The sequence below is a fragment of the Nicotiana sylvestris genome, chromosome 1 (assembly GCF_000393655.2).
Source record: "Nicotiana sylvestris chromosome 1, ASM39365v2, whole genome shotgun sequence".
Taxonomy (NCBI): Eukaryota; Viridiplantae; Streptophyta; class Magnoliopsida; order Solanales; family Solanaceae; genus Nicotiana; species Nicotiana sylvestris.
In genome coordinates, this window is record NC_091057.1 from 140,368,195 (window position 1) to 140,440,283 (window position 72,089).

At 37.3% G+C, this 72,089-nt stretch overlaps 6 protein-coding genes across 8 annotated transcripts; 1 reads left to right on the top strand and 5 right to left on the bottom strand.

The window, feature by feature from the left end:
- Positions 1-5,903: 5,903 nt before the first annotated feature.
- On the bottom strand, positions 5,904-9,869 carry LOC104217374 (uncharacterized). Its single transcript, XM_009767609.1, has 4 exons — positions 9,603-9,869; positions 6,682-6,756; positions 6,155-6,365; positions 5,904-6,013 (listed from the first exon to the last, which is right to left on the bottom strand). The coding sequence occupies exons 1-4, from the start codon at positions 9,867-9,869 to the stop codon at positions 5,904-5,906; spliced, it is 663 nt and encodes a 220-aa protein (XP_009765911.1).
- A 671-nt stretch (positions 9,870-10,540) lies between these two features.
- Positions 10,541-14,977, bottom strand: LOC104217373 (kinesin-like protein KIN-14S). The gene is given in 14 exon segments (XM_009767608.2): positions 10,541-11,178; positions 11,306-11,419; positions 11,504-11,631; positions 11,634-11,666; positions 11,798-11,835; positions 11,919-12,134; positions 12,302-12,463; positions 13,088-13,351; positions 13,353-13,365; positions 13,474-13,767; positions 13,853-13,952; positions 14,038-14,168; positions 14,623-14,712; positions 14,815-14,977. Coding segments are annotated over 14 exon segments (2,037 nt in total). The 5' UTR covers positions 14,822-14,977; the 3' UTR covers positions 10,541-10,731.
- Positions 14,978-16,538: 1,561 nt separating this feature from the next.
- Positions 16,539-24,689, top strand: LOC104217371 (uncharacterized). Of its 2 annotated transcripts, none has more exons than XM_009767606.2 (9): positions 16,539-16,873; positions 17,189-17,276; positions 18,646-18,759; positions 19,001-19,083; positions 19,274-19,388; positions 20,001-20,092; positions 20,654-20,719; positions 20,848-20,941; positions 24,144-24,689. In XM_009767606.2, exons 1-9 carry the CDS (start codon positions 16,605-16,607, stop codon positions 24,252-24,254), a joined length of 1,032 nt encoding a protein of 343 aa, XP_009765908.1. In that variant the 5' UTR covers positions 16,539-16,604; the 3' UTR covers positions 24,255-24,689. The 2 variants fall into 2 exon arrangements, 1 of the variants encoding a protein (XP_009765908.1); XR_011405746.1 differs by lacking the exon at positions 24,144-24,689 and adding an exon at positions 20,284-20,438 and having other exon boundaries at positions 16,542-16,873; positions 20,848-20,909.
- A 291-nt stretch (positions 24,690-24,980) lies between these two features.
- Positions 24,981-27,193, bottom strand: LOC104217372 (pentatricopeptide repeat-containing protein At3g05340). The gene has a single exon (XM_009767607.2). It carries the CDS (start codon positions 27,029-27,031, stop codon positions 25,127-25,129), a length of 1,905 nt encoding a protein of 634 aa, XP_009765909.1. The 5' UTR covers positions 27,032-27,193; the 3' UTR covers positions 24,981-25,126.
- Positions 27,194-27,294: 101 nt separating this feature from the next.
- LOC104217370 (GDSL esterase/lipase At5g03980-like) lies at positions 27,295-29,413 on the bottom strand. The gene is made up of 5 exons (XM_009767605.2): positions 29,075-29,413; positions 28,672-28,872; positions 28,129-28,277; positions 27,773-28,046; positions 27,295-27,572 (listed from the first exon to the last, which is right to left on the bottom strand). Exons 1-5 carry the CDS (start codon positions 29,376-29,378, stop codon positions 27,358-27,360), a joined length of 1,143 nt encoding a protein of 380 aa, XP_009765907.1. The 5' UTR covers positions 29,379-29,413; the 3' UTR covers positions 27,295-27,357.
- A 2,272-nt stretch (positions 29,414-31,685) lies between these two features.
- On the bottom strand, positions 31,686-35,363 carry LOC104217369 (GDSL esterase/lipase At5g03980-like). Of its 2 annotated transcripts, none has more exons than XM_009767603.2 (5): positions 35,009-35,363; positions 33,947-34,075; positions 33,682-33,830; positions 32,269-32,542; positions 31,686-32,015 (listed from the first exon to the last, which is right to left on the bottom strand). In XM_009767603.2, exons 1-5 carry the CDS (start codon positions 35,307-35,309, stop codon positions 31,798-31,800), a joined length of 1,071 nt encoding a protein of 356 aa, XP_009765905.1. In that variant the 5' UTR covers positions 35,310-35,363; the 3' UTR covers positions 31,686-31,797. The 2 variants fall into 2 exon arrangements, with proteins under 2 accessions (XP_009765905.1, XP_009765904.1); XM_009767602.2 differs by having other exon boundaries at positions 33,947-34,153.
- Positions 35,364-72,089: the final 36,726 nt, after the last annotated feature.

Sequence of the window (72,089 nt, forward strand, 5' to 3'; positions counted from 1 at the left end):
TATCAACAAAGTCAAAAATTGGTCAAACTTTTAGATTCATTAAGCCTTCAAACTTCAATTTTTCAACAAAATATGAAATCTCGAGCTACAAACCTCCGAATTCGATTTCGAGCATACGCCCAAGTCCTAAATCACGATATAGACCCGCCAGGACTGTCAAAATATGGATCCTGATTCGTTTGTTCAAAACGTTGATCGAAGTCAACTCAAATAAATTTTTAAGGAAAAAATTCATATTTTATCAATTTTTAACATAAAACCCTTCTAGAAAATACCCGAACTGTGCACACAAATCGAGGAAAGCTAAAATGAGGGTTTTTGAGGTTTGAAACATGGAATTAGGGTTTAAAACTCTAGATGACCTATCGGGTCATCATAATTATACCCAATTATACATATATTATGCATGTATTATATATTATACATCTGCCGGCTATTTTTAGTTTAAAAGACTAGGTGGGCAGCTATTTGGTTAATTCTTCTAATAGTAGTTATACATTCTCTATAAGTCTATATAGTTCAATGTGAGAAATATGCAACTGGTAAGTCTTTCGTTGTTGCATTGTAATCCTGACCTTTTGTAATTTAACTTGTTTATAAGTTTCCCATAGAAAAACTAGGATCTCTCTCTATAACACTTCGTGTTGATCTTTCTCAGATAATATTTGGGTGTGTGGATGAGAAGGAAGAGAACAATCGCTCACTGTTAATCTAAATCAGTGTAGAGTCAACACCAGGAGCCTTTCGCAATGCGCTCCCTCTATCTATGAACACATTTGGATGTCTTCTAGAATGGATTACCAGAGTATAGATTAAATGAGTGCATTCAGTTTTCATGATAAGAGCAATCATGGTGAATTTGAAGGGACTCTTTTGCTATACATGCATGTAAATTTCTTAGGACCCTTGATATAATACTATTAGATAATTATGTAAATAATGTGAATTAGTCCTAGTCCCACATAGAATAGGAGTATGATGTGTATTGTGTAAATATGGCACATTGTATTATAAATAAATGGAAGATAAATAATATTTTGTCATGTGCTTTCTCACATGGTATAAGAGCATTAGTGAGAAAAAATTGATGTGCATCATTCCAGCGTAACCGGAATGAAAGAACTTAGTCATCATACAATTTTTCTGGTGAACTTAGGCATGTCTACATGAAAGTCACTTTCTGACAGTGTTGTGCAACAACCAACATCACCACCACCATGAGGTAGATCACCCTCCGACAACCAACCCCTAAGAATTTCTCCGGCAGAAAAGCTGCCACGCGCCGGCAACAAAATCTTTTTCCGCGAGGGTTCCGAACACGCGTCGGTGCGTGGGCCACTTTTCGGCCATTTTTTTTGTGAAACCTATTCAGGATAGTCTACTCTCCTCACAATTCTGAGTCTGTCCATTTAACTCAAATAAAATTTCGATGACGTTTATATTTTTCGACGTGAATAGTGATTTTTTCGGTGTGAATAGTAATTCCCAAAAAAATCTGTTTTTTCCGGCATAAACATTATAATGGCATTCATATCAGAAGCCTTTGACTCACAATCTGTTGGATCCAATGCAATCCAAATGGGTTCCTTACCAGATTATATTGAGTTCCTTTAATATAAAGCATGTAAGCAAACATCTTCAGAGATAATTTCCGTTATTCAAATAGATAGTAGCGTGACTTGTGTCTCCCAATTTTCAACCCCTGAGTTTTGGGTCATTGATTCAGGTGCATTTGATGATATTTCTGGTAATAAATCTCTTTTCACTACTATTTCATGTTCTCAATCTCTCCCAACAGTCACAATGGCCAACGATCTCAAACCATGACAACTGGAATAGGTCAAGCAAGTCCACTTTCTTCTTTACCTTTAGATTCAATTCTTTATATTTCCGATAATCCTTTTAATCTCATAGCCATTAGTCGCTTAGCCAAATCACTTAAATGCTCTATTTTATTTCTTGATGACCTTGTTTTTATACAGGAATGCAGTACAGGTCGGATCATTGGTGTCGGGCGTGAATCAGATGGACTTTATTACCTTATCCTTGCAAAATCACATGTACTCACATCTTGTCTTCCTTCAATAACTTGTCATGTTACTGATTCACCAGATTTATTATATAAACGGTTGGGACATCCCAGTTTGTTAAGATTTCAAAAAATGGTAACTAGCTTATTGTCACGACCCATTTTCTGAACAAGCCGTGACCGACACCCGATCACTAAAGATGACCGAGCAAACCATCTGTGCTTATCAAATATATTATAACTTCAAACTTTGTATGCAACAAGGTAATACTTTAACCAAATACTTTTGACTAATTTAAATATTTAAAATAAATCAACTCCAAAACTTTATTCGTAGTAACTGCTGAAATACTACTAAGTTATTATCCAAAAATATCTGAATCTTAACCCACCGACTGTGTCTATGAAGCCTCTACTGATAAACTGATGCATTGCTCAGTACATGAGAATTCCTGGCTAGTTCTATAAGTAAACAAAGAAATAACTAAATAAAGATGACTCTAAGGAATACTCCACAAACAAAAGCGGAGCTCACCAATAGCACTGAAAGGTAGGGAAGTCCTAAATTGTAGCCTGCTCGCCTACAAAACCGGTTCCTACGTTGTACCGTAGACCAACGTAGGTTCCCAAAGAGAACGTCAGTACTATCCATTGTACTCAGTGAGTCTCAACGACAGGGGATGAAACTTTAATAAAACATACATTACGAACAAAGATTCTAATGCATGGGAAACATAAAGCTTCTAAGAAGAATTCTAAAATAATTGCATAATAGCACTTTATGAATATTCTAAAAGAAATTCTTTTCTTTTTCTTTTTAAAAAAATACTTCCCGTCGTACTTCGGGAGTTCTAACTATCCTGACTTATTTCTGTCTTAGTCACCGTATGATCAGCATGGGTTCGATCCCAACCTAATCGAATAGGCCCAATCCACGAGGTGCTACTCGCTTCATGGTTCTCAGCTCTTATGTACCATACCTTAGCTTGGCTAGGTAAATTCTCAGCAACGAATTCCTCGGCTCATGTGCTCCCTACTTTGGCACAAGTAATTTCAGGAAGTCGACGCCTTGGTCAGGATCCTCGACCTGGATGATGACCCCTTCTCATAATAGAGGATACTCCCAAAAAAATTTTCTTTCTAAAACTTCTTCTTGTGACTTTTCAAGTCTAAATCTTTCAAACATACTTATTGTAGAATCCTTAAAGGTAAGGTATGACATAAGAATGAAATAAACATTCAAAATTATTTCTAAAGATTCTTGCATCTTCATGAATTTTCAATATGAAAATGACATATAAGAATAACACAAAAATCTGAAAATTTATGCACATATATCAAAATAATCATCTAAACTTTAGCTAGAAAATAATTCTAAGCTAGTAGGTACTTACTCACTCCAATTAAGTATATATTAGCTCTTTTATGCAATTCATCAAACACCTTCTATGCGTGCTTTTGTGAGTTAAACCACTTTAATAAAGGGGTATATCAACTCACCTCAAAACTCCTTGAGCCAATACATAGGCCCCAGTCCAATTTATACCCGTCAAACAATTGATTCTACAACAACTAGTGCGTTTGGATTAATTTCATAGGTTTACGCCTAAACATGGAACTTACTGTTGATACATAGGAAGAAGGGAATTAACTATTCAATTTTTACCTATTACTACTGTAGGATAATTGACAATAGGGAATTTTATATACCCGAGTTCAAGAATAAGTGAGTTATGAAGAAACCTAGAATTTTTTGAGCAATTTCTGGCTGCATCTGGTCGATCCGTGCGTCTGTATTTTTGTGTTCTCTAAGGCATTAAGCCTTTTTTATTTTGTTTTGTTTTGTTGGAATAAGGCTTCTACCTTTTTGCCCTTCTGAATGAGAATTACGTACTTCTCATTCCAAGGCTTTAAGCCCTTTGTTTTGTTTTGTTTTGTTTTTTTATTTGTTTTCCCTTTTTTGGTTTTGACTTAACTAGTATTTAATTATACTTACTTTTAATAATTAATAACATTAAAATTATTAATATTTCCCTAATTGTACATCCAATTATTTATAAATAGAGAAGTAACTCAAAATCAATCACAAGGGTTTTAATCTGTAATAGAAGTATAATTTAAGATTATAAAAATTAAATTCTATATTTAACAGGTCTTGAAACTTTTATAAATTTGAGGAGTGTTACACTTATCTCACTTGTCCACTTTAAAGTGTGAGTCGTGTCAGCTTGGTAAACATACCCGCTCCCATTTCCCTCGGCGTCTTGATAATCGAGCAGAGTCACCTTTTACTTTAGTTCATTCAGATGTTTGGGGTTTTAGTCGGGTTAGTTCTACCTTAGGATTCTGCTACTTTGTTAGTTTTATTGATGATTATTCCAGGTGCACTTAGATATTTTTGATGATAAATCAAACTGACTTATTTTCTATTTTCCAGACCTTCCATGCTGAAATTTAAAATTAGTTTAGGGTTTCTATCCGCACATTTCGTAGTGATAATGCCCTAGAGTATTTTTCTTCCCCATTTCAATAGTTTATAAACTCTCATGAGATTATTCATCAAATATCTTGTCCGTACACATCCCAACAAAATAGGGTAGCTGAAAGAAAGAATATACATCTTATTGAAACAACTCATACCCTACTCATACAATCTCATGTTCTGTTGCGTTTTTGGGGGATACAGTTCTTACATGTTGTTATCTTATTAATCATATGCCATCTTCATCCATCAAGAATTAAAGTTCCATTCTCTATCTTGTTTCCCCACTTAACTTTGTTCTCTCTTCATCCCGTATTTTTGGGAGAACGTGTTTTGTTCATAACCTTATTCCAGGAAAAAATAAGTTAGCTCCTCGTGCTCTTAAGTGCATATTTTTGGGTTAGTCTAGAACGCAAAAAGGATATCGATGCTTTTATCTTGACCTCCAGCGATATCTTATGTATGTTGATTTTACCTTCTTTGAAACCCAATCATACTTCACATGTCCAGGTAATCACTTAGATATTTATGAGGTGCTACCACTTTCATCATTTAGAGATTCAGTCACTATCTCCCATTAATCTTCCTCTATAACTCCAGTTTCACCACCTACAACTCCAGTTGCAGCTCCACCACTTATAGCTCTAGTTCTACCACCTAGTCCAGTTTAACCTTCTACAACTCCACCACTCCTGACTTATCATCGACATTCGCACCCATTATCACACCAGCTGATTCACGTCATGCACCTGACCCTGCTAATACTGCAGACTTGTCTCCTCTTAGTCAACCTACTGCATTACAGAAAGGTATATGGTCCACATTTAATCCTAATCTCCATTATGTCGGTATAAGTTACCATCGTCTGTTATCACCCCATTGTGTATTTGTATCATTTTTTTCTCTATTTCCATCTCTAAGTCTACAAGTGAAGCACTGTCTCATCCAGGTTGGCGAAAAACTATGATTGATGAGATGTCTGGTTTACATATGAGTGGTACTTGGGAACTTGTTCCTCTTCCTTCGGGTAAATCGATTGTTGGTTGTCGTAGGGTGTATGCTTTCAAAGTGGGTCCAAATGGCTAGGTTGATCGACTTAAGGCTCGTCTTGTTTCCAAAGGGAATATTCAGAGTTTTGGGCAAGGGCCCTTGGGGCTTAAAGTACAAAGCGCACTCAAAGCACGAGCTTTAGTGCAAAAATAAATGCAATGTAACAAATAATATAAAATATATTTACAGATCGCGTAATAAAAACACAAGTGACAAATATATTCAACATTAGAGCAATATAATATTATTTTTATCAATGCAGCATCATTATGGTAACAAATATGATATACTATCTCAACTATTCTACTTCTAAATTCTAATCACTAGCATTATCATATATATCTAAACTGTCATCATCTTCTTCAATTGGATACTCTCATTGGTATCACTAGAATTATAACCTTCAATATCTTCTTCCTCTGATTCCTCAGAATCAACATCATCATCTATATCTATATTAATACATCGAACTTGAGAGCTTGAAGCATTGGTTGCCAAAGTTTTTGATGGTCTCCTTTGTCTCATTGAGTATGAGTATGTTTGTGCATCTTCACTTCCTGATGCTCTAGCCACATTGCCTCAAGTTAAGTCACCATCTCCCCCAAACACCAATTCATTTTCCGCTTCAAAATTTACCTCCATTTCTCCAACCAACCATTCATTACTATGATCAACATGATCCAATGAAATTGGATCAATGATATTCCGCAAGTGAAAGCGAGTTCTTAGAACATAATTATACTTGACATACACTAGATCATTCAATCTTTTATGCTCTAATATATTCCTCTTCTTGCTATAGATCTGCACATGAATTATTTTATCTCATTGTTAGTAACACTGTAAGTTTGTATTAATTAACCAAGTAAAATAAAATAACGAATAGTTATATGTAACTAATGTCTAATAAGAACCCACATGTTCAAACACACTCCAATTACACTCACAACCAACTGAACTAGCGGTTAAGCTCAAGATTATAATGTCTAATTTTTGGAGATGAGGGGCTGAATTCCATATAGGTTCCACCATTCAGCTGAAAAAGATATAACTTAGTGGTAAGTAAATATTGAACGTGAAGCCTTTAAGTGTTAATTGTAAAAATTGAATTTTTATATACCTGGAGATCTCGTTGCTCTTGATCTTTTTGCCATGAGAAGTCCAAATTGCCCTCAGCTCTTGTATATAATGGTAACTGTAAAGACCCAACCGATCGTTTTATGAATTTCAATCCTGTTTCCCCTATTTATGCTTCTTTATATCTTGTTCAACTGTGTTATATGGTATCGGGTTGGTTGGTTCTGGTTCGGAGAGGTTTTGGAGAGGTATGATACACTTAGTCTCTTTTGAGTAAGCTTAAGTTAGAAAAGTCAACCGAATATTGACTTATGTGTAGGAGGTCTTGGATATAAATTCTGATGGTTCGTATAGCTCCGTTAGGTGATTTTGGACTTAGGAGCGTGTTCGGAATATGGTTTGGAGGTCCGTGGTTGATTTAGGTGTGAATTGGCGAAATTGGAAATTTGGCGTTTTTCGGTCGGCAGTGGAAATATTGATATAGAGGTCGGAATGGAATTCTAAAAATTTTACTAGGTCCGTTGTGTCATTTGGGATGTGTGTGCAAAATTTTAGGTCCTTCGGAGGTGATTTGATAGGTTTCGGCGTCGTTTGTAGAATTTAAAAGTTTATAAGTTCTTAGGCTTGAATCCGATATTAATTCGGTGTTTTGGTGTTATCTTAAGTGATTCGAAGGCTCGACTAAGTTTGAATGATGTTATGTGACTTGTTCATATTTTTGGATGAGGTTTCGGGGGCCTCGGGATGATTTCGAATGGCATTCAAAAAGTTTGGAGTTTGAGTTGTGCTGCAGATTTTGTTGTTCCTGTTATTTCCGTACCTGCAGATTGGGGAACGCAGGTGCGAGGTCCGCAAAAGCAGTTATGTAGCGTAGGTGCGCAGCAGGGGTCGCAGGTGCGGTTTGGTCCCCGCATCTGCGATGACCGCATGTGCGGTTAGGAAATCGTAAAAGCGGAAATGCCTTTTAATGAAATTCCGCAGAAGCGGAGGATTTTGCGCAGATACGGCCCCGCAAATGCGTAATGGGGACCGCAGATGCGGAAGTGTTGGGCAGTGATTTTCAAGAGGAATCAAGGATTTTCAATGGGGTAAGTTACTTGGGCTTTATTGTTTTTGTTATGATGATTTTCCATTGTTTAATCATGAAATTAGTGGGATTTAAAGCCTAAAAACGGAATATTAGTGCTTGAGTTTTGGAGAGCTTTGAGGGGCCATTTAAGGTCCGATTTTGATGTTCTTAGTATGTATAAATTCGTGGGAGGATAAAGATTTTAGTGATGTAATTTTTATCGGAATACGAGGCGTGGGCCCAGGGGGTCGGGTTTGAGCAAATTCAGGATTTTTGATCTAATTTGATAATTTTCGTATGAGTTTTATTACTTTAGCGTATATTGATGATATATACTGATTTTGGTTAGAGTCAAAGCATTTGGAGGCCGAATCGAGAGGCAAGGGCATTGCGGGCTAGAGTTTGGCTTGGCTTGAGGTAAGTAACGCTTCCAAACTTGGTTCTGAAGGTTTGAAACTCTGAACTATGTGTTCTATGATTACTATTGAGGTGATGCAAATGCCAAGTGGCGGGTGTGTAGGTGTGCACCGTGATAATCGCGGCCTGGATCATTCCATGGCACCGCTTAGTGACTCTTTCTTGCTGATATCTGTTTTGTAACTATGTGATTAAGTTAATGATCTGTAAATCATGCTAATTATCATGTTAAGGCTTCACGTCGATACTGTTGAGACCGAGAGGTCGTTTCTTGCTGTCATATTATTAGCTTCATTGATATTCTTTACTCAGTCCTGTTCATGCATATTATATCATGTCTCAGTCTCGGTTATTGTTATTGGCGTATCATATCATTGTTTCGGGCTAGTATCATGGCATTTTGAGCCCGTGTGTGTGAGATTGGAGAGTGATGACTGAGTGAGGCTGAGAGCCTGATATTGAGTGGCAGTATGGGATTGGGCTGCATGCCACAACGAGATATTGAACATGCCTTCATTGGCTTGTTATAGCGCTTGGGCTAAAAGAAGCCCCTCCGGAGTCTTAACCGCCCCCCGGTACTGGATGACTGTTGTTAGTGATGTGTATATATATTCCGGGATGGATCTTCCCTGGGCCTTGTGAGCTATATACAGTACCGAGTGGTTGTGAGGTTGTTATTGTTATTATCTGGAGATGGATCTTCTACAAAGGCTGGAATGACCTTCCTTAGTACTGAGTGACTGTTGTCAGAGATGTATATATTTCAAAATGGATCTTCCTGGGTCGTACGAGCCATAAACAGTACTGAGTGGATGAGCATTTAAGATTGTGGGCACATGAGGCACTCAGCATGGTGCATTCCATACAACATATGCATTGACATATAGATGTAGCAGAGTTACACTTCTTTACCTTATTCATACTTGCTCTGTTTTACTGTTCGAGCTGTTTATTTAACTGAAATCATGCCTACGTTTCTGTATATTATTTTTGTTATCCTTGAGGAGTTTGAGTTCGTGACTACCTATCAATCCAAGGTTGGACTCGTTACTTATTGAGTTGGTGTACTCACGTTACCCCCTGCACCTCTGTGCAGATTCAGGCACTTTGGATCCAGTGGCAGTGGTTGATCGAGGCTTCTGACTTAGGAGATTATTGAGGTATCTGCACGCCGTTCGCAGGCCTTGGCTCTCCACCTTACTTTCCAGTTGTATTTCGGTGGTTCCCCTAGACAGTATATTAGACTATGTATTTTCCTTAGACGCTCATGCACTCAGTGACACCCCGGTTTGGGGCTGGATTGTATCTGTTCTTGGAAATTTCTTATGTTTCAAATGGTTCTTTAACTGTTAAAAGCTTCCGTAAATATTTTCAAACTTATTATTATTGTGTTGATTGTTGAGTTGAGGCTAACCTAGTTTCACGATAGGCGTCATCACGACGGGTCGGGTTTTGGGTCGTGACAGTAACTCAGATACAATCTTATCTTGAACTTCAATACTTGGAACCAATTTCTTAATACAAGCATATAGTCCATTCATTACTTCTCTAAAATTCTCAATGGCTGGATCTTGATAGAAATACTCGGGATTCAAATAATGTCTAGCGGCATGTAATTGTTGATGCAATTGGAATTCCAATCTTTGATCAATGATCTCAAAAATATTTTTGTACTTCACAGACTCCTCAAATGATTTTGCAATGGCTTCTTTAGCTCTATCTATAGCTTCATAAATATATCCCATAGCAAGATTTTTCTCAATGTCAACTAATCGTAAGACTTTAAAAAGAGGTCACATTATCTTCAATATATAAACAACTTGATTCCAAAATGCAGGCATTAATATAATATGAGTTGTAATTTGATTCCAAAGCTCGGTACATATGATTTGTAACCGGCTTGAGAGGAAGTGTTAGATAATTATGTAAATAATATGAATTAGTCCTAGTCCCACATAGAATAGGAGTATGATATGTATTGTATAAATATGACACATTATATTATAATTAAATGGAAGATCAATAATATTTTCTCCCGTGCTTTCTCGCAATACTATCAAGACTGATCCAGGATGAAGTAAATGTTTGTTAACCGAATCATGCCTATCAACAACTTTTTTCTGATTTGTTTAAATCTTCCAAAATCAGACAATTTGATTTGATGCTTTTATCAAATTAATTTGTTTCAAGTCCAAAAGGAACAATTAGTGCCAAGAGTCCATAATAGTATCGCGAGTCATGATATTACTGTCCAGTTGAGTCTTCCTTATTCCGTAGACAAAATGAGAAGAATTAAACAAATTAAATTGAACGTTTGTTTTTCTTCAAGAGGTTAGTACAACCACCCACTACAGGGAAAATTACAAGAAGAGATACAAACTTTATCAGTTAGAATTGAATGTCACAAGTGCGCAGAATGACAATAATTATGTAACAAAGTGAATTTTTACTCACACAATTAGTAATGTTCCATCTGTACATTAATCTCATAAAGCACAATGTTCAAGCAAGTCGGTGGATATCCATTTACAAGACTTTGGTAACATAGCATAAGGTTGAAAGGTCTGTAACTCTAACAACATTTCCCCAATGGTCCATGTGATGTCATCAGCATTGCATAGCCCGCCTTTTGGGTTGATATGTTAGACTCGGGCGAAGGATTGCAATAGAAGCCCGCCTTTTGGGCTGCAAAACCTGCTTTGCTCCTTGAGGTGATGGTCTAACTACAGCAATAGATCCTCGCCTTGGTTTCAGAATTGCCGTTGTCGTTGATGTGCTTGCTGAATTTTCCTTGCCATGTGATGGCACAAATGACTTCCTAGCTTTTGCTGGACGAGGAAGAGGGGAGGGTGGGGGCAAAAGATTGCTGGTTCTTAGTGGCAATCTCAGTGCTTTTGAAGGAGCCAGTGATGGTTTCTTCTCTGTTATGATCTTCCGTGATTGGCTTAAAGCTGATATGGTAGTGAACTCTCTAGAAATATCAGGGAAAGCGTTGCTTTCTTGTTTTAGACGTGTTCTCCTCTCGTCTGCCAATTGGTTTTCAAGATCACGAACCTGTTGAGAAATTGAAAAGCTCAGCTCTTTAGAGTCTTTTCGGAAAAGATTAGACATTTACACTGCAAATGTGACACTACCAGATAGTTTTAAGAAACTCCATTAAAGAAGCTAATTTCTTTCCTACCCTGTCCTGAAGATTTCTGCAAGTCTGTTCTCTGCTAGCAAGCTTCAGCTGCAGAAACTGCAAATTGTCCTGCAATTTTTGGGTTTCCTTCTCATCTTGTTTGGCTTTTTCTGCCTGTTGATGAGTATCACAGTATTAGCTGAACAACATTTTAGTGGAAACGTATGTTCATTGAAAGAGGTGTTTGTTTATAACTACCAGTAGTTTATGCTTCATGAGCTCTACAAGATCTGTCTGTTTGCGAGCAGGGCCATGTTCAACTCCTCGGACTCGACTTGCAAAATTCAAAGAGCATATAGTTTCTCCCAAATCTGTCGTACTAGGCTGATTTGGACAAACATGACCGCCTTGCAATCTCCTCCTGCATTAGAGATTAATTTGCTCTTTCATCAGGTTAATTTGGAATTTAAACTGATGGCTTAATATTTTTAACTTTCACAAAATTCAGAATTATCTAATAAGTGATGACACAGATGCTTTAAAGAGCCTTACCCAGAGAACTCTGCAGCATATGAGTGAGCTTTGAATTCCTGTTGTGCAGAGGGAACCAAAGTTATCAAAAGGAAAAATAGTAGTAAGTGGTTATCACATGCACAAATGAAAGGAGAAATACCTGTATGGAATGTGAGCTGTCTTAGAGGCTAGTGCAGAAATGACATCCCCAAGTGCAGACAATGACTTGTTTATGAACTGTGACTCTTTCAACCTCTCACCTTCAACTGCTAGCCGTCCCACGCGCTCACTGCCAGCGAGGTCAACAAGCCAAAGGTGGCTCCTAGTCCTCTGGCCGTTAATCAAGTTGTCCCCCACAACAGTCACCCGCAGTAAGCTAAGGTAAAAGTGACAAAGAAAGTGTGATTCTTCATTGATGAGACTAATAGCGGATAGTAAAACTAAATTCTTTGAAATTTGTCTAAACTAAGGCATTGGCAGGAGAAAGGTAAAGGAAGAGAGGAAAGAAGAATGTGAATCCAGAGTAAAAGCTGTTAATCATACCAGTGAGAACGGCTGCTAAGCTCGTTAGCACTAGTTGATCCAACAGATCTAGCCCGGCTTCCGGACTTGAGCAGTTCCCATACTTCATCTGTACCATATACACGAGCTTCCACAAGTCCTGGAACTTCCTGAGTTCCCTCGGCCGATTGTTTTATCTCCAACCTGTTTAATGTTTAAATATAAAATCATTTCTTTAAAATACATACACAGAGACACACATAGATATTCTCTTTCTTTAATAGATTCTGGCTCACTAAACTTTACTCACTGGTACTGTGAGCCAATTTACTAGTATTTTCTCCGAGCTGAGCCCTCATATCATATTTATCCAAAGCACTGTTTCTAATTCCATCTTGCAGAGCAACTTTAATGAATTATGAAGACTGTTTCTGATTATATAAAAATGCATAAAACATAATTAACCGAGTCGATATCGTGTTTTTGGGAGAAAGGCTTTTCTTTAAAAGATACTATTCGCCTGACTTTAGCTACTGTGAAAAAATATATACTAATGAGATCAATTTTTGAAGTTCTGATATTATTGAAACTTGATTAGTCAATTATTTTTAACACTTTCCAGAAACAATTTTTACAGTTCAAAATATGCCCAATGTGATCTCCAAATCTAGCACATACATTTACTTTGGTATCTTTTTACATTGTGGAGAGAGATTATATGCCAAACCAGAATGATGTTCTTATCTAGCCATAACCAGCATTATGGTCTTAACTGTCAAAGCTTGAAAGCACAACCAAGCCAGTAAAATGAAGAGCTTAGGAACTTACTTCTTAGCTGGTTGATTTGAGTTCTCTATCAGGAGGTCTCTTATCTTCTCATTATAAACCTCTAACATGCTGACGGACAACTCATATTTCATGATACTGCTTCTCTCACTAGATAAGCTAAATAGCTTCTCTAAAGTCCGGTAGTTCACTCCTCTATTTTCTGGTGTCCCTTCCATGGTGAACGTCTTCCCCGTCCCAGTTTGTCCATAGGCAAATATGCAGACATTATATCCATCCAAAACAGAGGTCACAATGGGCATAGTGAGCAAAGACGGCATCTGCATTAGAAAATTACAGAGTTTAGAAGTCAAATTGCAACAAGCTATAGAAAAATTCCATACAAAAGAATCTTGGATATGCACATCAAATCACAGATACCGACTTACCTTGGTTGTCCTCAGGTTTGAACACATAATCAAACTTGAACTGCTTCTTAGAGGAACCTGCACAGATCTGCAGTTCATTTTCATGAGATGGATCAAATTCAACCACAGATGTTGGTCCATCTGCAATTTCATCTGAATTTAAAGGTCTACACCTACAGAAGACCCTGATATTTCCTTTGAGCTCGATCACTTCATTGTATAGACGTTTTCTTTCAGTACACTCTTCCAGATACTTCTTCTTCAGCAGTTCACACTCTTCATCATACTTCTTTTTTAGAAGTTCATGTTGGACACCTGATATTGCCAAAGAGACCACAAATAGATCAGAATTGATAGCACACAACTGTATAAAATACCAGTTATGAGATGTTCTTCATACTCATGTGCTGAAGAGCATTAGAGGCTTCAGAACCAGGAAAAGAGTCCATACTCATGCCCTTGACTTCATTACGTAATGCTGCCTGCTCTTTCCTCAGGTCCTAAAAACAAGTAATTGTTATGAATAATAATAATACTTGTTATATCTCCATTAAAACATATAGAAGGAAATAGTTAACATCTTACGAGCACTTTGTTTCTAAGATCTTCAATCTTTGTAAGAATTGGAAGAGTATGCTCTTGAGATGAACATACTTCTGCAGTAGAATGTGAACCATTACTCTCATCCGCTGACTCAGAAATTCTGTCGACTTTAACTGAACGAATTCAAAAGACAACAATTCAACAAATGTAAGAGGCAAAGGCTATCCATTGACAATGTCTACACTACAGACCGGCAGCTCACTTTATAGCTTTAGGTGGAATCAGGGACTCATATCTTGAAATCGTCTTTGTGAAAAGATAGTTAAATTTAGAAGCAAAGTCTGCTACATTTTGCAACTCACAATCCAGGACGGTAAATCAGGCATAACAAATTCAGACATCCTAACTTTCTCCACATTCATTGAATAACAAGGAGGCAACTAATTAGCTAATTCTTTACGGTTCCGAACAGTTTCAGTAGCAAAAACAAAGAAAAATGCGGCAGAGTCTACGCAACAGCTAATTAATTCTTTTAATTATTCCCATCACACAGAAAAAAGTAAAGAATCAAACAATTGACTTAGTCAAATATAAAACAACAAACAGAGGTAAAAAGAGAAAACGAACCCCCATTTGGAATGGTTGAAGCCTTCAAATTGTCCCCAGAAATGGTGACTGCTTGATCAAAATTGTCGCATAGCTTTTCCAGGGTTCGAACTAAAAAAAAAACACAGAATTGTGAAATTTTATAAACAATATAGATCTCGGTAAGGAATTTGTACGAAAGAAAGAAAGAGGGAGAGAGAGAAAAAAAAGTACCGTCCATTGTGAGTATATCAGCAACTGTGAAATCAGTGAAGATGAAGAAGTAGTATGAGGAGGAGAAGATTTGCAGAAATGGAGTGATGAATTGGGGAGAGGGAAATGGGAGAATGTGGAGGGAGAGATTTGGGAATTTGATTCTTCAACGGTCTACAATGGGTTTGAATTTGTTATGGTAGGATTCTCAAGTTTTTTGAATCAATCTGGGCCGTCGGATTTATGGGGAGCTACCTTTAATGGCTTCATCTCCTCAAGGAGCGTCTAGATGACGGGGCAAACCGGACTCAATCCGGATCTATCCGTTATTTCGAATTACTCTTCTAAAATTGCACTACTCTATTATATATAAGGAAAAAAATGAAATAAAACTTATATGATCCTCTTATCTATTTTTTTTTCTTTCTTTTATTTATCTTTGTCCTTTTTCCCTTCCGAACATGCTATACTTCTTTTATTTCTTCATAGTATATGTAATACGTGTTAGAAGTTATATAGATATGTGCAATCATATAGTACAATATATTTATTTATTTATGGCATTAGCTTATACTAATTAGCAAGATATCCAATATTTTTCTTGTTATAGTAAATTTTCGTGTTAATTTGGCACTAACTTAGCAAAATAAGTATATATATATATATATATATATATATATATATATATATATATATATATACTATGAAGAATTAAACGAAGTATAGCATGTTCGGAAGGAAAAAAGGACAAAGATAAATAAAAGAAAAAAAAAATAGATAAGAGGATCATATAAGTTTTACTTCATTTTTTTTCTTATATACATACCCATATACACACTTAAAAACAATATAGATAAAATGAATTCTCATGTTGCTTTTTCGTTTGAGAGATAATTCATTATTTTCATATTAGACTAAAGTTCTTTATATAAACAAAAACAAGTGATCACCAATAAAATATAAGAGGTCGTCATAAGATTACCAAAATAAGCATTGAATTGAAATTAAAAGATTGCTCAATCTTTTCTTTGAATTAGACTTGACTCGTTAGCGGGACTTCATACATGGATGAATGTGAATTAGAGAGAAACAACAACAACAACCCAGTAAAATCTCACAAGTAGGATCTGGAAAGAGTAGGGTGCATGCAGATCTTATTCCTACCTCGAAGGAGTATAGATGCTATTTTCAAAAGACCCTCGGCTCAAGAATTATATAAACAAAAACAAGTGATCACCAATAAAATATAAGAGATCGTCATGAGATCACTAAAATAAGCATTGAATTGAAATTAAAAGATTGCTCAATTTTTTCTTTGAATTAGACTTGACTTGTTAGCTGGACTTCATACATGGGATGGGATGAATGCAAATTAGAGAGAAACAACACCAATAACAACCCAGTAAAATTCTATAAGTGGGGTTTGGGGGGGTAGGGTGTACGCAGACCTTACCTTCTATAAGTGGGGTTTGGGGAGGCCTGTACTCCGGAAGGATAGAGATGCTGTTTCCAAAAGACCCTCTTTCAAGAAGAAGAAAATGAACAATAGACAATAGATCATGACAACATCAGAAACCAGCAAAATAATATTAGCATCTTAAGAAATAGAAAATAGAGGTAAAAGTGAATTAAAGGGAATTTTTATTTTGCAAATTTCATTCATTTTATCCTCCATTTTTTTTTATTTCTTGGACCAAATTGTCAATTTAAGACAAGTTTTGTGGCTCTCCATGTCTTTCATATTTAACTGTACCACTTCACAACTTATCTCGTCTACGTGGGAGGTTCGTGTGGAGCATTTGGAAGCTCCAATGGCATCTTCTTCATATTCAAGCCTCTCATGGTGTTCTGCTCCAATACCCAAACCATCCCCCACAATTCCCTTACCATCATCTCTTTTTCCCTCAAATGCTCGTGGGTTTACTGGAATTTTACCCCAAAAATCCATTTCCAGCTCAAGAGCTCAAGCCAAGTTTGACAAATTTCAAGGCCAAGATAATCTTGAACAAGACTCCACAGAGCCAGCTCTTTTAGACCCACAATTGCAAACAATTGAGGAAGAGGAAGAAGAAGATGACGAGTGGGTTTGAAGCTTTCTTATCTTTAGTAATCATTAATTCATGTCAATCAAAAGAATATTGTAACTCATATGGTGCTCTCTATTGAAAGGGAGCCTTGGCGTAACTAGTAAAGTTGTATCCATTTGACCAGGAGGTCACGGGTTCGAGCCGTGGAAACAGCCTACGGACCTTTATGGTCCGGCCCTTCCCGGACCCCATAGCGGGAGCTTAGTGCACGGGCTGATGGTGCTGTCTATTAGATATTTTCAAGAGCAGGTATAGAAGTGACGGTTAATGGCGTGATATTCTTCCTTTTGCTTTTTCATCCTTTTCAGTTGTCTGCCTTCGGATTTGGAGGGTGCCGTTCAGCAGTCGGGCCAAGCAACTGCCACTTTTGTATCTTCAGGAGGAATGAGAGCCATAGTATGTATTAGCAAGTCTACATTTTATACTAATGCAGTTTAATTGATTGTCAATTATTTCTGTCGCTAACAATTAGATGATGAATTTCAAAATTATTTGTTGCCCCCTCTTAGGCCTTATTTGTTTGCACTTAATGGAGGTCTGAATCTTAATCATTCAGATCTCATACATTAAGTGCATTTATTTTTAAAATCTGAATCTTAATTATTCAGATCTTAATCATTAAGTGTGTTTGTTTTTTTATTTCACAACCACTTAATGGATCTGAATATGTCTGTATGATTAAGATCTATAACAGAGACTTAATTTCATTAAGATGTCATCACATATTCATTATTAACTGCCGCCACCGCGTACCATTATCAACTACCACCATGCCACCACCACCACCATACTCAACCACCGCCACTAACCCCACCACCACCACCATGCCACCATCATCCTCAATCATAGCCGCCACCATTATCAACCATCACCACCCACTATCCCCACCACTCCGACCACCATCATTCTCACCCACAATCAACACTCATTCACTTCAACTACCACAACTGACCACACCATCACCATCAACAACCACAACCGGTACTGCCCATCTTATAACCTACCACCCACCACCTTCCTCAGTCACAACTATTACCACCACCCGCCATTATTAACTATCACCACCCACCACCACCATCCTCAATCATAATCGCCACCACTACCAATCACTACTAGCTACTAGCATGAACCACCATCATCAATCAAAACTACCACCAACCACCGCCTCTAGTCGACATTCACCCGTTAGTCATCACCACCAACGACTATCATATTTTTAAAAACTATATATTTTATTGATAGAATATTAGATTAGTTAGTATTTCATTTGAATTTTATGTTTATTATTTTTCAAATAAAGATAATTTTATACATTCAGATGTCAAAAATCAAACAGTCTTAATTATTTCTATTCGGATCTTAATACACATCTTAACATATTCAGATGCGTATTCAGATTCAGACGTCTTAATTTAAAAAAAAACAAATGAGGCAATCAGTTATATGCTGTGCCATTCTTCAATTTAACATTCTGCCATTCACCTTTTGTTGTGCCCTCAACTCCTGCAAATTTAGTACATTATCAGAATCCCGCTGTCTTTTTAATCATGTCAGCATAAAGTGATAAGTACATTATAATCAGAGCTGAGGGATTAACATATATTTTCTGATCCTTCTGCTATATTATGGAAAAGTTATGCATAATGCTCTATGGACTCCTAGCACTATTTCTTGTTTGGCCATTAATAGTACCGGTTTATGCATGATGCATTAACCATGAGTCCTAAACTAACCAGCGGAAGTCCAATGTGACTTTCTTCCTCAGGTTGAGCTCTTAATACCACAGCTTCAGTTTCTTGACGATGAGGGTGCACAAGCTGAATTATGGGAACTATCAAGGGTATTTTTGGAAACACTTATTGAGGAGACAGGATGCCAGGTTAGCTTCAATGTTGCCATAACACTAGTATCAAGATTTCGCGACATACTCCCGTTGCCCCATTTATATGAATGTAAAATGACTGGACAGGGAGTTTGGCCTATTATACATAACTGAGATTGGTTCTAGGTTCCGGGCCCCGTTTTTATCTTTTCTATCTTGTCCCGTACTATAGACAAGGATAGACTTAGCTCTTTGTCATCCATGTTCAATTACTAAGATGTAAAACTTTCATTGCTAGAGAGTTAAAGCCATTTTTCCAGATGCTGGAGCTGCGGCACTTCTAAAATATCGGTGGAAAGATGCTACATTTGGATTCTCCAGGTATACTTTGTTAGATGAGTATTATCTATGAATGATTTGATTGCTTCCTAAGTTATAAGAGTTCCTGAATTGGTTTCTCTGTCAGTGGAATACCTGAATTCAGTTCCTTCTAACTATGAGATTGTAATATGATATGAAAAGTAGATTGTCTAACATTTCGTTATTGTTCGTGGTGTACTTACTGATCCAGTCTAGGTGATCGGAAGCCAGTCACTAGGGAAGACGAAATTGTTGTCATGGTAGTTCCTGATTATCAGATGCTGGGATATGTAGAAAAAATTGCATCCGATCTCTCAGATGACCCGGTACCCTTATGATTTTGGCTTTATACTTGTGTCTCTTGTTTATTCAACAACTACTATCTCTCCTTCTCTCTGTCTCTTCGTATGAACAGTTAAAGTGACAACTTAACCTCAAAGTACTTGATCTAAAAGTCATCACTAATTGTTTATCTAAAAGTCATTATAGTACACTACTAGCTTTATTCTTGTCTGCCACAATGGAGAAGACAATACATTACTTTTTGAAACTAGTGATAACTGGTTGCGTAAAACGTGGCCTTAAAATGAGGTGTTATTCTTTATCACTAATTTATACGTTCTCCTTGATCTTCTTCCTCATTACAAAAATAGATCCTACAAATATCTGGTTTTAATAATAGGAGCTACGACTACACAAGTTCTCAAAAATGTGAGGAATGGAACTTTATATAAGCTTTTGTTCTTCAAGCTTTTCAAAACAAACCTATTCCCACTACCGATAGTAGTAGCATCTAGTCTAGAGGAATACAAGTCGCAGGCTATTTGATTGCATGCTAGCGTCTGTTTTTCTTGATTCTCACATGCTTAAATTGAACCTGTGTTATTCTTCAACGTTATTTTCTGTTTTTTGTTAATAGTTTGTGGTTATTTTGTTAGCCTAGGCCTCTTATCATGTGGAACCCTCGTCTGATTAGTGAGGATGTCGGAGTGGGGATCAATGTACGTAGGCTGCGGCGCAATTTTTTAAGGTAACTTTGGTTTATGATAGGAAAGTTTTGCTTCAGTTCTGAAATTCAGTTAGGTATTGTGTGTTACAGCTCAGTCGTCCTATAAGATTTATTTATGTCATTCAGCACAGATAGGGCTCTTTATGATTTGGCTCTACTATTATATTTAGCTGATCTCTAGTGTGTTGACCAAATGTTTCTATCATATGTAGTTTTAAACTCTCATGCATGAGCAAGCAATTGTTATGCCCCACCTTCATTATCCTCGGGTTGAATATGATCTACTAATGCAAACAATGTGGTTCCTCACGGTAACCACTGACTGCACAAGTTAATGATTGTACAACCACCATTCATCTTCATGCCGGTGAGCAACTTCTAAGTTTCTAATAAAAATTGCTTCCCATATGATTTGTCGTTGATTAGTGGTTCTCTTCTTCAACGGAACTTCTTGTTTTATACTCAACCTTACACCATCTTTGCTTGGGGATGTATTTTCCATCTTTTCTTGTCAATGTGAACTTGCCACTGTATATAACTTTACCATATTCTGACAGCAACAATGTATATTTTTCGCTGCAGCACCTTCACTGTTGCGTACTCGATGAGACCTCTAGCATCTGGTGCTGTATTTAGATGTTATCCCGGGTAAGGATTCACCTACCTAAATCACAACACTACATGGCTTAAAGGACTGGTCCCTTGTCAAAAAAACATGGCTTAAAGGACTAGTCTCAAGTTACATGCTTATTTACTTATTTTCTGGTTTACTCCAGATTGTGGAAAGTGTTTTATGATGATAAGGACCGACCAAACAGATATCTTCTTGCCAAGGAACAGATCAGCCGTCCAACTACAGAAGATCTGGAGGTCTGTTGCTCCTCTACTTCTATGTATTTAAGTTAGGCTGTAATGAAGGGCTTGTTACACAAATAGCCGGCCAGATTCAATGTTATACTTTTTGTAGCCGGTATACATAGACTATACATTGATTATACACAATTATACTTATATTATACATATATATATATATATATATATATATATATATATATATATATATATATATATATTAAAAGCACGAAGGCCCTTAGCGAAATGTCGTTCACCTTTTTTACCCTTTAAAGATAGATTTCACACTAGACGAAATATTAATTTAATAATTTTCCTAATAGTTAGGACTTTTTATTTTTCTACTATATAGGACTTTGAAATCAACTAAAATTTTAATTATAAAATATTTCCTTATTTGAACTATTTAGGAAGTCCTAATATTTAAGAATTTAAATCAAGCAAGCTTTTATTTATGTAAATTCTTTCCTTGTTTGTATTGAATAAAATAAGTACTAGCGTTTAAGTATGATTCTTCTTTATAGATTAAATAATCCTAATTCCACACAAAGAACATTTATACAAAATTAACTTTGTAATTATGAGTATGTTTCTTTCTCTAGATACAAACGAACCAAAACATTTTTAATAAATTATGAAGCTTAAAATAAAAGAACAAGCCAAATATTGTATTTATCGGAAAACAATGAAGGTTTTGGATTTGAAAAAATTAGTTAGTGTTAGATGGAAGAATTATTTTGAAATCTAACATTTTGGTTAGTTGTCATGTTTTGAATTTAAAAAATAAATATTCTCAAAGGAAAAAAATAATTGTTCATGTTCGAGAAAATTAACATAATAATAAATATAAGTATTCAAAATACCTAATAACCTAATATTTTATAGAGAGAGTTATATAGAGTTAACTGTCACATAGTGAAAATTGGTCTATATACCAACTTTTATACCCTTTGAAAAACTAATTTTTCCTTCAAAAAGTATATCTACGTTTAAAATATTTATCTAACGTGTAGAACTAAACCTAATTTTAATTTTAACATGTATTTTATATTTTTACTGCTTCTAGAATAGTATTAGCGTAGTCTTTTTAGAACCCGTGAATTGCATATAATTTTATTACAATCATAGACACTAGGTTCTTTACTAATTTGTTGAAGATAATTACTATATTTTTTCTTATTAATTAAAGTATATAGCACAATTTGTATTTGCGAGAAAAAATGCATATTTTGTTAGTTAGTTAAATTATTTGTGTTTTTTATAATGAACTTAAGAATATATAAATTTTTAAATAACTTTTACGTAATAACTTAAATGTTCAAGGATTAATGTATTCTTGCTAAAACTAAAAATGAAGAATGATAACTTGTGAAATTAATGTAATAATATTATAAAATTTATAAGTTGAATATATTGACCGACATGATTGAGGGCTTATATGGGGTGTAGTTTTTTTTGCTTATTGTGTTAACTAGATAGGTTCAACAACTACTATTGTCAAGAACTTATATTTTTTCTGCAATATTTATTTTATCACTCAAACATAATTTTTAATAGAATATTTATGTAATATTTTAATAGTTCATACTCACCTAGATAGTGTTCACCGCGCAATGGTTCGTATTTTTACACTCTAATAATAGCTTTCATGTTGCACAAAATAATAATTTAAGTTATTTTTCTAAATTGTACAAATCACCATTTAATTATTTTTCTAATATTTATGAATAATTGCTTAATTATTTTCCTAACTCTTAAGACTTTGATCTAAAAAATTATGTTATGTGATTGGAGTCCTTCATATAATCTCTATTTAGATTTAATGTATTGAATTCCAAGCATTTCACGAGTATTTTTTTATATTGGGCTTACGAGTATTTTTTTGTTATAAAAATTTAGGCGATTATTTCTTGGTGTATGTGTCCTTATTTTCATCTTTTTTCCCCCAGTTTTAGGAGTACTTTTTCAAGATTTACGAGTATTTCTTTTAAATAATAAAATGCTCATTGAATTATTTTTCTCATATTTATAATTTTAATATATATCAACTAAACTTTTGTTATTATACGTGGGAGTAAGAATGAATATTTAGCAATCACAAACGTAGTAATCTCAATCAATCCCCATTTTTCCAAAATTGAAGTACCAAGCTTAAATAAGAAATTTTTTTAATTTTAAGAAAATAAAAGAAAAATTATTGGTAATATTCAAACACTAATGGTTGTACTAACATAAAAGTCCAAAAGTGATGTCATAGCAATTTTTTATTACACTAAATGTAGAATTCTTATTGGATAAAAATTATAATTACAGTTAAATATTTAAACTTTGAATGAGCTAATACAAATATTTCAATCAACAACAAAAAAATTCTCTTTAACGTTAAGATCAGTCCTAATTAACCAAAAAAATCTTTGCTTTAACTACAACAACAACAACAACGACCCAGTATAATCCCACAAGTGGGGTCTGGGGAGGGTAATATGTATGCAGACCTTACCTCTACCCCGAAGGGTAGAGAGGCTGTTTCCAGGAGACCCTCGGCTCAAACAAAGATTGAGCTTTAACTAATTTGCGAAAAAATCCAAGTGATTCTTTTTAAAACTTATAATAAAATCGATTATAATTTAGAAGTAAGAGTCAAACTATTAAAAATGCAAAAGTTAAAATAATAAGGATAAAATATTATAAGACAAAATACATTTTAAGTGAGTTGCCACTAGTTAATTTTCTTTCTTTTGGTATTCATTTAAATAAATGGCAACTCCCTATACTTTTCTAGGTACAAAGTTACTTATTTTAAAATATTAACTTAATGTAGACATTTTAAAACTAAGCATTTGATAAATTGATTTACATGTTCTTCGTATACTCATATTTCATTGATTGACGCTAAGCACACGTGCTACACACGTACACTAAAGCTAGTATATATATATGTATGTGTATATATAAGTATATATTTATTATGCATCCGCCGACTATTTTTAGTTTAAGAGATTAGGTGGGCGGCTATTTGGGTTAATTCTTCTTATATTAGTTATACATTCTCTAGAAGTCTATAGTTCAGTGTAAGAAATATGCAACTGGTAAGTCTTTCGTTGTTGGCTCCTGTAGCATTGTAATCCTGACCTTTTGTAATTTAACTGTTTATAAGTTTCCCATAGACAAACTATGATCTCTCTCTCTCTATCTGATACTTCGTGCTGATCTTTCTCAGATAATATTCGGAGGTGTGGATGAGAAGGAAGAGAACGGTCGCTCACTGTTGGATCAAGCAGCTGGAATCTTCTCTTCTATAAACCGCTTCATGAAAGTCATTTCAAGATAGACCGTGCCATCACCTTTTAACTGAGAGGCATAATGCTGAGTATTCAACTAAATCAGTGTACAGTCAACACCAGGAGCCTTTCGCAATGCACTCCCTCATATATGAACACATCTGGATGTCTTCTAGAATGGATTACCAGAGTACAGATTAAACGAGTGCATTCAGTTTTCATGATCAGAGTTATCATGGTGAATTTGAAGGAACTGTTTTGCTATACATGCATGTAAACTTCATAGGACCCTTGATATAATACTATCAAGACTGATCCAGGATGAAGCAAAATGTTTGTTGACCGAATCATGCCTATCAACAACTTTTTTTTTTTGTTTAAAGAAGAAAGTGACTCTTCCCAAATAGCAGCATAACAGTTCACTTTTCATAAACCAGACAACTTGATTTGATCCTTTTATCAAATTAATTTGATTAAGTCCAAAAGGAACAGATTAGTGCCAAGAGTCCATAATTTTTATTTTTTATTTTTTGTAAGAGTCTATAATAGTATCGCGAGTCATGATATTACTGTCCAGTTGAGTCTTCCCTATTCCTCACATGACGGATTTTGGCATGTCAGCCCAAAGGAAGTATTTCCCCTATTCACAGAAAATGGAAAATTTAGTGAACCAGAGGAACTGATACATCTGATAAGATCCCTCTAAGAAGAGAAGGAACATACTTTTGCTTTTGATCTGTAAATGGTTTTGCTTGCACCTTTTTGGTGGTTGCTGCTATTTATCAATACAATTACCAATTCTCAAACAGTATTTCCCCATCTCATAATATAGAATAAAACATATTCGTGGCTGCAATTTGCAACAGTCAATCATAATACACATATAATACATTGCATTGGTCAGCCACCAGTTCACAAATGACTACCACAGGCTGCACAAAAGTTCAGAGGTATCTTGAAAATCGATTAAAAATTCCTTCTCATCACTATCCATGCAATGTAGAATGAACCTATTATCTGGTACATATCCTTCATCTCTCATGTGTCTAAACAATTCCACCAAGGTGGAATAAATGATCATGGCTCTGGGATGCATTTGATCCGCAACTACGAAACTATGGACTTCCTTCTCAATCTCTATCCAGCTTGTCCCTGTCTCCTTTGCCACTCCCATTTCCTTCATTTTCCTGATAGTTCTAGCTCTATCTTTCCATCGCCCCCTGGAAGAATATATGTTTGCCAGTAGAACATATGGCACAGGATTATCAGGTGAAACCAAGATCCATTGATCAGCTGCATATTTTCCCATCTCAGCATCACCATGAATACTACAGGCACCAAGCAATGCCTGCCAAATAAGTATGTCTGGCTTTACTGGTATCCCCTCAATGAAACTCTTGGCTTCACTTAGCAGTCCAGCTCGACCAAGCAAGTCAACTACAGCCGCATAATGCTCCATTCTAGGAGTCATCCCATAGATATTCTGCATAGATTCAAAGAATTCCATACCCTTGTTTACTAGCCCTACATGACTACAAGCATGAAGCAGAGAGATGAATGTAACATCAGTTGGATCTACACCATCTGACCTCATCTCTTCATATAACTGGAGTGCCCTATAGCCATTCCCATGACGAGCATAGGCTGCAATTATGGAATTCCAAGAGACTGAATTTCTTCGAGCTATACTATTAAAGATTTCAACAGATTCCTCCAGTTGACCGCACTTGGAATACATGTTAATGAGCCCATTACTTACAAACGAATTTGAAATGAAACCTTTCTTGATGATTAATGAGTGCACTTGCTTACCAAGACCCAAAGAAGTATCGCTACCAAAGACACCAAGAACGGCTGACACTACATCAGGGTCAATGTCAACCCCTGATTTGACCATTTTCACAAAAATCTGCAGTGCCTCTTCTTCATATCCATTTTGGGCAAACCCCACAAGCATAACTGTCATAGCAATTGTGTCAAGAACCTCTGCGGACTCAAACATCTGCCAAGCATCTTGTACACTGCCACACTTGGAATACACATCCATCAATGCACTCTCTATATACAAATCTGAATGAAACCCCAACTTCAAAACAATCCCATGAATTTGACGAGCCTCCACGAGTGCCTTGATGCCAGAACACGCCAACAGTGCACTTAAGTATGTCAAATAATTAGGCACAACGACAGCACCTTGCATCTTCACAAACAAATCCAAGCTTTCCTCACAAAATTCATTTTGAGCAAGACCAGAAATCACAGCTGTCCAAGAGATAACATTCCTCACACCCATCTCATCAAAAACCTGTCTGCCCAAATTAGCACATCCGCATCGAAAATAAGAAGTAATCAATGCATTACTAACAGATATTTCCCTCTCCATGCCGCTCAAAACAACCAACCCATGCATCATCTTGTTAAGACCAAGAAAATCAAGCCCATCACAAGCTGATAAAATTGTAGTTAAACTGGCATGATCAAACTCAAAACAACCAGAACCCATCATTTCTTTGAAGTACCCAAATCCCATTTTAAAATTCCCATTATTTATAAATCCTGAAACAAGTGAGTTCCATGAAACCGTATCTTTCATGGGCATTTCGTCAAACACTTGGGCAGCATCATATGTCCTACCACATCTAGCATACATTGTCAGAAGAGAGTTCCATACTACAAGCACATTCCGGGTATTAAACTGATTTCCTAAGTAAACAAATTGTGGGTCTTTGAGAACGAAGGCATGGATGGACGAACCAAGACGAACATTGCGTTCCCTTCCACAAGTTGAAAGGAGGAGGCTTATTCCTCGTGAGCAGGTTAGGTTCATTTTTTAGCATAGTTTAATTTTAAAACATCTACACGGCAAATTAGATACGTTATGATCATGAACATTGGGATAAGCTAGTTTTCATGCATGATGTTAAATTAATTCGCTAGTATCTAATAAAACAGGGACTTCAGCAGAGGAAAAGCTTTGCATTTATTAGTTTCTAAATTGTGTGTTTTAGAATAAAAAGAAGCAATTCCTTATTGGCTTAATGTATAAAACGTTGAAGGTAAATCTATCGCTTAAACAATTCCATTGGAAAATTAGATTAAAAGAAAGATTTATTGTTGCACCTTGGCAAGAAATTTAGAACTTAGAACTTAAACTTATTGGCAGTTCAATTTGGGTAACATGTCATTAATTAGCCATCTCGCCAACCATTTGTATGCTTGATGTGTCAAATGAATTCCGTCCCAACCGATGTAGGTACTAGGGTCAGCACAGATTGGCACTCCTGGAGATCCACATAGTTTACGTATGTTAAAATTATAGTCTTCTCCCATTCCACAACAAGCTTTTTGTAAGGAGCTTTTGTCAAATCCTGCAGTGTATTTTAATTAAGAAAGTTTTTAGATGCATATACGTTTCAATAATTTTACATACATATGTGGTTTGAATTTTTTTTTAATACACTTTTTGATAAATAAGTGCATTTTAAAAATTGGCTGCAGAGGAAGAAATTGAAAAACAAAAAAAGAAGTTATGATTAAAAATAGGAAAACCAATTTTTTGAGCCCTTACCAAGACTGACGGCATTGTGTAGAAGCCAGAGATAGGCATTGTAGTAGTCACCATAAATCAGTGTAATTTTTGGATACCTTTTCTTCAAATCTTGAATGGCTTGTTGCAAATGATGATTGTAGAATACTGCAAAATTATTTAGATCTTTCAAGCAATGGTGCTCGTCGTAGGCAGTTGAGTTCTTTGTCCTGAATTTCGTTAGGTAAATTGGTAAACAACCAATTGGAAAATTGCCAGGAACTGCAATTCGAGTAGCCCCAAAACCAATGACCCTCTGAAAAGAAGCAACTGATCATTAGAAAACAAACTTCAACCAACTGAAAGAAAAGAGGTATGTAACAGCAAAATAAACTCACTCTAACACCATGAATAATGGTTTGAACAACTTCTGGCACCATATTTCGCAACTCTTTCATCGTTTTACCTTGCAATAACCCATGGTTGAAATCATTTCCTCCTACTTCTCCAACTAAGAAAAGAGCCTTCTTTAATTTTGTTGCAACATCTACCAAGAACAAGAAAAAGATCATTTAAACTCAACAACAATAACAACATATCCAGCAAAATTCCACGGGTAGGAAAAAGATCATTTAAACTTGCTTGCCGTTAATTAGTTTATAGGGAGAGACCAAGCAAGTAAACATGCAACACCGTTTCCTTGGAAGTTTCTCTTCAGCGAGGCAAAATACAAAATTGGCCGGTCGACCGAAATTAATTGTATTCGCATATAAAAAGCGTATAAAATATGTATTATTTTTGTATATAATACACATATAGAAGCAATATTTATATAAAATATGTATTATTTTTGTATATAATACACATATAGAAGCAATATTTTGTCTACTATTATTATTGGGCAAAAAAAACAGATTTCTCTTGAGCAAATTAATTACCACCTGTGGATGTTTTAAAATGAGAAGACATCCAAGCAAGCTGCACACTTAATGAGCTATTGGTGGCTGCATTAACAATCTTCTTCTTAGCCATGACTTCAGCTGATAAAGCAGTAGCTCCTGCTACTGCAAAATTCACACCATGTCTAAAATTTGCACTTTTAAGCTTGTACGGATTTAGGAGAGGTAAACCAGATCCCAAAGCTGTCAAAAGCAAAAGAATACATATATATCACAATCAATCTCATTCCCATTTAAGTTAGTAATTTGTACCTAAATATAGAAACGTGACTAAGGACTATACCAGCCAAACAACAAATTAACCTCTTTTTTCTTCCATTAAATTCTCTAATTAAATCAGGGACACACAAATACTGTAAGATAATAAAGTTTTATACATACATACCTATGAAATCAATAATGAGCATGCCATTAGAACAACGTCCAGTTGTTTTTTCCTGGAAAAAATTCATTCCATAAGGAAGTCTTGCACATGCAGTACGAGCTCCACAAATGCTCTCTCTAATGCAGTTGCCTGTATCAGCAAGTGAATCACCCAACTGATATAGTTTATCAAATCCGCATTTCGTCAATCGTGGATTTTGAAGCGTTCGTAGTGATTGAGCACTGCTTTTCTGTTGAAGAACAATGAAACTGAACATGAAAGAAATAACTAGGAGATCATGCACTACTCTTACTGTCAATGCCATGCCCCGATTTTTTCAAAATGAAATCCGGAACTAACTGAAACTTCAGCGTTATAAACATATGCAATCTCGATTAACAGTTTATTGGAGTAGTTAATTTTTTCTTGCAAAAAGCTAACGATGAAAATATTTTAATAATTATAATACAGTAGAATAATAATAGTAATTAATAATTGGTGTACCTAAATTAAAGATAGATTTCCTTGAATAATACACTATCATTAAAAAGTATTGCGTAGTAAACGATCAACAGACCTCTTTAGCTTTCTTCCCTTTTTTCTTACTCCTATAAATAATTAATGACTTCTTTTCTTGAACTACGAAAAGATTTCCTAGAGATACAATAATCTGTACAATCTCGGCTAGCTCTTTTAATTGATTGATACTGTTGACTTTACATCTCACAACTTTGTACACCATCACGTCGAGCTTCAAGAACGAACACTCTATACTGTTCCCTCGTAATTTTTTTAAAAACATTGTACTAATTGGAAAATTTTGCATGCAAGGAGTGATTTTTTTTTAAAAAAAAAAAAAAACTAGTTTTGTGAAAGTTTGGTTATAAAAAATGTTAAATGATTTTGGTAATACCTTGGTAATGTTGAGTAAGTTTTTAGTTATAAAAAATAGTTTAATAACTTCAGTGCAATAAAATGAAAATTGTATGACCATCTATAAAATTAACGTCGAAATAGTCCCTACAGGTTGAGTTATATTTACTACTTGATATCTATAAGGTAAATAGATCACGGGCAAAATGTTTTAAAAAAAAAAGAAAGAAACTGAATTGTGATTTTTAGGCACGTATGAACTTTGGATATGAAGCCCTTAATTAATAACGTTAATTTCACTGAAGGTCATCCAACTAATTCTATATTTCACAAAAGTCACTTATCTATTTTTTATTACTTAAAAGTCACTCTATTTTACCTTTATAACTTAAAAGTTATTCTAGTTCAAAACCTAAAAAAATCCACCAAAATTTATGAGATGGCATTAAATTTAATAATAATGTCACATGAGCTTAAATAGACCATATCTATGTTAAACCTATTTCTTCAACCCGGTTTGACCTATAACCAAAATGGGTTATTCATATTTTGACTATCTGATTTTGTGGTTGATTTGCAGAGACACAATATGTTGTCTCTTTCTTTTGTCCAAACTATTGCTATAGGCTGTTATGATTGCAGTGTGTGTGGATAACTTCCACTATGCAATTTAATTGTGGATGTTTCTCACTGAGCAATATTTTTGTCGGTTGGTATTATGTAATAAGCAGCAGTTTGACTTAAATGGAAAAGTAATTTGTGAAAATAGGTTCTTATTAACTTATTGTTCTTGTCTGTTAGTGGCACATTTATATATTATGTGAGATGAATATGGTAGTATTTTATAAAATGATTCAACGATGCAAAACCTAGTTCTTTGCTAGTTCGGTTCATACTTTTTATGAAATTTTAGGTGGCATTAAGGTTATTACGTAACAAATTTTATCGTTCGTCTTTTCCTTCTAATGGTCAAAATATTAATAACTCATTTGGGTTATGGGTTAAATCGAATTGTGGATAAAATATATCTAAATTGGGTATGGTCCTTCTAAACTTATGTAGCATTATAATTAAAAAATTTAATTAAATTTAATGTCATATCTTTTATAGGTTTTGAACCATAATGACTTTTAAGTTACAAAGATAAAATTGAGTGACTTTTAATATAAGTGACGAAAAATAGATAAGTGACTTTTGTGAAATAAATAATAAGTTAGATAACCATCCGTACAATTAATCCTTAATTAATATTAAGAAACACCAAAACACCAAAGCATGAAAAGTACACTCGTTCTAAAAGATGAGCAGGGCGGATCTAGTAATACTCGGGAGACTACGTCACCCACAAGCTTATTGTTTTTGCCAGTGGCAAAGGGCATGCGATTCCACCTTGGTTGTGAAGGATCAAACCCCAATAGCTTTTGAACCTTTTGCCTGGCTTTCCTTTTGTGTCTCTTATTAGTTAAGTATTTGCTTTTTTCACCCAAAGTTAAAATGACATTTTCTTTTAAAAATCTTCCCTCTATCATAACTAAAGTACTATACTTTTCCGTTCAATCGATATATATATAAAAAAGATAAGTAACCCAAAGGAAGTCCAAAGTTGCTCAAACCGATAAAATATTTGCTCTATCTCGATATATCAATAGCGACAAATTGACGTTTAAAGCTACGTGATACTCAAAAGCTCCAAATCCTGGATCCGCCTATGATAACACTTTTTCATAATCAATTCCTTATTGGCTTTGAGACGAAATAATTCTATAAAAAATTGAAGGTAAATTTATCAATTAAAACAACTCGGAATATTTGACTAGATTTAACGAAATATTTATTATGTGTACTTTGGCAAAAAGTTAAAGAGTTTGAACCTAAACATGACAGTTCAATTTGGGTAACATGTCATCAATTAGCCATCTTGCCAACCAACTATATGTTTTTTCTGTTAAATGAACTCCATCCCAACTGATGTAAGTACTCGGGTCAGTGCACACTGAAACTCCTATAGCTCCACATTGATTATGTACGTCATAATTATAATCTCCTCCTATTCCACAACAAGCTTTCAGTAAAGAGTTTTTGTCAAATCCTGCAATATATTTCAATCAAAAAAGTTTGTAAATGCATATACTTTTCGATAAATATACATTATCTACCTTGAAAATTTGTCATAATATATTTTTTGGTAAATAAGTGCATTTAGAGGAAAAGGAATTAAAAACACTAGTGGAAAAATTAATTTATGAAACTGAAAATTTTACCGGACAAGAAAAAAAGAAAAAGAAAAATGAAAGAACCTTACGATTAAAAATAAGGAATATTAAATATTTTTAAGCACTTACCAAGAAACATGGCATTTTGTAGAAGCCACATATAGGCATTGTAGTAGTCACCATAAACGAGTGCAATGTTTGAATGCTCTTCTTTTAGCTCTTGAATAGCTTGTTTCAAATGATCATTGAAGAAGATTGCTAAATCATTTAAATCTTGCAGGCAATGGTACTCATCGTATGCAGTTGAATCGCTGGTCCTGAATTGCGTTAGGAAAATTGGGAGACAACCAATTGGGAAGTTGCCTGGAACAATAATTCGAGTAGCCCCAAAACTAATGACTGTCTAAAAGAAATAAATTTCAACCAAAGAAAGGTAATCAAGCTAAGAAAAAAATAATAATAATAAACGCGTATCATAATCAATACTTAGTTTGCTTCATTAATTTTTGGAATTTTGTTTTAAAACGTGTCATCTATTATTGCTTTCTTTTGAAACACTAATATCACAGAAATATTGTCACTTTTTTCCTTTTTCCTCTTTTCAATCAAAGGATATAGTGGAATGATAAAGGTTTATGATCATCTCTTAATAAGAGATTTAGAATTCAAATCTTGGAAATTGAGTCTTGTTCAATTGGAAACGCTAATCTTCGTAAAAATAGCACGGCATAGCCAGTTTTCGGATTGGTCATTCAAAAATAGCCAACGTTTATAAAGTCAATGAAAATAGCCATTACTTTGCTGCAGCAGAAACCGATCCAGCAAAATATATTGGAGTTCGGTGCACCTGTGTATGAACTCCAGTATATTATGCTAGACCGATATACTTTGCTGGAAGAGTTCTAGTGTACTTATGATGGAACTCCATAATATTATGCTGGAGTTCTAGCATCTTATCTTGGAACTCTAGTATAATATGATGGAGTTCAAGTATACTTATGCTGGAACTCCAGCATAATATACTGGCGTATTTTTCGGGTTTTGAACAGTGTTTTCGCTCATATTTATCTTTACATGAAAAATGGCTAAATTTCGATTACTTTTGAAACTGGACTATTTTTGAACGACCAATTGTAAATCTGGCTATTTTTTAATTTCACCCCTAATCCCCCTCATATCGGGCTTTCATTGGGTTGGATTCAGATTAATGTAAATTTTTTATATTGATTATTTAAAACAAAAATAAACTGAAATAAGATACTACTAAAAGAAGGAGAGGGGATAAACTACAATATTATAATTACTAACAAGCATAACCTTTGGGATTTTTTACATAAATAAGATGTTGTATTCATTGTTTACTTTACATATATATTATATATTTATCGACTATTTTTAGTGTAAGTGGTTACCTAGACTACTATTTGGGTTATATAAACTATTAACCTCAAAGATATTTCAAAGGGCAACCATGTCCCCAGCTTAATTCCCACTCCCCTCGTCCAATGACAAATATAATTAAAGGTAAAAAGTAAAACTTACTCTAACACCTTGAATGATGGTCTGAACAACTTTTGGCACCATGCTTCGGAGCTCTTTTAGCGTTTTACCTTTGAATAAGCCATAATTAAATTCATTTCCTCCTATTTCTCCAACTAGGAAAAGAGATTTCTTCAATTTTGATAGGCGATCTAGGAAAGGAAAAAGAAAATTATATATGATAGTTAGTGCAACTTGTCGATTGGAAGATACCAAAGGATATCATCTCTTTGAATTAAGTATTTAGCAAATTAATTAAATAAATTACCAGTGGGGTAGGTGCTTTTGAAATGAGTAGACATCCAATCAAGTTGCACACTCAATGAACTATTGGTTACTGAATTAACAATCTTTTCCTCTGCCAGATTTTCAGTCGATAAAGCAGTAGCTCCTGCTACTGCAAAGTTCGCACCATGTTTAAAATTTGCATTTTGAAGCTTGTAGGGATTTAGGAGAGGTAAACCAGATTCCAGTGCTATAAGAAAAAGCATACAAATTATTAGATTATTTAGGTAATTACAGGGATATCTTTCTGTACTGAACTGTAATTTTTTTTACGCAATTAGATCACTTATAAAATAATTACAAAATATTTTTATAATAAATATTAAGCTATTAACTAGTAACCTGGTTAAAATGATAATTAGCCTACTACAACAAACAAGTTAACTTATACGCTGACAGGATATCTAATTAATGGGATAATAATTTAATTTGTTATAACGGTTGCCTGCTTTATTTATTTTTCAGGTAACTAATTTTACTTATTATGAAAATTTATTTTAGTTTAATCCAAAAACACAAATTAACATGAAAAGACAATAAAGTCTCTTACAACAACAACAAACATAGAGTAATCTTACAAGTGAGATCTGAAAAGGGTAATGTAGACGCAAACCTTATCCTTCCTTGTGGAGGCAGAGAGATGTTTCCGATATGCTCTTGGCTTAGGAAAAACTTAATCACAATCATAGTTGACAGAGGGGAATTCAGGATTTGAGGCTTATGGGTTTCTACCGTAATTTCAGATTAATATGCAATAATAACTGGGTTCACAGAGAGATATTTACTAATATTTAGTAAATTTCTTAATATAAATACAGGTCTACACAAGAGTTACTGGGTTCCCGAGAACCCGTAGTCTATGCACTATAGGTCCGGCCATAGTTGAAAAGAAATACAGTGCGAAACCACATGGAAAGAAAAACACTAACAAGAAGCAGTAACATACATCAGATAACCGAAACAAAAGAGAAAACAAGCGGTAGTGGAGATCTAATTATAAGTGTTAGTGGTTTTCCTGATACAGTCAATGAAGTCTCTTACATACCTATGAAATCAATCATGAGCATGCCGTTAGAACAACGTCCAGTAGTATTCTGGAAAAAATTCATTCCATAAGGAAATCTTCCACACAGAAAACCTCGAGCACAAAGATTTTCTCTTATGCAGTTGCCTGTATCAGAGAGTGAGTCACCCAATTGAAATATTTTATCAAATCTGCATTTCATTAATCGTGGTTTCTGAAGCATCAGTAATTGATCTTCACCGTTGCTTTTCTGTTGAAGAACCACCAAACTAATAGAAGAAATAACTAGGAAATCTAACAGTGATCTTATTATCAGTGCCATAACCTGAAAACTACACAAGGGAGCTGAAACTTCAGCTTTATGAATATGATCAATAACAATACTTTTTTCCCTGCAGAATACGATGAAGATATTTTAATAATACAAGTGGATAAAAATAATAATAATAATATGTGCACCTAAATTCTAGCTAGATTCCTTGAATTATTGCAAACATACATTTTTTTAATGTATTGCATAACACAACGGTTAAACAGTCAACTCTTATGTTCTCTCAAGTAATTTGTAAATATATATATTTCTTGTGAAGCTAATAAAAAAAGGAAGCAAGTGTATCACTAACATTTAAAAAGTGTTGCATGATACACGTCCAAATAATCAACTCTTTTGTTTTCTTGCTTTTTTCCTTAATAAATAATTTATGAAACTTTTGGGCAACTGCAAAAAGATTCCTAGTGATACAATAATCTGTATGATATAAACATTAAGTAGTTGGGTTGGGTATTAGGAATAATAATCACGATACAAGATTTTGCAATGTTTAATCCCTTGTAAATGGTTACTTTTAAAATTTCTGTATAGACAATCTCCGTATAAATTATACGATAAAAAAAAATACCATTTTGTTTTTGTAAAACAAGATCGATTAAAAAAAAGGTTATATAAATATATAAAAAACTAACTGAACTTTGATTTATAATCACATTTGAACTTTTGACATGAACCCCTTAAAATTTCAAAACATGAAAAATAGGCTGAACTTAATGGAGGTTTACACATTCATTATGAACGATGAATATTTACTTCTATCAGGGAGGGAAAAGCGCATGGGCTATGGTCTTTTCGGGTTGTGATATATTGTGCTATTTACTTCTCCATAGCTATGGTCATGCGTTTCGTGTACTTGATGTTAAATTGCATGTAATTATTGATTTTGAGCATTGTGGCTTAAGGTATTTCGTATGGATCGGTGTTGGATAAATATGTTGGGACATGATCCTTCGTGTTAGATTCGGGTGTCTTGATCCTACTATGTGTGATGGGTTCATAGCATTGCGATGTAGTGGTACTTGTTGATCTGGTGAGTGGTTATGAGTTTCTGCGCGTTGCTTTCATCGTCGGCAGTGTACGGACGTTTGAACAAGGTTTTATTTGATGAGGTTCATTACGGATATTGGTTTGTTTTGAGCAGCTACTGCGATCGAGAATTTTTTCTACGATTATGTGAGTTGAGTGGTATATCATATGATTACGCCTTGGGTTATGGTTATGATTTGATATAGCTTGTTCAGGCTTATACAGTGTGTGGATACGAGGTTCGACTCTTGTAAGGAATTTCGGATGTTGAAAATTGAGTTCAAGGTATATGGACTAAGGTTAAAATAATAATTTTCAGTTATGTTGTGTGGTCAGGCTTACATGGCTTGGGGTGACGTGGGATCACCCCCGGGTATGTGCATGGTAAGGTTACAAGGTGATTTGATGGCTTTAGAATGACTCTTGGCACGTTCGAGGATGAACATATGTTTAAGAAGGGGAGATGTAACGATCCAGCCGGTCTTTTGAGCATTTGCGTTCCGTTCAGCTATCTAAAGTCTTGAGCAGCACTGTATGATGTGTGAATTCGGTTTTTATTTTCAGGTTATTCGGAATTGTCACGATCCAGATTTTCCACCGTCGGGATCGTGATGGAGCCTAACTCTGAGAATGCTACGCAAGCCAACAGATATAGTTCTAACACATTCATCATTAAGCAAAACAAGAATTAACAATAATTAAAACTAAACAGATATGAAGTGCGAAAATTTTATAACAATTTAAAATACTAATACACGGCTACTTCAAAGATCTAGTGTCACAATACACGAACGTCTAAGAATTTCAACAAATACTGGTTTGAAGGAAATACATCTGTTTTCAGAATGAAAGAAACAAGAACTAAGATAGAGGGAAGGGGACTCCAGGGTCTGCGAACGCCGACAGATCTACCTTGAGTCTCCCGTGGACTGAAGGCAACAACCCAAACTCTGATCAGTGTGGTCCAGTACCGGGATCTGCACAGAAAGTGTAGAGTGTAGTATCAGTACAACCGACCCCATGTACTGGTAAGTGCCGAGCCTAACCTCGGCGAAGTAGTGACGAGGCTAGGACACGACAAATAAAATAAACCTGTGCAGTTAAACAATATGCTAACAGAATAACAATTAATAGAAACTAAGCAGAAATTAACGGGAATGGGCAACATGTGATGGGGGTACCAAAATAAAGAATCACGACAGTAGAGGCATCACCCTTCGAGCTTTATCAATCTTCCTCACCATATAAGAAAACAACAGAAATAATAACAATCCGGCAAGAGCATCATATTAAACAACTTCGCTTTATCATTTAACTTCACAACATAAATCTCAACTTGAGCCAATACTCAACAAATTTCCAAAATTAGGAAAGCATAATAAGACTTGTTTAACATGAGTAATAACCAGTTTAAGCAGGAACATTGCGTATAAAGAAACAACAGTCACAAGTATAAGACTCACTCGCATGCTATGACCCGACAACAACGTATAGATACTCGCCACCTCACCTATATGTAGTACTTAACAACTAAACATATAGCAATTAAGGCAACAACACCTAATCCCTCAAGCTAGGGTTAGCCACAAGACTTACCTCGATTCCATGACCAAACTCAAGCCTCAAATACCGATTTTCCCTTAGTTTTCACTTCCAATCCGCTCGTATCTATTCATAATTAACTTATTAACATCAATTAACACTAAAGAAACCAATTCCAATTCATAATTATAGATTTTCCAACATTTTTTCCATAAAGTCAAAAACTGACCCCGGGCCCGCTTGGTCAAAACTCAAAGTTTGGACCAAAATCCGATTACCTATTCACCCCCGAGCCCGGATATACAATTGATTTTGGAATTTGACCTCAATTTGAGGTCTAAATTCTCAAATTTTGAAATTCTTAAATTCTACCCAAAAATACCCAATTCCACCACGAAAAACCCTAGATTTTGCGATGAAATCTTGTAAAAAGATGAAATGGATTGAAAGAAATAAGTTAGGAATCATTTACCTATGATTTGGGGAAGAAATGGTCTTTGGAGAATCGCCTCTTGAAGTTTAGGGTTTGAAAATTTGAGAAATAAATCAAAAATCCCGTCCAAAACTCGTTTTGAACAGTTGCAGGTATCGCATTTGCGATCACAGGTTCGCAAATGCGAACTCGCAAATGCAGACTTTACTTCGCAAATGCGAAAGTTGGTCTGGCCTACTGGCATCGCAAATGCGAACAAGTGTTCGCAAATGTGGCCTCTGTTCCACTCGCAATTGCGACAATGAGCTTCGCAAATGAGAAGGTCCCCTCCCAGCCTACTGATCGCAAATGCGAAGCTTCTTCGCAAATGCGATGCTCGCATTTGCGAGCCACACTTCGCAAATGCAAAGTCTACAGACCTGCAACATACCAGAAATTTTTCTTAAGTTTTAAATCACTCCGTAGCCTATCCAAAACTCACCCGAGCCCTCGGGGCTCCAAACCAAACATGCACACAAGTCTTAAAACATCATACGAACTTGCTCATGCGATCAAATTGCCAAAATAACACCTAGAAATATGAATTCAACATCAAAACACATGAAATCTTCAACATAGTTTCAAACTTCCTATTTTCTCGACCAAAGGTCTGAATCCTGTCAAATCACTTCCGGTTTTCACCAAATTTCACAGATAAGGTTTAAATATTATAACGGACCTGTACCGAGCTCTGAAACTAAAATACGGGCCCAGTACCAACAAGATCAAATCATGTAAATTATTACATTTTCTGTCTTATCAATTTTCTTCAAAAATTCATTTCTCGGGCTAGGGACCTTAAAATTCGATCCGGGCATATGCCCAAGTCCCATATTTTACTACGGACCCTCCGAGACCATCGAAATATGTGTCCCGATCCATTTACCCAAAATGTTGACCGAAGTCAACTAAAATCATCTTCTAAAGATAAAAATCATCTTTTCTTAAGTTTTTTTTCCAGATAAGGGCTCTCAGGATACGCGCCCGGACTGCACACGCAAATAAAGGGGAGATAAAACGAGGTTTTCAAGGCCGCGGAACATGGAATCGGGTTCTAAATCAAAAGATGACCCTTTTGGTCATCACATTCTCCACCTTTAAAACAACCGTCCGTCCTCAAACGAACATAGAAAAATATGTGAGTCAGTGAAAAGTTGGGGATATCTGCTCCTCATATCGGACTCGGACTCCCAGATAGCTGCCTCAACAATCTGACCTCTCCATTGCACACAAATCGAAGGGTAACTCTTCGATCTCAACTGACGAACCTGCCGGTCTAGAATAACTATCGGCTCCTTCTCACAGGTCAAATCCTTGTCCAACTGGACAGTGCCGAAGTCTAACACATGGGTTGGATCACCATGATACTTCCGAAGCATGGACATATGAAACACTGGATTCACAGCTGATAACCCTGGCAGCAACGCAAGTCTGTAAGCCACATCTCCCACTCGATTAAGGATCTCCAAAGGCTCGATGAACCTAGGGCTTATCTTGCCCTTCTTCCCAAATCTCATCACGCCCTTCGTGGGCAACACTCGTTCTCTGACCATGAATGATATATCACAAAACTTACGGTCGGCATAACTCTTTTGCCCGGACTGAGCTGTACGAAGCCTATCCCGAATAATCTTAACCTTATCCAAGGCATCCTGTACTAAATCTGTACCCAACAACCGGGCCTCCCCCAGATCGAACCACCCAACCGGTGATCAACACCGTCTACCATATAATGCCTCATAAGGAGCCATATGGATGCTCGACTGATAGCTGTTGTTGTAGGCAAACTCTGTTAACAACAAGAACTGATCCTAAGAATCTCTAAATTCAATAACACAGGCGCGAAGCATATCCTAACGCTCGAATTGTCCGCCCATCTGAGGATGAAATGCTGTGCTCAACTCAACCCACGTACCCAACTCACGCTATACTGCCCTCCAGAAATGCGAGGTAAACTACGTACCTCGGTCAAAAATGATAGACAGGGGCACACCATGAAGACGAACAATCTCCCAGATATATATCTCAGGCAACCGCTCCGAGGAATAGGAAACTACCACATGAATGAAATGCGCTGACTTAGTCAGCCTATCAACAATAACCCATACTGCATCAAACTTCCTCTAAGTCTGTGGGAGTCCAGCAACAAAATCCATAGTGATACGCTCCCACTTCCACTCAGGGATCTCAATCTTCTGAAGCAAACCACCAGGTCTCTGATGCTCGTACTTTACCTGCTGACAATTAAACACCGAGCTACATATGCAACAATATCCTTCTTCATCCTTTTCCACCAATAACGCTGTCGCAAGTCCTGATATATCTTGGTGGCGCCCAAACAAATAGAATATCAAGAACTATGAGCCTCCTCTAGAATCAACTCACAAAGTCCATCTACATTAGGCACACAAACTCGACCCTGCATCCTCAAAACTCTGTCATCTCCAAGTGTAACTTTCTTGGCACCTCCGTGCTGCACTGTGTCCCTAAGGACAAGCAAATGAGGATCATCATATTGCCGCTCCCTGATACACTTAAACAAGGAATACCAAGCGACTGTACAAGCTAGAACACGACTGGGCTCAGAAACATCCAACATCACTAACTGATTGGCCAAGGCCTGAACATATAATGCAAGTGGTCTCTCACGACTAGAATACACGCAAGGCTGCCCATACTAGCTGACTTCCTACTCAAAGCATCAGCCACCATATTGGCCTTTCCGGGATGATACAAGATGGTGATATCATAGTCTTTCAATAGCTCCAACCACCTCCTCTGCCTCAAATTTAGCTCCTTCTGCTTGAATAAGTATTGCAAAATCTTGTGATCCGTGAACACCTCACACGACGTGCTAATTAAATAATGCCTCCAAATCTTCAGCACATGAACAATGGCTGCTAGCTCTAAATCATGAATCGGATAGTTCTTCCCGTGAATCTTCAATTGCCGCGAAACATATGTAATAACCTTTTTATTCTATATTAACACCGCACCAAGTCCTATCCGAGATGAATCACAATATGCTGTATATGGCCTTGAACCTGTGGAAACACCAACACCAGCGCCAAAGTCAAAGCTGTCTTGAGCTTCTGAAAGCTCGCCTCACACTCGTCTGACCACCTGAATGAGGCACTTTTCTGGGTCAACCTAGTCATCGTGGCTGCTATAGATGAAAACCCCTCCACAAACCGACGGTAACAACCCGCCAAGCCTAAGAAACTCCGGATCTCCATAGCTGATATGGGTCTAGGCCAGTCCTTGACTGCCTCAATCTTCATAGGATCCACCTGAATACCCTCTGGTGACATAACGTGACCCAAGAAAGTAACTGAACTCAACCAAAATTCACATTTCAAAAACATAGCATATAACTGGCTGTCTCTTAGAGTCTGAAGAATGATCCGAAGATGCTGCTCGTGCTCCTCTCGACTGTGGGAGTAGATCAAGATATCATCAATGAAAATAATCACAAAGGAATCCAGATAGGACTTGAACACCTGGTTAATCAAATCCATAAATGTTGCTGGTGCATTTGTCAACCCAAATGACATCACTAGAAACTCATAATGCCCGTACCGAATGCGAAAAACTGTCTTAGGGACATCGGATGCCCTAATCCTCAACTGATGGTAGCCAGACCTCAAATCAATCTTTGAAAACATCTTGGCACCCCTGAAGAGGATCCAATAAACATCAATCCTCGGCAATGGATATTTGTTCTTGATGGTGACTTTGTTCAACTGTCGATAATCTATGCACATCCTCATCGACCCATCCTTTTTCTTAACAAAACAACACCGGTGCACCCAGGGAGATACACTAGGTCTAATAAAGCCCTTATAAAGCAAATCTTGCAACTGTTCCTTCAATTCTTTCAACTCTGGCGGAGCCATGCGGTACAACAAAATAGAAATGGGCTGAGTGCCAAGAGCCAAATCAATGCAAAAGTCAATATCCATATCAGGTGGCATCCCCGACAGGTCTGCAGGAAATACCTCTAGAAGCTCCCGAACAACTGTCACGGAATCCATAGAAGGAACCTCAGCACTAGAATCACGAATATAAGCCAAATAAACCAAGCATTCCTTCTCGACCATACACCGAGCCTTCATATAAGAAATAACCCTACTGATAGAATGACTAGGAGTCCCTCTCCACTCCAATCGAGGCAACCCTGGCAAGGCTAAGGTCACGATCTTGGCATAACAGTCCAATATAGCATGATAAGGTGACAACCAATCCATCCCTAAAATAACATATCGAGAAGTAGGATATCTACACTAGTCTCAAGACCCCCAATAACAACCATGCATGAACGATAGACACTGTCTAAAATGATATAATCCCCTACTGGCATGGAGACATACACGGGAGCACTTAAGGAATCACAAGGCACAACTAAATATGGGGCAAAATAAGATGGCACATAGGAGTTTGTAGACCTTGGATCAAATAGAACTGAAGCATTTCTACTGCAAACTGAAACCGTACCTATGATAACTGCATCGGAGGACTCAGCCTCAGGCCTTACTGGAATAGCATAACATCGCGGTTGGACCCCACCACTCTGAACTACATCCCTTGGACGTCCTCCTGCTGACTGGCCTCCACCTCTAGCGGCTTGACCTCCACCTCTAATACCTCGACCTCCACCTCTAGCTGCCTAACCCCTACCTCTAGCTGGCTGAGCGGGCGGTGGAACACCTGGTTCCAGAACCATGGCACGAGAACCCTGATGTTGAGAACTGCTCGATGCTCGAGGATAAAATCTAGCAATATGCCCCGAGTAACCACCCTGAAAACTCTAGAGCGGAGGTGTACTGATAGGAGATGGTGGTGCACTGTAGGGTAGCTGATCAGAATATTGCATATGAGGGCCACAACCACCTAGAACACCGTGAGAAATCTTAAGTGCTGAATGAAACAGCCTGGGAGGCTTGCCTCTACCAAAAGAATCCCTACCTACAAACGAGGCACCACTGAACTTGCCAGAATGACGAGGCCTCTTGTCATGACCTTAACCACTCCCCTAAGCTAAAACCATCTTAACTCGCCTGGCCACATTGACCACATCTTGAAAAGAAATGTCGTTGCCGGTCTCTTTAGCCATCTACAATCTGATAGGCTAAGCGAGTCCCTCAATAAACCTCCTCACCCTCTCTCTCTTGGTGGAGAGTATAAGAAGAGCATGACGAGCCAAATTAATAAACCTAGTCTCGTACTGCGTGACGATCATAGAACCCTGCTGAAGATGCTCAAATCGCTTGCGGTATTCCTCTCTTTGAGTGACAGGAAGGAACTTCTCAAGAAATAGCTGAGAAAACTGGTCCCAAGTCAAAGCAGGCGACCCAGCTGGTCTGGCCAAACAAAATCCCTCCACCATTCTTGGCGGAACCTGACAGACGAAATGCAGCAAAGTCGGCCCCATTGGTCTCCACTATCCCCATGTTCCGTAGAACCTCGTGACAATTGTCCAAATAGTCTTGGGGATCTTCTAAAGAGTTATAGCCATAGGTAGTAGTGAAAAACTTGGTGAACCTATATAATCTCCACAAGGCATCAGAAGACACAACTGATCTATCACTGGTCTGTGCTACAACACCCGACGAAACTCTCCCGACTGGCTGAGCTAGTGGAGTGTGAAATTGGGGAGCTATCTAATCCGGAGTGTGAGTAGCGGGAGTCTGTGTTCCTCTCCCAACCCGAGAGACGGCTGGTGGTACAGGAAGTATGCCGGCCTAAGTAACACTCTCCATAAGGCCTACCAGACGAACCAAAGTGTCTTGAAGTACCGGTACGTGTTTTCGCCATCTACGAAAGAACATAGTAGAAGTTCAATTAGTATTGAGAAATCAAACCGCACGTCATAGAAGAATAGATGTTAAGTTGTTCCTAAACTCTATAGCCTCTAGGGGATAAGCACAGACATCTTCGTACTGATCCCTCAGACTCTACCTAGCTTGTTCGTGAATTGTAATACCTAGGCAACCTAGTGCTCTGATACCAACTTGTCACGACCCAGATTTTCCACCGTCAAGATCATGATGGCTCCTAACTCTAAGAATGCTAGGCAAGCCAACAGATACAGTTCTAACACATTAATCATTAACCAAAACAGTAATTAACAATAATTAAAACTAAACAGATATGAAGTGCGGAAATTTTATAACAATTTAAAACACTAATACACAGCTACCCCAAAGATTTGGTGTCATAATCTATGAACGTCTAAGAATTTCTACAAATACTGGTTTGAAGGAAATACATCTGTTTTTTGGAATGAAAGAAAATAAGAACTAAGATAGAGGGAAAGGGACTCCAAGGTCTGCGAACGCTGGCAGATCTACCTTGGGTCTCTAATGGACTGAAGGCAGCAACCCAAACTCTAATCAGTGTGCTCCAGTACCGGGATCTGCACAGAAAGTGTAAAGTGCAGTATTAGTACAACCAACCACATGTACTGGTAAGTGCTGCGCCTAATCTTGGCAAAGTAGTGACGAGGCCAGGACACGAAAAATAACATAAACCTGTGCAATTAAACAATATGCTAACAGAATGACAATTAATAGAAACTAAGCAGAAATAAACAGGAAGGGGCAACATGCTATGGGGGTACCAAAATAAAGAATCACGGTAGTAGAGGAATTTATACAACTAACACACTTTGAACCAGTAATAACAAGTAAACACATCAAACGGAAAATGCACGGCATCACCCTTTGTGCTTTTACTCTCAACCTCACCAGGTAATCAATAATAGAAATGTGCACGGCATCACCCTTCGTGCTTTACCACTCAACTTCACAATATGAATGATAGAAATGTGCACGACATCACCCTTCGTGCTTTATCACTCTTCCTCACCACATAAGTAATAGAAACGTGCACGACATCACCCTTCGTGCTTTATCACTATTCCTCACCATATAAGTAATATAAACATGCATGGCATCACCATTCATACTTTATCACTCTTCCTCACCATATAAGAAAACAACAATAATAATAACAACCCGGCAAGGGCATCATAATTAAACAACTTCATTTCATCATTTAACTTCACAACACAAATCTCAACTTGAGCCAATACTCAAAAATTTCAAAAACTAGGAAAACATAATAAGACTTGTTTAACATGAGTAATAACCAGTTTAAACATGAACATTGCGTATAAAGAAAAACAACGGTAACAAGTATAAGACTTACTCGCATGCTATGACCCGACAACAACGTATAGATACTCGTCACCTCATCTATACATCGTACTTAACAACTAAACATGTAGCAAATAAGACAACAACATCTAATCCCTCAAGCTAAGGTTAGCAACAACACTTACCTCGATTCCACGACCAAACTCAAACCTCAAATACCGCTTTTTCCTTAGTTTTCACTTCCAATCTGCCCGTATCTATTCATAATTAACTTATTAACATCAATTAATGCTAAAGAAACCAATTCCATTGCGTAATTATAGATTTTCCAACATTTTCCCCAAAAAGTTCAAAACAGACTCTGGGCCCGCTTGGTCAAAACTCGTAGTTCGGACCAAAACCCGATTGCCCATTCACCCTTGATCCCGGATATACAATTGATTTTGGAATCCGACCTCAATTTGAGGTCTAAATAATTCCTAAATTCTATCCAAAAACACCCAATTCTAACATGAAAACCCTAGATTTTGTGATGAAATCTTGTAAAAAGATGAAATGGATTGAAAGAAATAAGTTAGGAATCATTTACCTATGATTTAGAGAAGATATGATCTTTGGAAAATTGCCTCTTGAAGTTTCGGGTTTGAAAATTTGAGAAATGAATCAAAAATCCCGTCCAAATCTCTTTTTGGACAGTTGCAAGTATCACAGTTGCGATCATAGGTTCGCAAATGCAAACTCTCAAATGCAAAGGTTGGCCTGGCCTGCTGACAATGCAAATGCGAACAAGTGTTCGCAAATGCGGCCTCTGTTCCAGTCGCAATTGCGACAATGAGTTTTGCAAATGCGAAGGTCCCCTCCTAGCCTACTGATTGCAAATGCGTAGCTTCTTTGCAAATGCGATGCTCGCATTTGTGAGCCACACTTTGCAAATGCTAAGTCTGCAGACCTGCAATATACCAAAAATTTTTCTTAAGTTTCAAATCACTCCGTAGCCTATCCAAAACTCACCCGAGCCCTCGGGCCTCCAAACCAAACATACACACAAGTCTTAAAAAATCATACGAACTTGCTCATGCGATCAAATCGCCAAAATAACACCTAGAACTATGAATTCAACACCAAAACACATGAAATCTTCAAGATAGTTTCAAACTTCCTATTTTTTCAACCTAAGGTTCGAATCCCGTCAAATCACTTCTGTTTTTCACCAAATTTCAAAGATAAGGTTTATATATTATAATGGACCTGTACCGGGATCCGGAACCAAAATACGGACCCGGTACTAACAAGGTCAAATTACTTAAATTATTGCATTTTTAGTCTTATCAATTTTCTTCAAAAATTCATTTCTCGGGCTAGGGACATCGGAATTCGATTCCGGGCATACATCCAGGTCCCATATTTTACTACGGACCCCCTGGGACCATCGAAACAAGATACTGGGTCCATTTACCCAAAATATTGATCGAAGTCAATTAAAAGCTTCTTTTAAGACAAAAATCATCTTTTCTTAAGTTTTTTTTTCTCATAAGGGCTCTCCGGATACGCGTCCAGACTACGCATGCAAATCGAGGAGAGATAAAAAAAGGTTTTTAAGGCCTTGAAACACAATATCAGATTCTAAAACAAAAGGTGACACCTTTGGGTCATCACATGAATTGATTTGGAAGAATGATTCTCAACTAAGAAGCTTTAAGTTGGAAGAGTTGACCAAGTTTGACTTTTGAGTATTTGACCCCGTATGAAAATTTTGATGGTTTCGTTAGGTCCGGATGGTGATTTTGGACTTTGAAGTATGCCTGAATTCACATTTGGATATTTCTAGAAGGTTTCGGCACATTTTGGTGAAAATTGAAAAGTTGAAGGTTTGGAAAGTTGATAGGGTTGACCGGGAGTTGATTTTGTTGATATCAGGTTTGGATTTTGATTTCGGAAGTTGGTATAGCTCCTTTATGTCATTTGGAACTTGCACGCAAAATTTGGCGTCATTCCGGGTTGATTTGATATGATTCGGTGCGAGTTGTAGAAGTTGAAAGTTCCTAAGTTCACTTGGTTCGATTTGAGGTGCGATTCGTAGTTTTGACATTGTTTGATATGATTTGAGGGATTGAGAAGGTTTGTGTTACGTTATGAAACATGTTAGTATGTTTTGACGGGGTCCCAGGGGACCTGAGTGTATTTCGGATGAGCTTCGGTCCATTTCGTCATGTTTTAGAGTTGCTGGTTTTTTATGCTTCAGGTACTTTAAGTGATTGCGTGTTTGCTGTCGCAATTTTGATGTGTTGTAGGAGCTGGGTGTGGTCCTTCTTCGTGTTCGCATAGCTTCTACTGCATTCACGATTCTTGGGTTGGTTGTTAGTCACGTTCGCGTCATGAAGTTTGCGACCGCGTAGTGCTGTGGAAGGAGGTAGGCTCATTGGCTTACGTGTTTGCGGGAGGTGTTGCGCATTGCATTTCTTTGGTTCACTAGTCTTTGCGATCGCATTGATTTTCTTGTGATCGCGTTATGCATTTTATTGGGCAGTTATTGTTTCCTCTCCTTTTTGCGATTGCAAGTTTATTTCCGCGATCGCGATAAGCAAATGCTTGGGCAGAATATAAAGTACTCTATTTCGAGGGCTTTTTATATTTTATCACTTTTGAGTTAGAGAGCTTGGATTTGGGCAGTTTTGGAGAGTATATTCACATGTTTCTTTGGGGTAAGTGTTCTTTATTCGAATTTGATTATATTTTGTGATTCCATCTTTATTTTTAACATTAAATTAGTAATTTGAATTGGAGGAAATGAGATTATTTTTGTAAAATCTTTCAAAAAATGTAAGATGAGGATTTGAAGGATGAATCAATGTCAGAAATTGATAATTTTGGTATGATTGGTGTAGGCCTGAGGTTGACTTTTTAATTTTCTTTAAATATCAAAACTTTATTATTCAGAATTGTTTCCTATGGATTTTACTTACGATATGAAATTATTTTGGCTAGATTTGAGCCATCTGGAGGTTGTTTCACATGAGAAGTCATTTTAGAGTATCAGTTTAGCTTCTTCGAGGTAAGTGTCTTGTCTAGCTTTGTGTGGGGAAACTACCCCTTAGGATTCGAGTTGATTGTGTTATATGAAAGCCGTGTACGCAAGGTGACGGGTGGGTACACGAGCTATACGTAGTATTTGACCGATTGAGGTTATCTAGACTCTTTCCATGCCTTTATGTGATTTGTCATGATGTGTTTTGTCTCTCATTGTTAATCTACTCTTACATACTTTATTTGACGTTGTTAGCACTCATTGTACTTCTTACTTGATATTTTGCACTTATATGCTTTAGTTGAAGTTGTTGCCTTCCTTATTGTCTTGTAAGCTCTTAATTGATGAGTTCCTTCCATGACTTCGTGCTTATCCGCTACTTACCTTAATTGTTGTAATTGCACACCTTAGTTGTCATGTGCTTCACTTATCCTATTGCTTTTGTAATATTTGTTGCATTCCTTGATTTTTACGTGATTCCTTTATTGTCATGTACTCATACCCTATGATTGTAGAAATTCTTGTAAATTGAGTATTGGATTGTTAATGTTAATTTGAATTGCTTGTGGACCGGATTGCACGCTGCAACAGTTGGAATAAAGGAGGATTTATGTTGATACGGTGGGATCGGGTTGCGTGCCACAACAAGTGAAATAAGGGAGGATTGATATGGTGAAAAAGGGAGGATTATGATATTGACTCTAATTATATGGTGGGATCGGGTTACGCGCTACAACATATATTTACTTATTTTTATTGATATATACATGGTGGAATAAGGGAGGATTGTGTTTGTACGGTGAGATCAGGTTGCGCACTGCAGCAATTTATGTGTTTTGTATTCCTTGTTGTATTGTGTTGGCTTCGATCCTTTCGTACGAGACTCTGAGGATTGATATTTCTTGTTTTTACTTGTTTTCTAGGATTGAGTTATTTTTATTAGTTTACTACTTTGCCGTCATTTCCTATTTTTCTTTCCTATTATTATTATTTTGGTGAATTGATTTTCAAGATGAATTTACTATGCTAAATCATTATCTCATACCCTGTTGAGTTGTTAGTAACATACCGATTTTAAATAAAATAATTAATAACATGCTTACCTTGTGTGACTCTTAAGTTAAAACTCGACGTTTCATTCGGTACCTTACTATTTTTAATAGTCGTCATATTTCACTTCAATCGATTCCTAGAATTAATCTCCTTACCGTATCTGGTGTTTCTACTTCACTTAAAAAGGAATTGCTATTATATTTTAATTTATTAAATTCTATATTAAAATCAGTAGCTTATCCGATGCCTTATTTTATTTGAAAATGTTATTCTCTTCACCCAAATATTTTTCAAAATAAACTCATTTTCTCATTGATTTCCTGTTTGGTTCGAAAATTGCAATTTTAATTTATTGTACATGATTAGACCCCTCGAATATTAATATTAGCATTTGACACAGATACTATGTACCTGGTATCATGTGTATTTTGCCGTACGAAAGTGACATGGAAAATGTGGCCACAAGGTGCCATGTGTGTAACGTTTGGAAGTTTTGATTTGTGATATGAGATTACGAGAAGTGAGATTGTTGAAATTCGTGTATTAGGGATGATGTGATTGGTTGAGTTGTCATCGTTTTCCCTACTTGAACACATTCATACTTTATCCGTACCCCGACTATGTTGTTGCTTAATTACTTGGTTATTTCTCGTTGCCTTTCGTGTTCCCCTTATATTCACTGCTGATTGTAATTTGAATTCTTTCTGCTATTGGCCTTACATTGCTATTCTTTCCTTGTTAGCTTTATGTCATATCCTGCACATGTTTACATGTCCGATAGGTGTCTTGACCTGACATCGTCACTACTCTACCTATGTTAGGCTTAATACTTACTGGGTACCACTGTGGTATATTCATGCTACGCTTCTGCACATTTTGTGCAGAACTAGGTACTTCGGATCGAGTTGGTTTTGAGACTTATGCCTGTGCGGCTGGAGACTTCAAAGTACACTTGCTGGGCATTCGCGGGCTCTGAAGTCACCTTCTATTTTATTTTATTTCCAATGTTTCCTATTATTCCGGGACAGTGATGTATTGTTATTTTTAGTGACTTTTAGAAAAGCTTATAACTCGTACTACAGGTTTTGAGATAATCTATCATGTTGAGATTGTCAGCTTATTATAGAAACTTCTATTTCATGCTTAATAGTTATTTGGTTAAAAATCAATTACTTAACCAGCAAGTGTTAGACCTACCTAATCTTAGAGACTAGGTGCCATTACGACATCCTAAGGAGGAAAATTGGGGTTGTGATAAGTTGGTATCATACCTTTTACAGAAGCAATTCCTTATTGACCCTAAGAAGTAAAATTTATAAAAAAAACACTGAAGGTAAATCTATCAGTTAATCGAACAACTCTCTTGGAATGTTCGAACAGATTAGTTCCTTATTATGTGCACTTTGCCAAAGAATTAAGAGTTCAAACTGAAACGTGGCAGTTCATGAATTGGGGTAGAAGTGGTCATTATTTTGGTGTAACTCATGAAGTCATTAGTGCCATGTTCTACTACCAAATATCCACAAAAGAATAAATTTTGTAACCACCAACCATGTTCTACAATTTTATTATTGTAACGATACGACCGGTTATTTTACTTTCTAGGACCCCGTTCTCCTAAATAAGACTTTTTGTACATGCTTTAACTGATTTACGACTTGCGGGTATGGTTGGTTTAGGATTTGGAAGAGTTTGAATTGAAATCGGAGCACTTAGTTCCTTAAGGTTAGCTTAAAAAGACAAGTTTGACATTGGTCAACATTTTAAGTAAACGGACCCACACTTGTGTTTTGATGGTCTCGGAGGGTCCATAGTATAATATGGGACTTGAGAATATGCCCGGAATCGAATTCCAAGGTCCCTAGCCCGAGTAATAAATTTTTGTTAAACTCTGCTGCATTTGTGATCCCATCAGAAGTCGCAATTGCAACTCTTGGGTCACATTTGCGACCACAGCAGCATCAACCGAGTCTTCATATTTACGAGGCTTTTGTCGCATTTGCGAACCTGGTGTCGCAAATGCGATATCAGAGGCCTGGGCACAACTTTTAAAAATGAGACTTAGACCATTTATTTCATTTCACTTCTACACTTGGGAGATTTGGGAGCTTTCAAAGAGGGGATTTCAACCTAGCATTATGAGGCAAGTTATTTCTATTTAATGGGAGTTTAATACTGGGGTTTTGGGTAGATTAACACACAAAAATTAGTAAAAATCATGGGATTCGAGTAGAACCTGTGGTTTTGATAAAAATAAGATTTAACCATGAAATTTGTTATGGAATGAAATAGAAAATATATATTCTTGATCCTTAGGTTATGGGTAACGACTTCCCTAAAAAAATTTCGGAATTCGGGCACGTGGGCCTGGGGATGGATTTTAGGAAACTTGTGTTTAGGGTGGTAAATTACTTAATTAATTAGAATACGAACTATTGAGCTTGTATTGACTAGTTCCTACCTCGTTTAATTAGTTTTGGGAGCGTTCGGCTCCAAATTGAGGGTTTGAGCACGTTCTTGATATTGGAAGTACGCTTTGGAGCGAGGTGAGTCTCCTTTCTAAGCTTGTAAGAGGGAATTGTCCCCAGGTGAAATAATTGAATAATTTGCCACTAAATGCGGGGGCTACGTACGCACAAGGTGATGAGAGTTCGTGTGTAGCCACTATTATGCTTAAGTCCGAGTAGTCAAGGACCCAAAAGTATACTTTATGTGCTATTCTTGTAAATTTGTTTTCAATTTAGATTTCTTAAATCATGTTGAATTTGGAATGAATTTATAAAGAGGAACGTCATTTTCTTGAGCTTTTAAAGAGAAGTCGACATTTCTTTGAGTAATTGTTTCCCCGATATATTCCTGCCTGACTGTTTGTTGTGTTTAATTATATTTGACCACGTCACACGTATGATTCGCGAGCGGGGTAATAGATGCACCTATGGTTCGCACCTTTCGACCCTGCGGCAGTGCACACTTTATTTTTATGTCGGATCGGGCCATACGACCTCGGTACTATTTGCGCATGCTTCTTGCTCGATACTTCCTGTGATTTGAACTGTGTTAAATGCCCCAAAATATAAATGGTTATCTGTGATATTATCTAGGAAAGAACCTATCACTTCTTGCTATAAACTGTTATTTGTTTATGACATCCATGCTTAACATATTACTTTATTATATTATCTAACCCTCGTAAGGTCAAGTCAACCCCTCGTCACTACTTCTTCGAGGTTAGACTGGATACTTACTGGGTACATATTGTTTATATACTCATACTACACTTCTGTACTTAATTGTACAGGATCTGAGGCAGGAACATCTGACTACTCGTCTGGTGCGCATCCTTGATATTAGGTCGAGATTCCATGGTGAGCTGCTCCCTTCCTATGCCGTTCAGCTGCTTGATGGAGTCTCTCTTTGTTTTTGACTGTCTATTCTATTTCAAACAGTAGGATAGATTTATTCTTTTGTACATTCTACTAGATGCCCATATACTTATGACACCAAGTCTTGGCACATACATTGGTAGACAATTCTTTTGGGTTGTAAAACTATTATTTTACGTTGCTAATTATCACTTGTTTTAAATTCAAATTTAGAAAATGATGGAATTGTTTTGGTAAATTAAAATGAGAACTCACTAATATTTCAGGTTGGCTTGCCTGACAACGGTGTTGGGCACCATCATGACCTGTAACATAATTGGGCCGTGACAACATGGTATCAGAGCACTAGGTTCACGTAGGTCTCACAAGTCATGAGCAAACCTAATAGAGTCTTGCAAGTTGGTACGAAGACGTCTGTATTTATCTTCGGGAGGATATAGGGTGTTAGGAAATGACTCTTTATTCATTTCCTATCGTGTAGTGGTCGGCATACTAAATTTCCCTCTTCTATTCTATCACAGATGGTGAGGATGCGCACGGTAGATGTTCCAGACCCGGGAGGAGCTGCTTCACCCATTGCTAGAGACCGAGGCAGAGGCCGAGGGAGAGCACCAACCCGAGGTAGGGGACGAGAGCATCCTAGAGCTGTCCCAGTAGAACCACCGGCGTATCCCACAGGAGATCCTATCATTTAGGAGCAGGGCGAGGTTCCCGTAGCTGAGCCTACCCCGGCGGACTTCATGATAGCACCGGACTTCTAGGAGGTCATGGGCCGTATGTTGCGGTTCATGGACACCATGACTCAGGATGAATTATTTCCGGCGGATCCAGCTACATCATAGGCTGGAGAGGGAGCACAGACCCTAACTGCTCAGGCTCCTAGTCATGCAGCTGCAGTGTATCAGACTTTGGGTGTACTACCCGCGGATGGGGCTCAGCCAGTCGCTACAGCAGTACCCGAGCCCAGACCAGCTGCAGATGGGGACCTACAGAAGTTTTTGGACGGATGGACTAGGCTACACCGTCCTATCTTCGGGTGTGAGTGTCATGAGGATGCCTATGATTTCATTGATAGGTGCATGGATATACTTCACAATATGAGTATATTGGAGTCTCATGGGGTTGACTTTACTACTTTCCAGTTGGAGGGTAGGGTCCGTAGATAGTGGTAGTCTTATGTTCTTGCCAGGCCAGCAGGTTCTCCTCCGATCACTTGGGGTCAGTTCACGCAGTTGTTCCTGGACAGGTATATCCCACCCTCTAAGAGGGAAGAGATGTGGTATCAGTTCGAGCAGCTTGATCAGGGTCAGATGTCCGTGACCGACTATGAGGTGAGGTTTTCTGAGTTATCCCGCCATGCATTGATGATACTTCCTACTGACACAGAGAGGGTGCAGAGGTTCGTTGCATGGTTGCATTCTAGCATTAGGGCCAACATGGCCCGAGAGGTGGAGATGAGGACTCCTTATCAACTAGTAGTGGAGATTGCTCGGAGGATTGAGGGCTACTGTTTGAGAGGTAGAGAGCAGGCGCAACAGGACAAAAGGGCCCGATTCTCCAGAGAGTTCAAAGGTGCCCTAGCTAGGGGCAGAGGTCAGTTTGGGAGGGTTCAGCCTAACAGGCCCCCATATTCAGCACCACCACCTCCTCAAGGTGCTCCAGCATGCCCCTATTTCAGCGCCATCCTAGAGAGTTCCTACCGTCCGCCAGCTATTCAGGGTTCCTCCAGTAAGTATTTGGGTCCCTAGGGTTCTTCTGGTTCTTATTTCAGTGCTATTCCAGAGAGTTCATACCGTCCACCAGCTATTCAGAGTTCCTCCAGTGGGTATTCAGACCATCAGGGCTAGGCTTCCGGACAACAGTCTATGGTACCGAGAGGCTGTTACGAGTGTGGAGATCCGAGTCACATGAAGAGGACCTGCCCCAGACTTCGGGGCAAGGTAGTGGTGATACCCAATTTTTCCTCAAACTATTTTTAAATTTGGATATATACCTTTAAAATCACTTTTTATAATAATTGGTATTTTCCCATAATTTTCCATATTATTATCAATTTTTTCTGATTTATTCAGTACTTTATATCCAATAATTATTCATAAATTACATTATAAGTAATTTCAAAGTATTTCTTAGCTCAATATATCATTTTTAATCCTATTAGGATTTAATTATTTCATAAATTAGCCAATTTGGCATTGTTTGGCTATAATTACAATAATTTTACAATTATAGCCTAATTGTACACTTTATGCTATTTTAATTCAATAATCAGTCATTTTATATTTTAAATATTAGTTAATTACCTTAATTTCACCTATTTAGCTTTAATTTCATTTTATCTAATTATTAGCTATTTTTATTAATTATTTTTCTAAGGCAGAATAACCTAATAGACACTTGTACTTGTCCCACTTGGTCATGCCGGTCCCAGTACTCTATAGTTTGCCAATTGAACACTTATACATGTTTAAATTCTATATATTAAATCCTTTTCTGAAGAGGTCAATGGTGTGTGCAACACAATCGTCTCCACATTGGACTCCGGGTCATTATTTAGTACCACATAAGAAATAATATGTTAATACTTTATATAAAAAACCCCCAAACCCTATTTCCCTCATTTTACACAGATTGTTTCTCTTTCATTGTCTATTTCTCCTTCTATGCTTCATCTCCGTTTCTCCTTCTACGCTCCTTCTCTCCTTCATCTTCATGCGTTTTTACTAAGCTTTCTAGGATTTTGAATGTAAATGTTTATAAGATGAAGATGATGAGATACATGATTGGTAGCATCCATGGCTCATTAGTATCTTTACCCTGAAACCACTACGCTATCAGGAGCTAATGACTGGTAGACTGAAATTGGTCCAATGGCAGAGTGAGTAAATGACAAGCTTGTATTTCTTTTTCTTTTTTTTCCCGTATTTATCTGTGTTCTCGTAGAATATTATATTATGCGCAAATCCTAATATTATCATTGTTCATTAGGTTATGACTTGGTAATGGTAGGATATAAATTAGTCTCTTGATTTTTTAATTTTTTTGTAAGTATGTTCAGTTCCATTCTGGATTGTGGTCACCAAGTTATATCATAATATTATGGTATTTTTGGGGAAGATAGAGGAATCTTGAATTCCTTTCCAGATAAAAAATTAGGGGTTTGTGTTTGTTTCTTATGGAGTCCCTTAAAGGTGTAATTTTATCTGGGGAGATTCCAAACAAGGACGAAAAAGTTGGAAAAAATTAAGGGAAAGAAGAGGTGATTTTACTAATACCGAAAGAGAGCTCTAGGTAGGTTCAACAATGGAGAATCAAGAAGAAGACCAATAAATAAGGGGAAATATTATTGTTAGGGCTTTCTAATAGGTCTCATGCCCCTAAAAGGCGTGTGAGTCACGCACTGAAGTCAGGTCAGCCATGTAGTCTTAGTCAACAGTCAAAGGGCTTAATATATAGAATTTGAACAAGTATAAGTGTTCAATTGGCAAACTATAGATCTTGGGACCGGTATGACCAAGTGGGACAAGTACAAGTGTATACTAGGCTATTCTGCCTTTATCTAATTTTGATGGGTATTTAACAATTAGCCATTGTTATTTAAATTATAGCCTAATTAAATATGCTCCATATTAAATAACCCACCAGACCCCAAGCCCAATACCCTATCCTACCTGGCCCAATCCCTATTCCATCTGAGTCGTTGATTATTTTGAATCAACGGTCTAAATCATCTCCTTCCTAATTTAACCCCCTAATGACTACCCCCGTCTCTCATTCCCCCCTCTCATTCTCTCTCAACCGGTCTCTCTATAACCTTCTCTTCTCCTATGGACCCTGTCCACCTTCTCCGGCCACCTCCCTCGCCGGAAACCATGGCATCTCATCATCTCCTGGCCTCTGCTTCACCCCACGCCGGTTTGACACTACCCTGAGGTCCTCAGGTGAACGTGTAGTGGTTCAACTCTAACCCATGGTCCTTCATGCCATTTTTTAGCCACCTCCGACGTTCGAGTAAGCTCTATGACTTTTCCGGCTAAAACCGGTAACATTTTAAGGTTTTCTCATCTTCTCTGGGTTCTCTGAAACCCTAACTATTAATATTTTCTGATTTCTTTTAGATCTGTCTTAGATCTGTGTATATTATGAGCTTTTGCTATTTTCCTCAAAGGTTTTTTCCGATTTTTCTAAAGTAACTCTTCATCTTCAACTAGGGTTTTAACCCCTTTTTCAAAAAATGCTTTTCTTCTATTTTTTTTGGTATTAATCTACGACTCTCACTGTGTTTAAATGTTTGTTTGAGCCTTCTCCTTTATCCGAGTTATTCTGTTGAAAACCCTAATATTTTCTTAAGTTTATGAGTTCGTCTTGAGTGTTATGTTCAATTAATCTGTATATTTCTTATGAAAGTTCTGTAAATTCCTGATTTAAATGGTTTTTACCCTATGTGTACTTGTTAGAGTAATGCTGCATTGTGGGCCGGTCTTGAACCGGACCGGACCGGGCCCGCGGTCTTAACGGGCCTCACGGGCCTGGTGGGCCGGTCCTAGCGGGCTCTTAAAGCCCGAGGCGGGCTAGTGTCCTTTGGCAAGCCCACGAGCCCGGGACCGTTTAGCCTGGGACCGGCAGGCGGGCCTGGTACGAGCCCAGCGGGCCTAGCGGCTATAATTTAAATTTTCTTTTTTTAAAAAAAAATAGCCCAACGACCATATTTAAAAAGTAGCCGTTTGATGCTTTTTTTGACCGTTTGGTAGTTTAGAAAATGGCCATTTGGCCCCCAAACTTTATATAATTACACTTTTCCCCATTTCTCAACTATAAATACCCCCTCATTCTTTCATTTTTTTTCACCAATTCATCAATATCTCTCAATCTCTCTACTACAATTACTCAATTTATTGTTGAAATTTCGTGAAAAATTGTGAAGTTGTTGAATTGAAGTTTTCAAGTGTTCAACGATTTTCAATTTTCAAGAAGTTGTTCGACAATCCGGTAAACTCGTTTCAACTCTTACGTTTTAAGAATATATTTTTGTGTGGTTTAGATTGCATAATTATAATTAATATGGCATTTTCTTTGAAAAAAATGTTTGGTAAAGGAAAAGATAAAACCGGTGAAAGTAGTGGCCAACCAACTACCCTTCCCCCGGCTCCCCGACCTAGAAAAGATAAGCAAGTTGAAAGTAGTCGCCAACCTAGACGTCCTCCTCCTTCCGTAATTCTTGATAGTGATCACCCTTGTTTTCAATTTACCGATAGTGAATTTTATCATAATGTTGCACCAGGTGATAGATTAGATGATGAAATTATGAATGCTCTTTATCCTAATGAAACCATCTTAGAAAATAATGAGGAAAACACACCCTAGAGATAAGGCTGTATTTTTACAAATGAAAGCGCAGCTAGAGGGGACAAGTGTAGATTCTGCGGTTAACCCTAGTACAGGTTCAAATCTAGTTCAACCAGGAATTAACACTGTCACCGGAGGTATTTTATATTACGATCCAAATAGAGATCGTGAAGAATTAGCAAAGATGATTACTGTTATGTGCTTACCTTATACTTTTGCTTCTAATCCTAATTGGGTTCATTATATTAGAAGAGTTTTTAATCCTACTTATAAAGGTTGGCCTCGCGCAACAGTTAAGAGTGATATTTATAAATTCAAACATGAATATGAACAATATTTGCGGTATTTATTTACTCATATACCTAATCGGATTTCTATTACTACTGATATTGGTAGAAGTGGTAATGATTGTGATTATCTAACTGTTACAAGTCATTGGATAGATGAGGAATGGACAATGCAAAAACACATAATTGCGTATAGAATAATTAATTCGCGTCACACAGGTAAGTTTATAGCTAACACTGTTGCAGATATTTGTAGATATTTTTGCTTTAGCGATAAAATAATGGCAATTTCTATGGATAATGCTTCTAGTAACACTAGTGCTATAGGCATGCTTACAACAACACTAAATCCTGCATTTACTAATATTTTCCATGTTAGATGTATTTGTCATATTTATCATTTAATTGTCGGTGATGGTATGCGAATTTTAAACATAGAAATTGAAAAGGTTAGAATGGCTCTTAATTGGCTTTTTTATTCAAACCGTAGAAGTAGACTTAGAGAGTATTTTAAAAAATGTGATGAATATGGCCTTAGAGAAAGAAAGGTTCCTAAACCTTGCCCGACTAGATGGAATTGTATGTACGAAAGTTTAGTAGTTGCATATGAATATAGAAACCCAATTAATGCAACGTTTAATTCTCGGGTAGGTGGTGAGGATGATGATGAAATGCTTACTACTCAAGATTGGACGAATGTTAAAATTCTTTTAGATTTTTTAGAACATTTTCAAATTGCTACAAATGCATTTTCTGGGCAATATTATCCTACTATTTCAAACTGTTTAGTTTATATTGCAGCACTATCTGATTTGTTTGTTGAATTTGGTGAGGGTGGGGACATTTATGAACTTGCTATAAATGAAATGAAACAAAAGTTTAAAAAATATTTTTTTCCTATCCCTCCTATTTATGGTCTTGCTGCAATGCTAAATCCTACAATGAAATTGGGAGGTCCTCATTTTTGGTATTCAAATATTTATAAGGCTTTAGATCTTTCAAATGAGGAAATTGCTACACTTGCAGATGCAAAAGCTTCAATTAAAATTAATGCTCAAACAGTTTATAATGCTTATCAACTTGCCTTAGAGCATGCTAGGCCAACTATTCCAACCCCTACTTCGTCTAGCTCACAATCGTCTAAAAGAGTTGCGGGCTTAAAAGCTCTTAAATCTTGGACGGAGTTCAGGGGTTCTCAAGGTGATAATTATGATGAAACTTCACATCTAAATGAGCTTCAAGTTTATTTGTCTCAGGGACTTGAAAAGGAGAATCCAGACGGCTCTTTTGATCTTTTGGAATGGTGGAAGGCAAGGGAAAAATATTTTCCGGTTCTTGCAAGGATGGCTCGGGATATTTTATCAATTCAAGCTTCAACTGTTGCATCAGAGAGCGCTTTCAGTCAAGCAAGACTGCAAATAGGTGATCATAGAGCGTCAATGAGGGAGAGCTTGGAAAAATCTGTACTGTTTAGAGATTGGATACGCTTGGAAAGAAGGAACTTTGGAATTGCAGAATCACAACCGGCGATAGATGAAGCTTATGAAGAAATGATGGCGGAAATTGCGGAGGATGCTGCTTCGCCCGGAAGTGGTGATGAACAAGCTTCTTTTCCACCACCACTAACGCAACCTCCTCCGAACCTTGAAGGATTTATGAAATTTGTTAGAGATACAATGTAGATTATGGTGTACCTTGTACTTTGGCATATCTTCTTTTAGTTTTTTTCCTTTTAATGGTGGTATTAGTACCTTGTTGTGCTCATTCCATTGGGGGAGGAAGACTAAGAAAGATATGCCATTTTTGGTAATAAAAATTTTAAGACATGCCCTTGAATATATTTATGCAATATTTTTCGGGTTTTTAACTTGCAATTATTTATAAGCTATAATATATACACATAACATACAATATATACTACAAGAAAATATGTAAGGTAATATATACACATAACATACAATATATACCACAAGAAAATATATAAGGTAATACAAGAAAATATATAAGGTAATATATACACATAACATACAATATATACTACAAGAAAATATATAAGGTAATATATACACATAAGTAATAAGTTTTAATATATATACATAAGATACAATATATATAGTACAAGAAAATATATAAGGTAATATATACACATAAGTAATAAGTTATAATATTTTTACATAAGATACAATATATATACTACAAGAAAATATATAAGGGTATATATATATATACATAACATACAATATATACTACAAGACAATATACAATGAAATATATATACATAACATTCTATACTAGTATACTATATATATATATATATATATATATATATATATATATATATATATATATATTAATATGCTTCATGTTGTACTTTGTTATTAATTTATTATGCATGACAATTTAGTGTTTTACATATATATTTTTAATATAGCCATGATACTACAATAAATTGCCTTACAAAAAAAAAACCCCGCTAGGCCCGCGAAGCCCACGAGCCCGGCCCGTTTAGCCCATGACCACATGGGCTTAGGCCCGTCACGGGCCGGTTCCACCCAGTGAACCCAAGAAGCCCGGGACCACCAGAGCCCAGGCCCACGAAGCCCGGCCCATTTGGCCCACGAAGGCCTGGGCCCTGGCCAGTTAGAGTTGCTGATTTTCATCTAATATGAGTTTAATCTGTTTGTTCTCATGAGCTTATGCTAATTTCTCCTAAATTGGTATTGTTCTCTATTTGTGGGTCATCGAATCCCTGTGATTGGTTCTTCATCGATCTTGCATGATATTTTCTACTGATTCTTGAGATATCCATTTAATTAACGTTGGTTTACTGTTTATCCTTGCCTATAGCATGTTACTCCGCTCATGTGTGATATTTTCCTTTGATAAATATTGATTCCCTATAATTAGAACTCACTTGAGGATCTCCTTACTGATTTCCAAAATTTGAAATATCTCTTGCCTTATTTCTCTGGCTGATTCCGCTGTCAAACTAATTTGTATATATTTTCCTTAAATAGGATTCTGAACTTGACCTTAATTGCATGCTCTATACCTATATTACACTTGTATACTTCGTTATTTTGTTATAAGCAGCTTTACTTGATTCTTTTCCTTATTTTGCCACTACATCTTACTGTTTGAGTATGATTCCTTAATTAAAGGAAGCCTGTATACTAAATTGATTCTAATTAACGTTTGTTTCTATAATTACTGCTCAACTATTATTTTTACCTTATTCTTCTGCCCGCTTTCAAACTATATATACTCTATTCATTCATTAGCATAACATATGAACAAAAATCTGTTCAACTTTCTCTCTCACAACTAAAACTCTCTATTCTCTCTTCTGTGCTACTTGCTACTATTCTAAGCTAGCCGGCTGCAAGCCAAGGCTAACTACTGCACCTCTCCTATTTCTACTTTTTGTTTTTGCTTTCTTCACTTCACTGGTATGTTCTAATTCATATTTCAGTACTCAAACCAACACGTTTCTATTAATGGAACAATTCCTTGTATTTCTGATATGATTTTATTTACTATTTTTGTTGTTCAACATATAATTAGGATCCTGAATTCCCTCTACATATTAAGTTATACTTTACTTGTCAATAACCAGCATGTTTCTATATACTTAGTACATGTTTTTTTATGTGAATCCACATGATTGGTACGATCATGGTCTTAGTTGTTTTGTGTTGATATGTTATTCTAATCCAATACCCTACTGTCCCCCTTGATCCTCTGAACCTATAGGAGTTTCTGATTGTGTGCTCGTATATGTTCCTGTCTGCTACATGTTTGCCCTCACATGCTCCATATTTGTCCCTCCAATCCCATTCCCTTGCTTGTGTTTGCTGGACTATTCTTGGTCTTTGGTGTGATGCTGACTTTGTTTTGATTCTGAGATTGGTATGTATGCTCCTTCAAATTGTTTTCATCAGTTACACTTTTGTCATAAAACTATTCCAATTAAGTCTCTCTTTTCAAAACTGTTTCTTACTTACCCTTTTTCAAAACTGTTCAAAACTATGTCGAGCATTCTCACTCTACTCTTAGACCACTAAGTTCTACCCCTTTTGTGTGAGCATTGTCTTGGGACCCTTGAGCTCCCTCTGAACTTTGACACACAAAAGCTGGCCTTTCCATACTGCACTTACTCTATCTTGGCTATAAAATTTGGGTGTGAGTACTGTCCGGGAGCGCTTGAGGTCCTTAGGAAACTCTGACACACCCAGATTATGAGAAAAGTTGTGAAACAATACTTGGCATTGAGGATCTAGAGACTATTCTGTGGGCTCCCTATAATTAACTTCTTATTTTTTCTTTATTTTCAGTTATGTAATTCCTATTCAAAGGCCTATAATAATTATTTGTAAACGACTCTGGGGTTGGATAGTGAAAAGGGGTAGGTAATATGCATGCTGTAGTATAATCCAGGGTAAAAATCATGTTCCTAGGTTTACTTTCTCTATGCGCAATAGCAACCATGTTTAGGTACAACATGCCAAGCATGCCGTGCATTAGATATCATGCTATTTAGGATTTTTATGTACTTTTCAGCATCTCATCCATACTTAGAAATCCTGTCTATAGGGTAGATAATAACAATAAATAAGCTACTATTATGTGATTCTACCCACTAAATATGTTCTGAAATTTTATTTAGAAATCCTGCCTTAGGGTAAACGTATTAACACAATTTGTTATTTATGCACTCACCATATTGCAACCATGCCCCGCACTTAGAAATTCTGCTTTAGGCAAACAACATCAAAACGGTCACTCCTGCCCATTTTGAAGTTGTGCATACCTTGATATGCATTTAGAAATCATGTTTAAGTTATTATGCATCATGCAACATTAGACGTCATGTTATAGGATCGCACTTATTCAATCACACTAGTCTAAATACAGATGTATAAACAGTCCTCCTGTTCTAAACAAACTAGTAATTAGTCTCTGGATGTTTGCAACATTTAGAATTGCATGCTATTAGGTATAACAACCTGGAATTATTAACAAATCTGATTAACTGCTACATATTATTTCACGCCTAGGCAAGCCTTAAGTAATCAACTTTAAAATAAAACCACAACCGTCTTTGTGATTAGTGTTTAACTGTCAGCATGTTAAAATCAATAGGCAAGCTTGATTAGGACTTCCTCTCTGAGTTATGTAATAAATCTGACTTTGCTATTATCACTTAGATACCATGCTTAGGATATGAATTTAGACTTTAATTGTGTATGAGTCATGATGTTTATGTGTACTATGTATGGAGGTATATCTAAGCCTTTTATTTGTCTTCCATGCTCCCCTTTGATTGAAGTCCTATCTGTTTATTATGTGTCGCCTTAGTGTTTTTTACCTTTAAACTTGAGAGTCTGCCTAGAACCCCTTTTTTTATAGGATAGGAGTCCTAAATTCCTCTGGGACTGATAGGAAGGGACGAGTAACAACATGCAATAGGGGTCGAGACCAACCCTCGCTTTAATTACCTTCATTGGGTGGGAAAGGGTAGATATGAATATGATGACCGGTGCGTTAATACCATGTGTAGCCCCTCTTTGAGGAGTGTCATACCGGGTATTGTATTGATGTGATCCATATTATAAAAAAAACCTAGGATACCCCTTTACATTCACAAATATGCTTAGATTGTAATTCTTTTCAAAATCTAGCTTTTCATTTACTGTTTTTGAACATCTGTGTACTTAAACTTAAATCCCCTATTATTTGAGCCATAATTATTTATTTGCTAAATTGTACAAATCCACAAAAGTTGTTTGGACGGGAACCACACTGGTGAATCCTAAGGGGTACCTAACACCTTTCCCTTAGGATAATTTCAAGCCCTTACCCTATCTCTGGTTACCAAACGTAGTTATAAATGAACCCTCTAGGTGCACTAACACACCTTAAATCGTTAGGTGGCGACTCTTCAAATTCAAACCCCTTTCCCAAAAGGAACGATTTGTCTCAACCAAAATGTCATAAACCTAATTTCGCGAGAAAAGGGGGCGCGACAGCATGGAGACTCCGTTGGGGATTTTTAGGCTTTTACCATTTCAGATCGTTTTTGTGAATTTGTACCCCCTATGTGCAATTATTTGTTTAATTCCTTTAAGCGTTTAATTTCTTTTTCAAAAGCAAACTGATGTATCTTTCTTGTTTCCTTCCTTTGTAATCATTTTAAATTATAAAACTACTATATTTATCGCTTTCTTAACGTGCAAATACATGACAACATGCTTTTAATTATTGCGTAATCATGCTCAACAACATACTCCACTCGTGCCAAACAAAATACTTTAGCAACGCTTGATGAGTGGTCGTGCCCTTCCTATATCATTACCCCCTAAAATTGGAAAGGCTTATTTGCGATAAAACTAGTCGATCAGCGGTGCAGTCGACGGTTCCGTGCCTTCCCCCTTGAGTTGTCCGTTTAAGGGTACCAGTCTAAAACCCATAGAAACCTTACTCTGTTATTGTTGTTGCATGAATCATGGTCAAACCTAGTCAGGCTAGAAGTATTGTCTGCACAATAGCTTTTAAGATAGCCTTGTCAAAAAGTCTACTAGGTTTCCCTAAACCCAAACGGACATCATCACGTTTTGTGCATTTATTTAGAGAACTAAATGCTTCATGATAATTGTTGATGTTAAATAGTCGAGTCCGGTGGGGGTATGTTCTACCCTTTTGTTTTGCAGAAAATGAAGAACGAGGTCCCCAGCTTCGGTATGGTTAGCACACCCTCACTCTTGCTAGACTGGTGGAGGAATCTTTTGTCAAATGACCAAATCAACGAATGGAAAGAGAGGGCCGCCAAATCCAGCGAAAAACTAGAATATCTAGAATACAGCCTGTTGGAATTCGAAGGGAAGGTGAGGAAGAGAGTCGTTGATTGCTGGAACGCTGAGGGAAATGAAGAAGAACATTTGACAAAGGCATTTTTACTGGTGAACCTACGTGAATAGGAGGATTTGATCAACGAGAACATTCAACCTGAGGAAGGTCCTTCTGGGACCAAATAGATAGGAATTTACTTTTTCGCTTTATGAGTGTAATAAGGCCAATGACCATTAGTGACCTTTATTTCTTGCTTATTTAGTGTCGTTTTGGATTCGTCTATTTTTATCTATAAAATGAGGCATTTAGCATTCTAAGTTCTCCAAATCAATTTGTCGCTATGCCTACCTCGGGCATAAAGAGGTTCCCAAATTAGGACACGCTTTACATTCCCACACTATGTGTTTAAATATTGCAATACTTTTTATAATCCTCACTGACTTGATTACCTTTTGTTTTTGTTTTATTTTCTTTCTTTTTATTCCCCTCTTCAAAGGTTAGTTCGTGCACTCTGGCATCATCATCTTATTTCATAAGATCCACGGGCCCTCCACCCACTCCTTCTCCTAGTCCCTCTAAAGTCAAGAACAAAGGCAAGAATAAAATGGAAGATTTAAATAACATGAGGAAGGAGAACACAACTGAACGGGTAGAGGCCACTGATGGCCAGGGTATTTAGGTTCCTAATGAGAATGTGTCACAACTTGAACAAAAACTGTTAAAATTCCAAGAAGAGCTCGATCAGGTTCGAAATCTGGCAAACCTGTCATTTTCCCTTAATGTCCCAGACATCAACTTCCCCAACACTCAAAACCCTACACCTCCTCAAAATATCCCAAAACAGCAAAATCATCCGCATCTCACCATCACGCTACTCCACCAACGAACCAATGTAGCACCTTCTATACCCCAAACAACACTTCATTACTTATCCCAGAACCTCAGAACTCCACAAACGACCATTTCCACACCCATACACCAGGCCACCATAACAATCCAATCTACATGGAGACCATGCCACACTCCACCCAACCTATCTCATACACACCTGAGTCTGATGAAAAGAATCTGCTTATCAGGAACTTGGCCGAGGAACTTAAGAAACTAACCAGCCGGATTCAGGGCGTCAAGGGAAGCAAATGGATCGAGGGGCTGAACTCTGAGGACCTTTGCATACAACCTGATGTCAAACTGCCTGAGGGGTATAAACCTGCTAAGTTTGAAATGTTTGATGGTACGGGTGATCCAAGGGTCCATCTGAGGACCTATTGCGACAAGCTGGTTGGAGTAGGGAAGGATAATGGATTTGCATGAAGCTGTTCATGAGGAGTTTGAAAGGAGATGCATTGTCTTGGTACATCAGCCAAGATCCCAAGAAATGGTCAAGTTGGGTGAGCATGGCATCTGACTTTATGGATATATTCAGATTTAATACAGAGAGCGCACCAGATGTGTTCTATATCCAGAATTTGAAGAAGAAGCCCACAGAGATATTTTGAGAGTATGCTACTCACTGGAGGTCTGAAGCTGCTAAGGTCAGACCCTCCTTAGAAGAGGAGCAAATGAACAAGTTCTTTGTCCGGGCTCAGGACCCGCAGTACTATGAACAGTTGATGATGATTGAGAACCACAAGTTCTCCGACATTATCAAATTAGGTGAAAGGATTGAAGAGGGTATTAAAAGTGATATGGTCACAAATTTCGAAGTCTTGCAAGCTACGAATAAAGCCTTACAGTCCGGTGGTGTGTCCAAGAAAAGAGACGTGGGGGTTGATGGTTGCACAAAGGACCAAGTCTCCCCTCAAATACCAAACTTACCCAATACCTCCAGTCACATACCAGCCAACCCCAAATTACCAAGCACCCTCACCCTCGTACCAAGCTCCGCTACCAATTTATCAATCATCTCCACCTCCGACATATCAACCTACTTCACCCAGATACTCCCAACCCGCTCATGTCTACCACACTTATAATTCTCAACCGTCCCATTATTAATCACCCCCTTCACGACAAAACTTCCCTAGACCTCGACCTAATTTTGATCGCAGACCTCCAAAACAATATACCACCACCGCTGAACCCATCGACCAGCTGTATGAGAAGCTCAAAGCTGCTAGCTATGTCACCCCCATCTCTACTGCAACACATGAGAATCCTTCTCAATGGGTTAACCCAAACAAGTCCTGTGCATACCACTCCGGCATGAAAGGGCACGCCATCGATGAATGCCGCTCTTTGAAAGACAAGATACAATCTTTGATTGATAACAAGATCATTGTGGCATAGGAACCCGCTCCAGACATTCGCAAATCCTCTGCCAGACCATAAGGGCGGAGTTATCCACATGATTGAAGCAGAAGATGACTGGGATCCCGATGGATCAATCGAGTTGATCGCAGAAGGTGATGACCCAAAGAAATCGACAATTACTCTCAATCCGATCATAGTCTAGATCCAACCGTCTGAGGACGCTGAGGTGAATATGTCTATACCTCTTGAGTTTGAAGCGGCGCCACCCGCAAAGACACTGGTACCAATTGAGGTGGAATTTGTGTCTTCGGAAAATGCACCCGCACCATTTGAGGTTGCAGTCTTGCCACCCAAGGCACATGTTCCATTTGAAGTGAGGATAGACGCGCCGATCCCAGTGGCGATGTCAACCACGCCACCCTTCTATACAAATGTTGTACTTTGGGACTATACAACCGAGACGAGAAGGAAGGGCAAGGTTAGGACTGAAGAAACTGTCGCAACATAGTGTATGAAAAGAACTGGTAGAGTCTATACCGCTGAACATCTAGCTGAATCAAGCAAGCAGGTTTCCAATCGGCCACCCCTCATTGAGGCAGGTCCGGACGACCTTTAGAGGAAAGTACATGCCAAGGAGTATTCAGTCATCAACTAGGTGAACAAGACGCCAACACAAATATCCATTCTCTCTTTGCTGAAATATTCTGAGATGCACATGAATGCTTTGTTGAAGGTGCTGAATGAAGCGTATATACCAAATAACATCACTAGCGGGGAAATGGCTAATATGGTAGGACAAGTGATAGAAAGCCATAAGATCATCTTTCATGAGGACGAGCTGCCACCTGAAGGGCTGGGGCACAACAAAGCACTGCACATCACTGTGCAATGCGAAGATCATTTCATCACCAGAATCCTGATCGATGGAGGGTCCAGTCTTAACATTTGTCTGCTGATAATGCTCAAGAAGTTGGGTAAAGGGCTGCATGAGATAAATGATGGATCAATCAATGTGAAAGCTTTCGATGGTTCTCAAAGGTCCATCATTTATGAGATTAGTCTATGCCTGCAGATGGGACCAACCTGGTTCGAGGTTGATTTCCAGGTAATAGATGTACCAGCATCTTACAACTTACTACTAGGACGGCCATAGATCCATGTTGCTGGGGCTTTAGCATCAATGCTGCATCAGGCAGTAAAGTTCGAATGGAATCACCAAGAAGTAATCATTCACGGCGATGGTATCAACCTATATACAATCACCAGACTATTCCAGCGATCGAGGGAAGAAGAAAGCTGGGTAGAGAAGCTTACCACCACATTGAATGGGTCAATGCTATCGAAAAAGACAAATGGTGGGATAGCAAAATTGAGAGTATACTGAGTTGGAGTGGGTACGAGCCTGGCAAAGGGCTCGGCCAGAATCTCCAAGGAATCTCTAAACCCATAAAACTCAAGAAATATGGCACTACCTTCGGTTTGGGATTTGAATACACCTGGGAAAAATTCAATAGCTGGTCGCCACCATGGCACGGTCCTTACTAACCACTAGAGTAGCCAATAACGCATCTGGAGCAGACCTTCCAACATGCCGATATTATTTATGGGTAAGATGAAAAAGAAGCACTTGCAGCAGTGAGGAACTTGTTTCTAGAGGACGGTGATATGGATTGTTGCATTATTCTCGAGGAGGAAAGGGGAAGAAGGACAAGTTGTGAGCAGAGAGGCACATCTCAAGAATTGGACCATCAGGATAACTAAAGCCTAACGAGCCTCGGGGTAGCAAGGCTAAAACAAGCATTATTCTTTATTTTATTTACTAAATGATTTTCTTTTCGCATTTTTCAATTCCCGCAATAAGATCTTCGATGTTCAAAACAATTATTCAATTTATCAAAAGCATTTTTGATTTTTTTATGAATCAATATTTATTGCTATTGTTTTCTCTCATTACTTTACTGTGACGACCCGACCCGTCGTCACGTGAGTTACTGCCCCATTTTCCCCATTTTATGCTTCTTCATGTTTCGTTATCGGTATTCGGTGTGTTAGAGTTAAATCGGATTGGTTTTGATAGGAAATGAGACACTTAGTCTCTTTAAGGAAGGTTTGTGTTGGAAAAGTCAACCGGATATTGACTTATGTATTAGAGGGCTCGGATTTGAATTCTGATGATTCGGTTAGGTTCGGGGGTTGATATGTGGCTTAGGAGTGTGATCGGAATTGATTTTGGAGGTCCGGAGTAGAATTAGACTTGAATTTGCGAAGTTAGTATTTTGGCGAATTCTAGTTGGTAGGTGAGATTTTGATACGGGGATCGGAATGGAATTTCGAGAGTTGCAGTAGCTTTGTTAGGTGATTTTGGATGTGTGTGCAAAATTTCAAATCATTTGGAGGTGTTTTGGTCGGGTTTTCGATCAAATGCATATTTCGAAGTTTTTAAGAAATTTAGGCTTGAATTCGATGTAATTCGATGATTTTAGTGTTAGTTGAGGTGTTTTAATGATTGTAGAAAGTTTGGATGATGTTTTAAGATATGTTGGTGCTTTTGGTTGAGGTCCCGGGGGCCTCGGTGTGATTTCAATGGTTAACGAGAATTTTTGAAGTTGGAAAATGCTGCAGAAATATAGCAGTCAGTGCAGAGCAATTTTGCTATATGCGATTGCATAGCACAAAGGGCTATGATCACATAGAAGGATTTTAGGGGCTGTTTGGTTGTTCAATGTGATCGCATGAAGGGGTTGCGATCGCACAGTGTTGTTTGGTAAGGCACTGCGATCGCATAGGGCCTGTTGCGATCGCATAGGGTAATTTGAGACCATGGAATTTTTGGTCTATGCAATCGCAGGGGCTTGAATGCGATCACATAGAGTTAGCTACAGTGATCCGGGCAGAATGTTAAAAACATTTCATCCGCGAACCCAAACCCATTTTCCTCCATTTTTGAGCAACCTTGAGAGCTTTTGGACGGGAATTGAAGGGGGTTTCGACGGGAAGTGAATGGAGGTAAGTCCTATGAACTAAAAACACGTTTTATTGTGAAATTGGTCTTGGAATCCATGGAAATTTAGCAAAAGGGGAAGAACTAGGGCTTGAGTTTTAATATTTCAAATTTGGATTTGAGGGAGAATTTGAGCTCGGATTTCGGTAAATTTGATATGTATTGACTCGTGGCGAGATACGGAATCCGGTGATGTCAATTTTTTGATTTTTTTCGAGAAGTAGGCCCGGGGCTTGGGTTTTTCCAACTTCGTGATTTTCGATACTTTTTGAGTCTTTTCGATTGGGTTGTATTCCCTTAGCCTATTGTAACGTATTACTTGTGGTTTTGATCAGATTCGACGCTCGAGGAGGTTGATTTGCGAGGCAAGGGAGTAGCGAGCTAGGATTTCGGCCTGCTTGAGGTGAGTAATGGTTATAAATGATGTTCTGAAGGTTTGAAACCCCAGATTTGCACAACGTGGTGCTATGTTGAGATGAGACACACGCTGTATGATGAGCGTGGGGTCTATTACTACAGGGGATTTGGACTCGGTCCATCCTGTTTGATGACTCTACTATACTTTTGACTGAGGCTTAATTAATATCATTATATTATGGGCTAGTTGCCATGTTTGGGGCCTTGTGCCGATCTGTAGAACCCTTATGGTGCATTCATATTGGTTGACCTCACTTTTCTTGTCGAAATCATACCCTCAGTCATGTTCTTAACTGATAAATATAATATGAACCAGCTTTAGAAATTGTTAAATCCTAATGAGAGTAACGTGTGGGTTGAGAACCCCGTCTTATCTTAGTGTGCCCGAGAGGCCAAGTCTATATTGACTGAGAGGAGTCGAGAACCCCATGGTGAGGGTATTTGATATGCTATGGATCGGGCTGCACGCCATAGTAGTATATATAATTATGCGGATCGGACTGCACAGCGTAGTAGCATATTATATGGATCGGACTGCATGCCGCAGTAGTATATTATATGGATCGGACTGCATACCGCAGTAGTATATTATATGGATCGGACTGCACGCCGCAGTAGTGTATTATATGGGTCGGACTGCACGCCGTAGTAGTATAGCGCTTGGGCTAAAGGAGCCCCTCCAGAGTCTGTACACCCCTAGTGAGCACAGTTGACTATTCTTGGATCGGGCTGCACGCTGCAGTAGTATATATATATATACATATAGATCGGGCTGCGCGTCGCAGCAGTATACTATATGGATCGGGCTACACGCCGCATCAGTACAAATGTGAATTCGGTTATCGTGAGGAGTAAATGAAATGAATACTGGCTTAAAGGACTTTTAACTGACTTCTTCATTCAGTTGCTGTTTTTGATATTCTCACTGTTTTAATATAGAACTGCGTAGTGTTTTACGAG

Coding starts and splice junctions, on each gene's coding strand:
- LOC104217374 (XM_009767609.1), bottom strand. CDS start 9,869: ATGGGATATATTTATGAAGCTATAGATAGAGCTAAAGAAGCCATTGCA. Junction 6,366..6,681: donor AAGAGCAACGAGATCTCCAG/GTATATAAAAAT, acceptor ATTCATGTGCAG/ATCTATAGCAAGAAGAGGAA. Junction 6,014..6,154: donor ATTGGTGTTTGGGGGAGATG/GTGACTTAACTT, acceptor GTATTAATATAG/ATATAGATGATGATGTTGAT.
- LOC104217371 (XM_009767606.2), top strand. CDS start 16,605: ATGGCATCTTCTTCATATTCAAGCCTCTCATGGTGTTCTGCTCCAATA. Junction 18,760..19,000: donor TTGAGGAGACAGGATGCCAG/GTTAGCTTCAAT, acceptor TTTCATTGCTAG/AGAGTTAAAGCCATTTTTCC. Junction 20,942..24,143: donor CAACTACAGAAGATCTGGAG/GTCTGTTGCTCC, acceptor GATCTTTCTCAG/ATAATATTCGGAGGTGTGGA.
- LOC104217372 (XM_009767607.2), bottom strand. CDS start 27,031: ATGAACCTAACCTGCTCACGAGGAATAAGCCTCCTCCTTTCAACTTGT.
- LOC104217370 (XM_009767605.2), bottom strand. CDS start 29,378: ATGGCATTGACAGTAAGAGTAGTGCATGATCTCCTAGTTATTTCTTTC. Junction 28,278..28,671: donor TCATTTTAAAACATCCACAG/GTGGTAATTAAT, acceptor TGTTCTTGGTAG/ATGTTGCAACAAAATTAAAG. Junction 28,047..28,128: donor CCATTATTCATGGTGTTAGA/GTGAGTTTATTT, acceptor GCTTCTTTTCAG/AGGGTCATTGGTTTTGGGGC.
- LOC104217369 (XM_009767602.2), bottom strand. CDS start 35,309: ATGGCACTGATAATAAGATCACTGTTAGATTTCCTAGTTATTTCTTCT. Junction 34,154..35,008: donor GCTCATGATTGATTTCATAG/GTATGTAAGAGA, acceptor TTTTTCTTATAG/CACTGGAATCTGGTTTACCT. Junction 33,831..33,946: donor CAAAAGCACCTACCCCACTG/GTAATTTATTTA, acceptor TTCCTTTCCTAG/ATCGCCTATCAAAATTGAAG.